General features: G+C 32.5%; 3 protein-coding genes and 1 pseudogene across 3 annotated transcripts; 3 read left to right on the top strand and 1 right to left on the bottom strand.

Moving 5' to 3' along the window:
* Positions 1-11,334: 11,334 nt before the first annotated feature.
* On the bottom strand, positions 11,335-15,732 carry LOC131653287 (putative pentatricopeptide repeat-containing protein At1g12700, mitochondrial; annotated as a pseudogene).
* A 1,982-nt stretch (positions 15,733-17,714) lies between these two features.
* Positions 17,715-18,299, top strand: LOC131650898 (pentatricopeptide repeat-containing protein At1g62670, mitochondrial-like). Its single transcript, XM_058920601.1, has one exon. The coding sequence runs from the start codon at positions 17,715-17,717 to the stop codon at positions 18,297-18,299; it is 585 nt and encodes a 194-aa protein (XP_058776584.1).
* A 12,802-nt stretch (positions 18,300-31,101) lies between these two features.
* On the top strand, positions 31,102-42,053 carry LOC131653288 (putative pentatricopeptide repeat-containing protein At1g12700, mitochondrial). Its single transcript, XM_058923382.1, has 2 exons — positions 31,102-31,215; positions 40,282-42,053. Exons 1-2 carry the CDS (start codon positions 31,112-31,114, stop codon positions 41,783-41,785), a joined length of 1,608 nt encoding a protein of 535 aa, XP_058779365.1. The 5' UTR covers positions 31,102-31,111; the 3' UTR covers positions 41,786-42,053.
* Positions 42,054-51,423: 9,370 nt separating this feature from the next.
* On the top strand, positions 51,424-55,888 carry LOC131653292 (pentatricopeptide repeat-containing protein At1g12300, mitochondrial-like). Its single transcript, XM_058923394.1, has 2 exons — positions 51,424-53,264; positions 54,494-55,888. The coding sequence occupies exon 1, from the start codon at positions 51,648-51,650 to the stop codon at positions 53,262-53,264; it is 1,617 nt and encodes a 538-aa protein (XP_058779377.1). The 5' UTR covers positions 51,424-51,647; the 3' UTR covers positions 54,494-55,888.
* The last annotated feature ends 7,745 nt before the right edge of the window (positions 55,889-63,633 follow it).

The following is a 63,633-nucleotide window of genomic DNA, read 5'->3' on the forward strand; positions in this document are numbered from 1 at the left end:
ATAGGTGGTTCGGTATATCGTGGAGGAGGTGCAGCCGGGTTGGTCGGATAATAAGGAGGGATATAAAGATGTGAATAGAGATAGGAAAATTGTTGGTTCACATCATGGCGAAACTCATTAATCCGATTTGTGGTAGATTCATTGATTGAGTTCCATTGGTTGTTGATGGAGGTGTTAAGGTTAGCAAATTGTGAAGTCATGAAATCATAGAGTTCTTGGTTGCTTGGACCGTTTGAATCATGAGAGGGACGAGCATCTTCTTCACCACCTTCAACCTCTTGCTCATTTCCTTCATTCTCTACGACATCTTCACCAATGTAAGTGATATTTTTTGTGGCCGGATTATATAAAACACCCATCCGTGCATCAACATTCTTAATAGTAATTTTATTACTATTTGAATTCATGAGACAAACTTCATAGCCATCAAAATCTATCTCAAAGTGTTCCAATATCCGAGTTATAAACCAAGCATATGGTAAAAATTTTGACTTATGATTGAACTTCAACATATGAACCATAATTAACCGAGCCCAATTAACCTCAATGTTGTTTTTCCTTGCATACAAGAGTTGCATTTCAAGTTCCGTGACAGTGCAATGATTTCCAGCCCTAGGAAACATGATATAGACCATAAAGTAGTGAAACAACCTATCATCTATATAGAAAATTCCAGCAGACCATGAACCTCTTGATGGTTCAACACCACCTAGTCCCTTAACTCTTTTAGCATGAAATTCTTGTTCAGTCATCCTTCCTATACTATAGTAAAAGTTTCTCTTATTAAAATCAGCCCATGCTTCATCCTCGGGGTCATAGAGAGAGCTACCACTACTAGGGATATTCAAAATACGACCAAGTAATTTGAAGGTTAAAGAAATTCTTTTTCCAGCAACATAAGAAATGAGTTTTCCATTTTCCATATGCATATTACTAAAAAACATTCTCACTAATTCCGGATAGTATGGTCCAAATGAAGATATGACCGGTTCCAAACCATAAGAGGCCAAGGTATTTTGAAATGAAAAGCATTCTTGAGGAAAGGTAGAGAGAATACCATATTTTGGAGTTTGAACATTCTTGCTTGAAAAGAACTTTGTATACCTTTCCTCTTGTTCAATGGTGAGATATTGGAGTAAAGGATTCACCATGGATGATGAAGAAGCTTTGCCCTTGCCCTTGCTTTGGTCTGAAACTTTTCTCTTTTGTCTTGAAGCCATGGATGAGAGGATTTTCGTTTTAGGGTTTCTGTGAGTGAGAGAGTGTATTTTGTGACAAAGTGTGGTGTTAGGTTAAAGAGGAAGAGTATTATATAATTGATTTGGTCAAGATAGATTTTAATGAGATACGATAGGGAATGGAGAGTGATAATTGGGCATTAAAAATGGTCAAGGATAGGTGGAAGAGTTGGTGGAAGAGTGGGTTGAAGAGAATTAAAAATTCTGACCAACATTAAAAGCCACATAAAAGCAAGATAAAAGCAAAACGTAACAGGTGCAATCGATTTGCACAAAGGTGCAATCGATTTGCATAACATCAGAAAGTGCAGAAAATAAAAAACACACAGCAACCAATCGATTTGCACAAAGGTGCAATCGATTTGCATAGCTTTAAAAAGCGTAAAAAATCAAAACAAACAGCAACCAATCGATTTGCACAAGGGTGCAATCGATTTGCATAGCATAAAAATAGAACATACCTTACTGTTTCAGTATGCAATCGATTTGCATATGTTTCCAATCGATTTGTCCATAAAGAAATTGTGAAAAAACATAAATAAAAGTATTTTTTGACACACATGAATGATGAGAAGTGTGTACCTTTGATTTATGAAAATGAATAACATATTTAAACATCACCTTCATCTAAAATTCCGAGTTCTCTTCGAATTTTGTAAAATGGTTCTTTTGCAAGCGGTTTGGTAAAGATATCCGCAAGTTGGTTATGAGTATCCACAAATGTTACTTCGACATCTCCTTGAAGAACATGGTCTCGGAGAAAATGATGTCGAATGTCTATGTGTTTGGTTCTTGAGTGCATGACCGGATTTTTTGTGATATTAATTGCACTTGTGTTGTCGCATCGAAGAGGGATGCATCCGAGATCAAGTCCGTAGTCACGAAGTTGTTGCTTAAGCCAAAGAATTTGTGCACAACAACTACCCGCTGCTATGTATTCCGCTTCGGCCGTGCTAAGAGCAACACATGCTTGCTTTTTACAAGCCCATGATACTAATGCATTTCCAAGAATGTGACAAGTGCCACTTGTGCTTTTACGATCAGTTTTACATCCTGCATAATCCGCGTCAGAATAACCAATTAAATTGCAAACAGTACCTTTAGGATACCATAAGCCAACGTTGGTTGTTCCTTTGAGATACTTCATGATCCTTTTAACCGCCATAAGATGTGATTCCTTTGGATTTGCTTGGAAGCGAGCACAAAGACAAACACTAAACATTATGTCAGGACGGCTTGCCGTCAAATATAATAAAGAACCAATCATACCTCGATACTTAGTAATATTAATTGGAGTACCGGATTCATCTTGATCAACATATGTACCGGAGCCCATTGGAGTATTCATTGCTTTGCAATTATCCATATCAAACTTCTTCAATAGTTCTTTACAATATTTGGATTGATTGATAAAGATTCCATCTTTGAGTTGCTTAATTTGTAGTCCAAGAAAGTAGTTCATCTTTCCCATCATAGACATCTCGAATTCTCCTTGCATCATCAATGAGAATTCCTCACACATTTCTTTGTTAGTCGATCCAAAAATGATATCATCAACATAGACTTGAACCAATAAAGTGTTACTCTTGATTTTCTTAATGAACAAAGTTTTATCAACCTTACCCTTTTCGAAACCCTTTTCACACAAAAAATTGCTAAGTCTATCATACCATGCTCTTGGTGCTTGCTTTAAGCCATAAAGAGCCTTTCTCAACTTAAAGACATGTGTAGGATTCTTGAAGTCTTCAAATCCTGGGGGTTGTTTGACATAGACTTCTTCATTGATGTAGCCATTCAAGAATGCGCTCTTGACGTCCATTTGATAAAGCTGAAAATTTAATGAACATGCATAAGCAAGTAAAAGACGAATAGCTTCTAACCTTGCAACCGGAGCAAATGTTTCTTCAAAGTCGATTCCTTCTTCTTGATTGTAACCTTGGGCCACCAATCTTGCTTTGTTTCGAACAATTATACCATTCTCATCAAGTTTGTTCTTAAACACCCATCGAGTACCTATGATATGTTTATTACTTGGTCTAGGCACAAGTTCCCAAACTTGATTTCTCTCGAATTGATTCAATTCTTCTTGCATTGCATTTATCCATTGATCGTCTCCTAAGGCTTCATCAACTTTGGAAGGTTCAATTTGAGAAACAAAAGCCATGTGTAAGCAAGCATCTTTGAGATTTAATCTTGTTGCAACTCCTTGACTAATATCACCAATAACTTTATCAATAGGATGATCTCTATGAGTTCTCCATTCTTTTGGTAGATCATTGGTGTTTGAATCTTGTTGTACACTTTCTTGTTGAATACTTTCTTGTTGTACTTCCGGTGCCTTCACAATTGTATCATTTGAAAGTTCTTCCGGTGCCTTCACAATTGTATCATTTGAAGGTTCTTCCGGGGGTAAATCTAAAGGATCATCATCATCACAAACAACTATTTCCTCTTTGGAAGTGTTAGTCTCATCAAAAGATACATGCATGGATTCTTCAATAGTTAAAGTTCTTTTATTATAAATTCTATATGCTTTACTAGAAAGAGAATAACCAAGAAATATACCTTCGTCGGATTTCTCATCAAACTTACCAAGATTGTCTTTGTCATTGTTTAGAACAAAGCACTTGCATCCAAAAATGTGAAAGTGAGCAATGTTTGGCTTTCTTCCTTTGAAGAGTTCATATGGAGTCCTTTTTAAGATAGGTCTAATGATTACTCGATTTCCAACATAACATGCCGTACTAACCGCATCCGCCCAAAAATATTTAGGAAGATTTGCATCACTAAGCATTGTTCTTGCAAGTTCCACTAGAAACCTATTTTTCCTTTCAACTACTCCATTTTGTTGTGGAGTTCTTGGTGCTGAAAAATTATGAGAGATACCATGTTCTTCACAAAATTCTTCAAACGATGCATTTTGAAACTCTCCACCATGATCACTTCTTATGGATACAATCTTTAATGACTTTTCATTTTGGATTTGTTTTGCATACTTCTTAAAGGCTCTAAAAGCATCACTTTTCTGCACAAGAAACAAAGTCCAAGAATATCTAGAATAGTCATCAACAATAACTAAAGCGTATACATTACCTCCGAAGCTTCTTGTCCTTGATGGACCAAATAGATCCATATGCAACAATTGAAGTGGTCTTGTTGTAGTCACCACATTCTTTGGTTTGAAAGATGATTTGGTTTGCTTTCCCTTTTGACATGCATCACATAATTTATCTTTGACAAACTTTATCTTAGGTAAGCCAATAACAAGATCATGTTTGGTTAACTTATTTAAATGATCCATATGAATATGGGCTGCTCTTTTATGCCATAACCATGATTCATTATTGTTTACAAAAAGACATTTTACTTTCAAAGATAAATCATTTAAAGAAATCATAAAAATGTTATTAATTCTTGTACCTTTGAGTTTTACCTCATTGGTGACTTCATCGATGATCAAGCATTCTTCCTTAGTGAATTTGATCTTGAAGCCTTTGTCACAAAGTTGGCTAATGCTTAGAAGATTATGCTTTAGTCCTTCAACATAAAGAACATCTTCAATGGATGTGAAAGGTGGTGCACCAACTTTGCCTTTTCCAAGGATTCTTCCCTTATTGTTGTCTCCATAAGTGACAAAACCCTTGGCCTTTAACTTTAGATCTGAAAATTGGTTTAGGTCACCCGTCATATGCTTTGAACAACCACTATCTAGATACCATAGGTTTGAAGTGGTCTTCAAGCATACCTACAAAACAAATTAAGTTTTGTTAGGTACCCAAATGGCTTTGGGTCCATCATAGTTAGTTCCTTTCTTCACCCATACATAGTGTCCACTAGGAACACTAAAGTTCCTTACATAACAAGCATTGGGTGTGTGACCAATAATACCACAATAAAAACAAGTAGGTTCAAAATTACTTCTATATCTAGGAGGATAAGATTTCTTTTGAACAAAGTTCTTCCTTTTAGGATAATGTTGCATTACTTTAGGCTTGATCACTTTCTCTTGAATTGGTTGGTTACTAGCCTTGACAAAGATAGTCTTGTTTGATGTTGGTTTATCAAATTTAGAGAAACCAAGTCCGCTCTTATCATTGGAGTATCTTTGTGTGCTAAGAACATTTTCCAATCCAATTTGCCCTTTTTCATATCTTTCTAAAACACGTTTTAATTGGACAATTTGGAAGGAAAGTGATTCACAATTCTTGCATGCAACATTATCTTCTTGAACACTAATCATTTTTTCTTTGTCATCTTTATGTTCTTCTTCAATTATCTTAACCTTCTCTTCTAAAGATGATATAATCTTCTTTTGAGATGAGATAGTTTTATAGAGAATTTTACATTCATTTAACAATTTATTTATTGCACCTTGTGCACCATTATTAAAAAGAGAATCATCATAACTAACCTCGCCTTCTTCATCGTCGGAGTGGTGTGATGCCATTAGTGCTAGGTTTGCACTTTCGTCACTATCGGAGTCCGATGAGGAACTTACTTCATTATCTTCCCATGCTATGTAGGCCCTTTTATTTTTGAATTCCTTCTTGCCTTTGAATCCATTATTCTTAGAAAGTTTTGGACACTCCGGCTTTATGTGTCCTTGTTTCCCACATTCATAGCATGTTACTTCTTGTGATGAAGTGGATGCTTCTTTATCCTTATGCTTTGAGAATTTCTTCCTTTTGACAAAGTTAGCATTATCAATATTATTTTTATTACCAAAAAATTTGCCTAACCTTTTTACAAGAAGCATGAAGTTTTCATCTTCATCCGATGTATCTTTCATTTTTCTTTCCTTTGAATCTACTTTTAATGCAATGCCTTTGGATTTCTTCTCTAAGTTCTCATGCTTTTCCAATCTTCCAAGTTCTGTCTCATATTCTTGAAGTTTTCCAAATAGTGTTGCGGAAGTAAGTTTTGATAAATTCTTCTTTTCGGATATCGCCGTTACTTTTGGTTGCCACTCCCTTGTCAAAGATCTGAGCACTTTAAGATTAAGTTCTTCGGTAGTAAGAGTCTTACCAAGTGCCTTTAAGTGATTTGTCAAATGTACGAATCGTTTTTGCAAATCGAGAATAGTTTCTCCGGGCTTCATTCTAAACAGTTCGTACTCTTGGCTTAAGGTATTCAACCTTGATCTTTTAACTTCAGCGGTACCTTCATGAGTTTCTACAAGAGTATCCCAAATTTCTTTTGATGTTGTACATGTTGATATTCGGAAGAATTCATCCATACTAAGAGCACCATGAAGAAGACTGATCGCCTTTTTGTCAGCAAGAACCCTTTTTCTATCATTATCATCCCATGACGCTTTAGGTTTCTCCGATCCAACACCATTAACAACCGTTGTAGGAACATGAGGACCTTGTAGGACAGCCTCCCAAACTTCTTCTCCTTGTGCTTCTAGATGAGCCTTCATTTGGATTTTCCAAAAGTCAAAATATTCACCACAAAACAATGGAGGCTTGTTGTTAGAACCACCATCTTTGAAAACCGGTCTTTGATTTGCGGAAGCCATTCTGGATTTTTAGGAACAAGTTACCTATAACTTGCTCTGATGCCAAATGTAAGTATCAGATATGCCTAAGAGGGGGGGTGAATTAGGTACTTTATAACTTTTTCGGTTTTATGGTGTAAAGTGATTATTTTTCTGGTTTATGGTAATGTTACTAAGAGATGTAAAGTGCAGAAAAATAAATGACACAAGGATATATCCTGGTTCCCCTCACAAACCGAGAGTACTCCAGTCCCCTTACGCAGTAAGAGATTTCAATATAGTTGGTATCTTGTACAAGTCTAACCAAACACCAAGAACAATCCTCTTGGACCAAGAACAATCCTCTTGGATTTTTCACTAAGACCACTTATGAGAACAATCCTCTCAAAGTGTCTAACTTGTTTCCAACAATCCTGGATAACAAGAATACAACAAGTATTTGATTTTGTATAAGTGTTTGAATAGTAGAACAATGTATCAATCTCTTGATTGATCTTCCCTTCCAATGATGATAATTCACAATTCTTTAAAGTAATAGATTGCTCAAAATATTTTCTGATTTGGATGATATGAAAGTGTGTAGAAAATATCTTGAAAAAAGTTGAAGAATAACAATGTGAATTTCTGAAAATTTCTAAGAGTTTTTGATTGGAAGAGGTGAAGAATAAATTTGAAATTTTGAGTATATATAGATGTTTATAACACCTCTTGAAATATCACAAGTTTCTGTATTTTAATCATGAACCATTGCCAAGATTAAAGGAAAGGTTTTAATGAAAAGGTGTTTGAGAAGGTGTAATGAAAAGATGCTGTTTTTCAGAAACGTTCAGCAAGCAATCGATTGCACCTTTGTGCAAATCGATTGCACAACTTCTAACAGTCACAAAAATTCAAAAAACCTTCAGTGCAAATCGATTGCTCTATTGTGCAAATCGATTTACACATGCAAAAACAGAAGCGCATGTAAAAACCTTCAGCAAGCAATCGATTTACAGTAAGTGTAAATCGATTTACATTAGGTGAAAATGCATTTTTTGTTTATGAAACTTGAGATTTAAGAAGGAGTATGCTATGCAATTTTGAGGTTTGGTTTTTGAGCATCTAAGACTTTAAGTAATTGATAATTATGATTATACCTATTCCAGAGAATCCATAGCTTGAATCAAAGTCTTTACACATGATGCTTTATCTTGAATATCATCTTTTCCTTCTTGTCATGTATGATTTGTCTTCATCAAAACAAAAGATCTTCCATTGAGAATCTTGATTTCACAAAAGGGGTCTGGTCGAATTAGGGAAACAAAATTTGCTTGGTGGAGACAAAGTCGAAAAGCTGAAGTTTTGTGAACCCTGTGTACTTGGAAAATCTTGCAGAGTGAAGTTCAACAAAGGCAAACAAAGAACACATGGATCCCTTGATTACATCCATGCTGATCTTTGGGGGCCTGCAAGGTGTCCATCACATTCAGGAGCAAGGTATTTTCTATCCATAGTAGATGATTATTCCAGAAAATTATGGGTATTCATCCAGAAGACTAAGGATGAAACTTTTGAGAATTTCAAAAGTTGGAAGACTCTGGTTGAAAATCAGACTGGCAGAAAGGTCAAGAGGTTGAGAACCGACAATGGCCTTGAATTTTGCAATGAGGCATTCGACAGTTTTTGTGCTACCTCTGGTATTGCAAGGCATAGAACTACTGCAGGTACTCCACAGCAAAATGGTTTGGCTGAAAGATTTAATCGAATTATTTTGGAGAGAGTCAGATGCATGTTGATTAGAGCGGGGTTAACAAAGGTGTTATGGGCTGAGGCTGTTTCGACAGCAACATATCTGATAAACAGATGTCCTTCGACAGCGTTAGATATGAAGACACCTGAAGAAGTTTGGTCGGGACATCCACCAGATCTCGACAAACTGAGAGTATTTGGCTGCGTAGCCTATGCTCACATTAGGCAAGACAAGGTCGAACCTAGAGCTCTGAAATGCATGTTCATGGGATACCCTGAAGGAGTCAAAGCTTATAGGCTATGGTGCCTAGAGCCAGGTCACAGGAGGTGTATCACCAGTCGAGATGTAGTTTTCAATGAAGCTGAAATGGCTTTTAAGAAAACTGATGATGTTGGTCGAAGTACAGAAACATCTGACGAAGAGTTGGAACAGGTAGAGATTCCTGTTGAGGTGGAGCATGTTGATGCTGAATTGCATATCCCAGATGAAGTTGAAGAAGAAGCAGAAGATGCTGAAGTTGAGGAAACTGACAATGACTACCTATTATCGAGAGATAGGTCGAGAAGAGTCATCAAGCCACCTCAGAGACTTGGATATGCAGATCTTATAGCTTATGCCTTAATCTCTGCAAGTGAGGTTCTAGACGAAGAACCTAGAGACTATAAGGAAGTTATGAGGAGTCGAAATAAGACTGAATGGCTGAAGGCCATGGATGATGAGATGAAATCTCTTCATGATAATCATACTTGGGAACTGATCAAGAAACCTGTTGGGGCAAGGTTAGTCAGCTGTAAATGGATTTTCAAAGTTAAGGAAGGAATTGAAGGAGTGACGTCGAAAAGATACAAGGCAAGGTTAGTTGCAAGGGGTTTCACTCAGAAAGAAGGTGTCGACTTCAATGATGTGTTTTCTCCTGTTGTGAAGCATAGGTCCATTCGAATGTTGCTTGCCATGGTGGCACAGTTCGATCTTGAACTGGAACAGATGGATGTGAAGACTGCGTTCTTGTATGGTGATCTAGATGAAACGATCCTGATGAGGCAACCTGAAGGGTATGTCGAAAAGGGGAAGGAAGATTATGTGTGCAAGTTAAAGAGATCTTTGTATGGGCTGAAACAATCTCCTCGACAGTGGAATAGGAGATTCGACAAGTTCATGGCACGCATAAGTTTCATTAGAAGTCAGTTCGACCACTGCGTTTACTTCAGATTTCGATCTGGTAATTCATTTGTTATTTTGTTGCTTTATGTGGATGATATTCTCATAGCAAGCAACAATGTTGAAGATGTGATGAGGGTGAAGGCTGAACTCAATAAGGAGTTCGATATGAAGGATCTGGGAGCTGCTTCCAGGATTCTTGGAATTGACATTCGAAGAGATAGAAAGAAGTCGAAGTTATGCATATCTCAAGAGGCATATCTACGGAAGATTCTTGAAAAGTTTGGTATGTCGAATTCGAAGCCAGTTGTGACTCCAACAAACCCTCAATTCAAGCTGAGTATTGATCAGTGTCCCAGTACTGATGTCGAAAGAGCCTATATGAATAGCATTCCGTATGCTAATATAGTTGGTTCTTTAATGTATGCTATGGTCTGTACTAGACCCGACATAGCATACGCAGTAAGTCTTGTAAGCAGGTACATGGCGAATCCTGGAAAGGCTCACTGGCAAGCATTGAAATGGATTTTAAGGTACATAAATGGGTCTCTGAATAGAGTCCTAATTTATGGTGGAGCCTTGGGTGAAGATAGTAAAGCAGTAATAGAAGGATATGTCGACTCTGATTATGCAGGTTGTATGGATTCCAGAAAATCTATTTCTGGATATGTTTTCACTATGTTTGGCACTGCAATTAGTTGGAAAGCAACACTTCAGAAGGTTGTTGCTCTATCAACCACTGAAGCGGAGTATATTGCCCTAACTGAAGCTGTGAAAGAAGCATTGTGGCTTGAAGGTTTTGCGAAGGAGCTGAAACTTCAAGGTCGAGGTATCACTGTTAAATGTGATAGTCAAAGTGCAATACACCTGTCGAAGAATTCAGCCTATCATGAGCGAACTAAGCACATTGATGTGAGGCTGCATTTCGTCAGAGGAGTAATCGAGCGTGGAGAAGTCCAAGTGCTGAAGGTTTCGACTGAAGACAATGTTGCTGATATGATCACCAAGACATTGCCGAGTTACAAGTTTTTCCACTGTATGCGGTTGATAAAGCTGCATGAAGAAAGCTAGTCTGTTCCTTGACGTTGTAGAGTTAGGTCCAAGGTGGAGATTTGTGAGATATTGGATCGAACTCTAGTATTGTCGAAGGGTAGCTTCTTGGTTCGACAGTTCGACAGAGTTAAGTATGAAGTCGAAGGATTGTTCACATGCTGGTGTCGAAGTGTGCATGCTGTAGTCGAAGATGGGTCTAGCATGCAGATGTCGAAGATGCTAGGGTTGTTAGCATGTTAAATTAGGTTTTAGTGTTTAAACCCTAATTTGTTAAGTTAGCTTGTTTATTAAGTTGACTTGTGTAATGGGCCTTGCTGAAAAAGCCCATTAGTTAGTATGTTAGGTTTTATTATAAATAGCATACTAGTCTCTCATCATTGCTAAGCTGCAAATCCTAATTTAGGGTGAGAGAGGTTATTTGTTATTCTTGTAAACTTGTAATCTTGTTTTAAGAGAAAGTGAAAGAATAGCAGTTATAACCAATTCTTGTGTTCTTCTTATCCTCTCTAATTCCCTATTATACTTTGTTATTGGTATCGTTTTTCACAACAGTTGTATTCCGAAATTGATTGCAAATCTTGATGATGTTGATGTATACCTCTAACTAGTGTTAGAGAGAATATTGTTTGTACCCATTGTTGATTATAGTGGATATTTTAAGTGGCCTACGGGTCCCGTGATTTTTTACTCATAGTTAACGTATACCCATCATTGATTATAGTGGAGATTAGGGGTGGAAATAGGCTAGGCTAGGCTTTAGAAGGCCTGAGTCTGGCCTACGATAAACTTAAAAGGCCTAAGCCTGGCCTACGACCTATCATAGGCTCAGTTTTTTGGCCTGGCCTGGCCTTTTTAAAAGCCTGGCCTGGCCTGAAAGCCTATTTAAAAAGCCCGTCTCTCATTAAAGTTTTCAATTAATCTATATAACTTAAGAAGTCTTGTAGGTCATATATAAGTGAACCTATTTAGTTTTTTTTAATATATATACATACATGAACCAACTTATTTAACATATTTCTAATATATATAAAAATATAGGTCGGCCTATAAGGCTTCATAGGCTTTTATAATAGCCTAAGCCTGACCTATTTAATAAAATAGGTTTTTAAAAAAGCCTAAGCCTGATCTCTTTATTAAATAGGCTTGGCCTGGCCTAGGCCTATGTAGGCTAGGCCGTAGGCCCCTGTAGGCCGGCCTGGCCTATTCCCACCCCTAGTGGAGATTTTAAGTGGCCTACATGTCCCGTGATTTGTTACTCCTAGTTAAGAGAGATTTTTCCACGATAAAATTGTGTTTGTTGTTTGATTTTTTTTGTTTTGTTGATTGTCTCTAAATTACATGTAATATTTAGGAGAGTTTGTCTTGTTAAATATTTCTGTTGCATTTGTGATTTCCTCCCAACACGATTTTCAATTATTTGTAGGGTTTAGGAGAAACATATATGGTGTATTGAGCAACTCTTCTAACTAGCATCACATGTGGTTTGTCAGGTCGGGCTTGGATTTGCGGAGCTCGTTCTTTCCTTTCTACTCGTTGAACTTTCTAAATATTTTTTCGTTGCCATCAGTAATATTTCTCAATGAAATTTAAAAAATAAATCTTTATTCAAAAAATTATTTCGAACGATCTAAATATAATTATTACAAACGGTCTAAGTACCGAGAGTTTATTTTAGGAAGGATATCGAACAATGTATCCTATAAACTTTGTGATTGATAGTCTCTTTGCAAAATTTTAAACACTACCACAAAATGTTCAAAAAATAAAAAGACTTAGTATACTATTCATTCAATAATCTCTTTGATGACAAACGATTTTTCAAAATTAATTTAAATACGAAAAAATAACAATATTTCATAAGTCAATCCTTGTATCTAATAATAATAATAATAGTGTGAATAGTCATATTTAATAACAATAGAAAAAAATGAATATAAAAGTATCCTATTTGAATATAAAATGTGATATACAAACCAGCACTTGAAGTATAATTGATCAATTATGCGGTTAATCCGTAAATGACCAGTTATATGCAAAACCTTTGAAACATATGAAACAACCTTTGAAACATATGAAACAAGAGACTTTCTATAAATGAGACTAGAAAATACTTGGTTGTGCATCAGAGACAAAAACTGCATATAACCGTGCTCCCACGAAACACTATTCTTATACTCGCGCACACAGAAATTGACAGAACTTGGAAAACTGCTTTGCATGTTTACAAGGATATGCTTCTTTCTACAAAGGTATCGGACTAGCTAAAACTAAACCAAAAGCATTCAATTTTTTAGATGAAATCATTATTCTGAGAATAAACCAAAAACAATAGAATAAGAAGCTAAGTGTTTTAACTATAGTTGCAGCACCAGCAACTATGTAGAAAATAGAATCATGCTTCCTATATTGTATCACGAATGATTTTTCTACAAAGTAGTTCTTCAAAGACATTCCTAGCTTTGTCCACCATTTTAATCATACAAATTCCATTAGATTTCAAAATGCAGGAAAAATTCTAGAGTATCAACAATTTAAGATAAGGAAACTCCAATCCATTTCTTGTGAACACTCTCAAACTTTTAAAGATTCACAAGTATTGAAACTTTGTTGGCATATATTTAAAAATTGCAGAAAAGCATTAAGTTCTAAACTATAGGCTGTGTTCTTAGTGACCAAACAATTTGAAGACCATTCCAGTTTTCAATGCTTCTCTTTAAAAGCATTCAATAATCAGCACATCAAGTTTCTGTAATAGTCTACAATACAAAACAAAACTGGTAATGAATTGAAGAATCAACATACTAAACCATCTTTCAAGCCCTCAAATAGGAGACTCGCTATAAAAGAGACTAGAAACATACTTGGTTATGCATCAGAAACAAAAAATAAAGTAGATATCAGTGTTTAGAAAAAACACAATATCTTATAAAATTAACTATAATCCTATGATTTTAACACTATTTCAGTTTAAGTTTGTTATAGCATTCAAATGCTAGTAAGTTGTATGACCAGACAAATTCTGGTAAGTTGTATGACCTGACAAATTCTAATCTCCCAATCCAATTCTATAAGCCTCTGAATATGCTGAACATATCTACTGTCAACTATACTCCCTCCAACCTTATAATTTAAGGTGTTTAAGAAGTGAGGTTTCTCCATTTATATTCAGAATCTGGGAAAGTTAAAAAGAAACCCATTTTCAACATGTTTTACAAATGTGAATCAAAATTATGTGCACTTCAACATGTACCCCTTTAAAGGGATCAAAGGCCTTTTTTTTCCATTAGGGTGAAGCAACTACATAAAATATGAAACAGTGTTGAAACATAAATTCAAAATAATAATGTACAACAATAGACAAATATCTTACCTAGTTTCAATCTTACAATAGACCTCTTGCAATCATTTCACGAAGAAGTTTCTCCGCTATATCACTTTCGTCTTTATCAAAAAGCGTTTGGAATGCAACTCCTGTCTTTCATTTTATATAGCATGGTCAATGCTTCATCAAACAAGCCTTTGTTACAAAATCCATGGATCATAATGGTATATGTATAGACATCAAGTTTGTAGCCTTTGGCCAAAAGATCTTCAAAAACCTCTTGTGCATCGTCTAATCTTCCAACTTTACACAATCCATTGATAATAATATTATACATGTATGTGTCTGGTTGAATACCCTTATCTTTAAATTTTCTTAACAATGCAATTGCCTTATCAACTTGATGGTTTTTGCATAAAGCACCCAATATAAAACTGTATGTAATTATACTAGGTAGTTGACCTCTATCACACATCTCATCGACAAGCTCCAAAGCATACGAGATTCTCCCCAATTTGCACAAGCCATCAATAAGGGAACTATAAGTTATTGTATTAGGAATGATTTTTCTACAATGCATTTCTTTGAAGAGACTTATAACTTTGTCTACCATTTTAATCTTACAAAATCCATTGATCATGATATTGTAGATACAAACATCAGGAGACACTCCCCTATGGATCATAGACTTAAATATAAAATTAGTCATGTTCACTTCATTTACTAAACAATATCCATCCATTAAAGATCCATACGTAACAACACTAGGTTTTACACCTTTTTTCATCATCACAGCTAAGACATTTTTAGCTTCTTTCACTTTTCCCTCCTTACAAAATGCATCAACAAATATGTTCATGGTATACGCATCGGGGTTGATGTTTTCAAGTATCATTTTATTGAACAAACCAATTGCTTCTTGTAATTTACCAACAATGCAAAAGCCATAGATTAATGCATTATAAGTAAAAACATCAGGAGAAATTTTCTTAGCAAGCATTTCAGAATATAAATCACATGCGTCATTAATAAGTTTATTTTTGCACATGCTATCAATAATGGTAGTGTACATTACCACATGAGGGTGGACCAATTTCCCATCAACTCGTCTGAGCAACTGTAGTGCTGCGGTTGTTTGTCCGGCTTTGCATAGACCATTGATCAATATCCCATAAGTAACTTGGTTCAACTGAAATCCCTGAGCGAGTAGTTTACCATGAAATTGCAATGCTTGATGGAGTTGACCTTTGAGACAGAGACCCTTGATGATTGTATTCAAAGTTATGACATCTGGGTGATAACCCTTTTTGAGAATGTTTGCAAATACAGAAAAAGAAAGAGAGGTTAGACCCAATTGAGAAAAGCAATTGATCAAAATGCTCAAAGTGACTAAACTTGATTGAATTCCAGTCTTCAATTCCAATTGTCGATGAAGAGAAACAGCGGTGGAGTAATGTTTGGCCTTGACAAGTGAATCTAAGATCTTGCCAAATTCAATGAAAGAAGGGGTAGGATTGTGACGGAGCAGCAAGTGATTGAACGCAGAAACGAGATTGTCTTTTTCTTGGTCGTGGAATATTTGAGAGTATGGCCGACTTGAAGGGATGCGTGGAATGAATTTGTTAGGGTTTTGAAGATGAAAATTGGGAATGGAAAAAGATACAGTAACATACCTCGACCACATTGTCGTTTAAATTCGCAAATCAAACTCGTTATAATGTTGAGTTCCAGTATCCATTGCTACACGGTCCCAATTATAAGAAAAAATTCTCTTTTTAGATACATTGAATAAATAATGTATTTGGACAATATATTGTCCAAATACATTATTTATTCAATGTATCTAAAAAGAGAATCTTTTCTTATAAATGAGACCATAGTGAGTATATTTTTGTGAACAATTACCCATCATATTATATTAATATCAATTTTATTTATGAAAAATTATTATATTAAAGGATAATACATATTCACCCCTGACATTAGAGTCAAATTTGGTTTTGCCCTCTATTATTTTTTTTTGTTAGATTTCTCCCTTATAAAATACAGATTTCATTTTCGAAACCCCTATTCTCTTGTTTGGCTGACTAGACATGGGTACTTGACTGACTGGGCATATGAATCTCTTGTTTGGCTGACTGAACTTGTTTATTATAGATTAATATTCTAAAAAATTTGATATATTTAACATGCCAACAACCAATAAACCAACTCATTTTATTTGTTTTAGTCTTGCTCATTAAACATATATGTTAACGTTTTTCTTTTTCTTTTTATATGTAATTAACATTTTTTATATAATGTATTTTTTATAATGTTTTTTTTATTACTTTTTTTTGTTTATTCAGTATATAACATTTTTTTTATATTGCATTTTTTAAACATATCATTTTCTTATAAACTGCATTAATTAATTATTTTTTATAAACTTCAATTTTTAAACGTTAATATATATACTGTATTTTTTATAAACCGCATTAATTAATTAATTTTTATACACATTTGTATACACTGCATTTTACATACTGCATTAATTATTTTATATACTGCATTTTTTAAACATATTATTTTTTATAAACTGCATTAATTTAAATTATTTTTTAAAAATGTTAATATATATACTATAAAAAAATTTAGTTTATAAAATAATGTTAGTTTATAAAAAATGTAAATTTATAAAAAATTTAGTTTCTAAAATAATGTTAGTTTATAAAATAATGTTTGTTTATAAAAAATGTTAGTTTATAAAAAAATTAGTTTATAAAATAATGTTAGTTTATAATATTGAAAGTATATATATGTTAGAATGTTAATGTACAGTATTTTACATAAAATTAATATTATAAAAAATTATAAGAAAAAATTAATGTACAGTATTATAAATAACATTAATGTACAATATATTAAATAAAATTAATGTACAATATTATAAAAATTATACTTTATATATTAGCAAATGTTAATATTATTAAAAGAAATTATAATAAAATTAATATTATAAAAAAACGTTAATTATAAAATTATTGAACAATATTAATTTATAAATTCCTAACAAATATTAACGTTTTATATTTTTATATAAATATTAACGTTTTAAATTTATAAATTCTTAAAAAAAATAGAGCAATTCCTAAAAAAAACTGAGCAATATTAATTTTTAAATTCCTAACAAATATTAACGTACATTAATTTTATATATATATATATATATATATATATATATATATATATATATATATATATATATATATATATATATGTATGTATACGGTACATTAACTACAATATATATTAATATAATACTAAATATATAATATACATCATTCAGTTTCATGAAAAAACATAATTGACAAATTGGCCAAGTGTTTTAGCTATTTTTATGTAACTTTAGAAACCAAACAAGAGATAAGGGGTTCCGGGGGAAAACCAAAACCCTCCTAATGGCAGGGGATGAATAGGTATTATCCCTTATATTAATAATGGTCAGACCATTCAATTGTAATCCGCTTTCTTCTTCCTTCCGCCGTTCATCTTCATTTTCAGAAATTCAGTTCATCCATTTTGGTGATTAACTTATTTCTCTTTCTATCTAAGAAATCATTTTCGATAACCGATGAATTTAATTATTTCAAACTTTAACCCCTCTATTGTTGTTGTGGTAATTTTCCAATTTAGAGCTATAGTATCATGATTAATGGATTGTGTAAGATTAAAATGGTGGATGAAGCCATGAATCTATTTGGACAAATGCATTGTAGAAACATTATTCCTAATGTGGTAACTTACAGTTCTCTTGTTGATGGTTTGAGCAAATCAGGAAGAATCTCATATGCTTTAAAGCTTGTCGATGAGATGCATGTTAGGGGTCAACCTCCTAATATAATTACTTACAATTCATTATTTGATGCTTTATGCAAAAATCATCTTGTTGAAGAGATTGCATTGTTAAGAAAAGTTAAAGACCAGGGTATTCAACCCAATTTGTGTACATATAATATTCTTATTAAGGGATTGTGGCAAAGTGGAAGGCTTAAGGATGAGGGTTTTCAGAATCTTTTAATTAAAGGCTATAATTTAGATGTCTATACTTATACCGTTATGATCCAAGGGTTGTGTGACAAGGGTTTGTTAGATGAAGTGTTGGCATTGCTGTCAAAAATGAAAGACGGTTTCTGCGTTCCTAATGTTGTAACTTACAATATAATCGTTTGTTCTCTGTTTAATAAAGGTGAAAATGAAAAGACAGAGAAACTTCTTCGTGAAATGACTGCGAGAGGTCTACTGGAAGATGGGAACTAGGTAACATGTTTTTCTATTTTACAAAAAAAAATTTTGAATTTTTGTTTCAACATTATTTCATCAATTCATATATTTAGTTGCTTCACCTAATGGGAAAAAGAATTTTGTCATTGTCATTTACACCTCTAGCCATTACCTTCAAATACCGAGAGGTTGTATATCACAAAAAGTTCATTTCAGTTCTAACCGAGACCAAGAGGATTAATTAGTTAGTATTTTGGTAACCCATAGACCAATGGCAACCCTAAAATATTGGAAAGTACATTCTATAATGAAAAAAATTAGTGAGGTAATGACTAATGAGTGCAGAGGGGTGAGATGACAATAGTTAGGTATAGAGAGTGATAGAATAAATATGTGGTTGTGTTAGAGAGAAAAGGCATGGAAAAGTTTGTTATGTAGTTGAGTATTATTAGATTTGAGAGAAAGCTAATAGTCATTTCTCAGTGTTTGTATATTGAATATTTTGATTTTCTCTGAATCAATTACAAAGAGGCTGGCCAGTTATAGAAAGTTGAGCATAACCTACACACACTTAGAGTTATCATGCACTAACTGATGAGTTGGCAGTAACAAACTGCTGACATGGCATAACTGATTTTACACATTGTAGCTTGTCATACAAGCTACTATTACAATCAGTGTTATCAAATATCGCAATTGTGGTGCTATGGAGGCTATACAGTACTGTTATTGCAGTAAAATGCAACCGCAATTACAGTTGTGGTGTTTTACGAAGATCTTTAAAACTCGTATATTGTGACCGCAGTGGCAAATGTTAACAACAATTTAGTATCATGAGTTAATATGTAGATGTATAAGAGACCTAGAGAATATACCTTCCCACTTGCTAATTTTAACTGATGATAATAGATACTATTTTATATTGGTTTTCTTGTTAATTATTTTGCACATATTGTAGCGAAACATAATTTCGAGAAAAATTATTTATAATCCATTGATTTCATGTGTTTCTTCAATTGTAGTAGATTCATTTCATAGTTAGAGATTTTTAGGCAAGTGCCTTGGAACAAAATAAATTTGAAGATGTACATGAGATAGAATTACATTGGGATTACATTGGGATTGAAGCGGAATTACATTGGGATTTTACTGATGGCTATGAGAAGATAGAAAATTATGTTGGTTATGTATCTATCTACCCATCCAATAGGAAGAAAAAGAGCCAATGCGATAGCTAGACTAGGGATGTCAACGGGGCAGATATTGTTCGGAGGATGTTTCTCCGCTCCCCGCTCCGCCCCCAAATTTAGTCCTCATCCCCATCTCCAATCCCCACCACGGGGGAATATTTCCCCCCATCCCCATCCCCACAGATCCCCACGGATATCCACGGAGATCGAATCTTAAGAAAATTTCTACACTTTTTGATCAAAAATATGACACTAGTATTTTGTTATTTTTTCCGAACGCATATATTTTTATCTTTATTTTATAAAAAAAAATAAAAATACATCTTGCATCAATAATAAATAAAAAAAGCAAAAGATGTTGCTAATATTTTTTATGTAAAAATAAATAAATAAATAGTAACATAACTTGCTACCGTGCTTCCACTAATTTACTACAACAATACCGATGTCGTCCAACGCAAGTGGTTGATTATGTGTGACAAATCTATAACTTCTAATGACTCTTCATTTTCTAATACATTGATATTTTTCATGTAAAATTATATAATTATATAATATATAAAATATATAAATTAAAATATATCGTCGGAGTCGGGGAATCCATGGGGACGGAGGATACTTTTCCAATCCCCGCCCCAAAGTGTTATCGGGGGAACTTTTCCCTCCATCCCCATCCCCACGGGGAAAAAAATCCCCAACTTCAGATCTCCGCACAGATATTCCCCACAGGGATCCCTATTAACAGATGCAATTGACATCCCTAGGTTAGACCCCTTAGATAATGGAAGAATAGCTAAAGTGTTTGCAAAATGGAGATGGTTCTGTTGGAAGTAGATATTCCAATGACAGTTGCATTTGATTGGGTGGAGAATGTGATATACAATATATACATAACTGCAGTTGAAGAATAAGTTAGCATCTCAAGATTCGGTTGCTTTGATTTTAATTCAAGGTGAAACTGAAAGACCGACATAAGCTAAAGTTTCATGAAACACCAAGTCATATTGAAATATAGATTTTCATCCTTAAATCAATAGTTATGATTATAAATGATTTATTACAATGTCTTGATATTTGTAAATATATAGTGTTAAGTAATATTTGTACATCGACTATATCATGTAATTAGCTGTAACCTCTCTATATAATAAAGTCTTTGTAGTGCTTTACAAAACACACAGTTTTATTCAAATGTATCTTAGTCTTTCGTATCTTAACATGGTATCTAGAGCCTGCTAAGAGGAAATTCTTCGCCGTGTTTTACCAGGTTGACCTACTGTCTTCCGGTGAGAAATTTCTTTATGTAAACCGTGTCATCATTCCGGTTTGCCTTTCTTTTTTTTCAGCGACTACCGTGTTACTGTTCATCATGCGGTACTATACACCACGCCGTCACTATTCACCTCTGCGGTACTGTTCGCTAATTTTTTTCCTTTCCACTCGGTTTTGTCCCCTAATCACATATATGATCTCTATTTTTTCTTTCGATTCACGAAAATCTGCCCTCCAGTTCAAACAGTCCCGTTCTTATTAACTTGAAGCTATAGGAGACACTGATTCTGTCTCGTTTAGTAAAGTTCCGCTAATCCCATGTGAAAAACTAACAGGATTAGCCAACTATAACATATGGGCTCGTGCTGTCGATATGTGGTTTCGCGGTCAGGGATATGAAGAGCACCTAACCACAAAATTATCTCCCATTGCAGCCGACAAACTCGCTAAATGGAAGAAAACAGATGCCTCTCTATGTACCGTGTTGTGGTTTTCCATAACACCTAACCTCCAAGCGCAGTACCAAGTCCTCTCAACTTGTTATGAGGTATGGGAAAAGTCCAAGAAAGTCTTTTCCAACGATGTTCACTCTCTATACAGTGTCATCCACAAACTCAACACACTAAAGTTAGAAAATATGGATGTGCAAGCTTATTTGAGTAAGCTTGATGCCTTGAAAGCAAGTTACACAACCCTCATGCCTAACGTAACCCTCACACCGAACAGTAGAGTAAATATTTCATGGTCATGGCACTTAAAGGACTACCACCAGAACTGGAATCCGTTCGTAGCCAGATTTTATCAGGTACTATTGCTCCTAACTATGATACAGTTTATGAACAACTGTTGCGCTTGGATACACCTCATGTGTTTGGCCCAGTTTCTCCTCCATCTATTGCTGCTCCAACACCAGGGGACACTGCTGCCCTTGCATCTCTGGGAAACAATCAAAATCGCCTTCGAGGAGGGTCATCCAACTCCAAACCTCGTCCCAAGTGTGACCATTGAAACCGGCTTGGGCATACTATCGACTGTTGCTAGAAGCTGCATGGCAGACCTCCATGCCAGGTAAATGCAACTCAAATTGATTATCCAGATACTATGCTGACTTCACCTTCACTTCAAAATCCTACGCCAAGCTACGACGATTTTCTCAAGTGGTGTAAGACTAATCAGAACTCTGGTTCTACGGCTTCGATTGCATACACTGGTAATTCATCTGTTTTCTTCTGTTAATCACCTCCTCTTGGTCTTTGGGTCCTCGATTCTGGTGCGTCTGATTATGTTACCGGTAATAAAGGTCTTTTCTCTTCCCTTTCTACCTCTGGTTTCTTACCTAGTAAAACTGCCGCAAATGGTTCCCAAACCCAATCCCAAGGGATTGGTACTGTTCAAATCCTATTGTCTTTCTCTCTCTATTACTTTTGTCCTATATGTACCTAATTGTCCGTTTAATTTACTGTCAGTCAATCGTTTAACTCGTGCCCTTAATTTTTCTATCACCTTTACTAATAATACTGTTATTTTGCATGATCATTGAGGTCATTGCAGTACATGTCCCTGAGGTCATTGCAGACTCTCCTCCGACGCCTTCTCCATCACCGGATCCGATCCCGCAACCTAAGTCTGATCTTCTGATTGCTTTTCGAAAAGGTATACGTCAACACACGAAATCCTTCTCCACATTATATTAATTTATGTTATCATCGTCTCCCCCCTTTGCAGTATACTTGTTTGTCTTCTTTGTCTTCTATTTATATTCCTACCACTCCAGGTGAAGCGTTATCTCACCCTGAATGGAGGCAAGCAATGATTGACGAAATGTGTGCTCTTCAAAGCAGTGGTACTTGGGAACCGATTCCTCTACCTCTTGGAAAATCTTTAGTATGTTGTCGTTGGCTTTATATAGTGAACGTCGGTCATGATGGTAAGATCGATTGTTTTAAAGCTTATTTGGTAGCCAAAGGATACATTCAAATTTTTGGGTTAGATTATAGTGATACCTTCTCCCTTGTAGCCAAGATGGCATCTGTTAGACTTCTTCTAGCCATTGCAGCCATTCGATATTGGCCTCTTCATCAACTTGACGTCAAAAATGTCTTTTTACATGGTGATATTGAAGAGAAAGTATATATGGAGCAACCACCTGGGTTTGTTGATCAGGGGTAGTCCTCACATATGGTTTGTAGGCTACACATGTCTCTTTATGGTCTTAAGCAATCTCCGAGAGCTTGGTTTGGCAGATTCAGCACTATAGTACAACAGTTTAGTATGGTCCGTAGTGAAGCTGACCATTCTGTGTTTTATCTTCACTCTGCCCAAGGGTGTATCTATCTTATTGTAAATGTGGATGATATTGTGATAACAGACAGTGATCAATAGGGAATACTCCAGTTGAAACAACATCTCTAGAATCAATTTCAGACAAATGATCTTGGTAAACTCAGCTACTTCTTGGGAATTGAGGTGGCCCAATCTAAAGATGGCTTGGTGATTTTCCAGCAGAAATATGCTATAGATATTTTGGAAGAAACATGGTTGTTGAACGCTAAACCAGCTGATACTCATATGGATCCAAGTGTCAAACTGCTACCTAATCAGGGGGAGCCTCTATAAGATCCAGGAAGGTATAAGAGATTGATTAAAAAGTTGAATTATCTCACAGTCACGCGTCCAGACATCTCTTTTGCAGTTAGTGTGGTAAGCCAATTCTTAAATTCTCCTTGCCAAGAACACATAAATTTGTTGTCCGGATTCTGAGGTACATTAAGTGTGCTCTAGAAAAAGGTCTCGTGTATGAAGATAAATGACATACTCAGATAGTTGGATACTCTAATGCTGATTGGACAGGGTCATCCATTGATAAACAATCCACCTCTGGGTATTATGTACTTGTTGGAGGAAACCTTATATCCTGGAATAGTAAGAAACAAAATGTAGTTGCAAGATCAAGCGCCGAGACAGAGTATAAGGCCATGGCAATGGCAACATGTGAACTCATTTGGTTAAAACAGTTGCTGAAAGAACTTCAAATTAAAGAAGCAAGACCAATGTGTAATACGGTGAACTGACTTTAAAAGAAATGTCGCGGATAGCAAGAGTCGCCATCGACTTTTATTTTATCCAATTTATAGAAAAGCTAAAAGAACAGGAAAAGAACTTTTGAAAGATTTTGAGTTCGGGGGGTAAGTTATACAAAGGGAAGGTGTAAGGCACCCTTTGCATCCATGGTTATCCATGGGCTCTTAATTGCTTAGCTCACTTGTTTGTTTGAATTGTTTGAAAAGTTTGAAGTGTCGTGTGTGAATAGTAAAAAGATTTGAATAAGGACTTCAGCTTGTAAATAAGCGTAGCGTTTTTGAATTTGTTTTGAAAAAGAGGTGTGAAAAGCAATTGAAAGTTTGATTTGAATTTGAGCAAGCAATGGAGAACTACCTACCCTAAGTTTTGAAAGATCAATCTTTTAGCTTTTCAGGCGAAAGGGTCTATCCATACCATAAGAGGGCAGGAAGTCTTTCAATTGGATGTTTGAAGGGTCATCGAGATATCGTTCGCCATAAGACTTTCCCTTGCCATAAAGAGGGCAGGTAGTCTAAGGGAAGGATATAATAGTCATTTAGGCAAAATGTAAAGACTCCTTAGCATTCGAAGGAACGATCATCATTTATCGAGGCAACATCGAGGGACGATATCATATTTATCGTAGGCAACTCGAAGGGACTATGATCTTTATATCGAGGGACTATGATGATTTGATCGAAGGCAACAGGCTAAGGAGTCCATACGCTCAAAGGGACTTGACTATTTTATCGAGAAGGCAGCATAAGAGGAGTTACCCTAGAGGTGAGCACGTGCATCAATCACGTGGATTAAATTCAGATATTTATCTTGTATTATGTGAGCTACATTCAATTACTTGTTGTCACTCCCTATTTTACTAACCATAGCAGAAAAATAAAACAGAAAAATAAAGTGCGAAAATTAAATCCTACGCTATTACATGGCTTCGGGATTGGGGGATACATAATAAAAACCGGGGGATGCGGAAAGTAAAGTGCGGGAAAATAAAATCCTAATTACTATTACATCACAAAAATTGCAACCTATACACTTTCTAGAATTTAAATAACAGAAATTAAATTCAACAATTAAATAAATAGCATAATTAAATAAAAGACGGAATTTAAGCAATCATGCGACATTCAAGAGTTTTGAGATGAGAATAGAATCGCGAGTTGAAATTATAGTTTAAAGATGGGTGAAAATAATCCTAAGTCTTAAATTGTCAAAATTAATTAAATAAAGTTAATTAAAATTAAACCAAAATTAAATTGATAAAACTTAATTAATAAGTTAATTAAAATTATTCAAATAATTATAACCTAAACCTAACTTTTGTAATTTCTTTATATATTTTTAATGATAAAAACTTAAATGTAAAACTTAATATAAAACTTAAAAACTAAGTGATGAAACTAATGAAAAAAAAACCTATATTAATTTTAGTTTTAATAAAAATAATAAAAGGAAAATAAGAACACTCATAACCAGTAAAACAAAACGAAAAAAAAGGGAAAAGAATAAAGAGTTTAAGACAAACCAGGCGTACGATTCAGTGTGGGCAGCCTCTGAGTGTCCATGGTAGGGATGCGTCGTCTGAGTCCTTGGATTAGTCCTTCTGGGGATCCAATGGTGGAGTGTGAGAGTGCATAGTAGGCATGGGAAGGGAGCAGCGCGCTGGATCCTATGGGAAACCCTCATAAAAATTAAATTGCCACCGCTGGGGCTCGAACCCAGGATTCCTTGGTTACCATAGTTCTCTCTTTGCCATGTGTGCCATATGTTTTTGTTGATATAACAAGGAATAAGGAAATTAATATATGAAAACGCATCATAATTTGGAATTTCAAGGAAAGAGTCAACCTGGGCGTGATTCAGTACGATGAGTCTGGAGGGTCCACTGTAGACATGCACTCTGATCCCTCGGATCTACGTTAGTGAAGATCTTGTGGTGATGCTGTGAGGTTGTACGATGCACCTGCCTGGGTGAGGAACGCGTGATCTGTTATAAACAATTTGAGAAAAATAATAGCGTGGGGAGGACTCGATCCCCAGTCTTCATGGTTTATCATCAATCATCTCTTGCCAACACAGCCAAATTTATTAGTTGGTAATAAAATAACTTGAATAAATAATAAGAGAACAATAAATGCCTTAATGGAATGGTCAACAAACACTCAAACCTGGGCCCACGTAATCCTGCACGAACCAATCACAGCAAGAAAGAGAAACTGCAAACGTTGACGGGCTACTTATGGCTACTTAGGAAGTTTCGTATATAAAAATATTTAGATCAATAATAAATTTTTTCCCGTATACTATTTTTGAATTAAAAATATTTGAGTCATAAATATCATTTTTCGTAAATAATAAATTTGTTTCCATATACAAATATTATTTTACTTTAGGTATCATTTACAAAAAATATTTGGATCAATATTAAATTTTCGTATATAAAAATATTTAGATCAATAATATATTTTTTTCCCGTATACCATTTTTTGATCAAAAATATTTGATCATAAATACCATATCTCGTATATAAAAATATTTATATCAATAATAAATGTTTTTCGTATACAAACTTCCTTTTTGTTTTGGTATCATTTACAAAAATATTTGGATCTATAGTAAATTTCGTATATAAAAATATTTAGATCAATAATAAAATTTTTCCCGTATACCATTTTTCAATAAAAAATATTTGAGTCATAAATACCCTTTTTCGAAAATAATAGATTTTTTCCATATACAAATATTATTTTTGTTTAAGTATCATTTACAAAAATATTTGAATCAATATTAAATTTTCGTATATTAAAATATTTAGATCAAGAATATATATTTTCCCGTATACCATTTTTGATTCAAAAATATTTGATCATAAATACCATTTCTCATATATAAAAATATTTAGATCAATAATAATTTTTTTCCCGTATACAGACCTCATTTTTGTTTAGGTATCATTTACAAAAATATTTGGATCAATAGTAAATTTCGTATACAAAAATATTTATATCAATAGTAGATTATTTTCCCGTATACCATTTTGAAATAAAAATATTTGGATCATAAATACCATTTTTCGTAAATAGTAAATTTTTTCAATATACAAATATTATTTTTGTTTAGGTGTCATTTACAAAAATATTTGGATCAATATCAAATTTTCGTATATAAAATATTTAGATCAATAATAGATTTTTTGCCCTATTCCATTTTTGAATAAAAAATATTTGGATCATAAATAACAATTTTTCGTATATAAAAATATTTAGATCAATAATAGATTGTCTTCCCGTATACAAACTTCATTTTTGTTTAGGTATCATTTACAAAAATATTTGAATCAATAGTAAATTTCGTATATAAAAATATTTAAATTAATAGTATATTTTTTCCCGTATATCATTTTTGAATAAAAAATATTTGGATCATAAATACCGCTTTTTTGTAAATAATAGATTTTTTCCGTATACAAATATTATTTTTATTTATGTATCTTTTACAAATATATTTATATCAATATTAAATTTTTGTATATAAAAATATTTAGATTAATAATAGATATTTTGAATAAATTTTTCCCGTATATCATTTTGACTAAAAAATATTTCGATCATAAATACCATTTTTCGTATATATATATATATATATATATATATATATATATATATATATATATATATATATATATAAAATAGATTTTTTTTGGTGAAAGAAAGAAGTGAAATAGTGATGAAAGAGAAAAGAAATAGTGAACTGAGAGAGATTTGATAAGTTTGATAAAATATAATAGTTGTATTATTTTAATAATAAAAATTTAGAATTTTATGGTGCAAAAACAAAAAAACCACAATTTTAATGTGGTGGAAAAAAATTAAATAAGGGTATTCTTGACTTTTCCACAACCATTAATTTTCTTATATTATAGATAGATAAGGAATCTTTTCTTGTTATATTTGTTTTTATAACGTACTTACTGCTTTATTAATAATAAGGAATCATTATTAGTAATTAAATATACATCACATTAAATTTTATATCAATTTTAAATTTATTAAATTAAATTTATAAAATTGTATTGCACATTAGTATAATTAATTTGATATTTGATATCAATTTTAATTTACTACTAATAACATAAATTTATATAATTGACATTAATCTCAATTTAAAGGGTTGTTTTAAAATTATTTAAGTGAATATGAATGTAATACAATTAATTTTACACAATCAGACAAATTTGAACACATTTTATTCACATTTTCAAGGGGGGGTTTGTTTAGGAAATTTTCAATAGTTTTAAATGTCTTTCAAACTTTCTGAATATTTATTTCATCCTATAGAATTTCTTAATTGATATTTTTTTTCAACTTACAAAAATATTAACAAATTTTATTATTTTTAAATTAACTTCATAATCTAGAATTAAAATATTGTTTTTGTAGTTAAATAAAGTAAATTTTTAAGTAATAAAGATATTTTTATAAACAAAAAGTAGTTTATTATTGATAATTTTTTTCTTGCGTGCTACTAATAACAAAGACAAATTATAATGTTAATGTTACTATAACTTGATCTATAAATTATAAATAGTTCTAAAATTTTCTTTTACTTTAAGAAATTTTAAACGTATATACCCAATAAATCTACTTAATCTAAATGCAAGGTTGCCATGATGACAACTTTTGCAACAACCCTAAACCTAATAATGATGTGTCATTCTAATATAGCACTAATGCTGACGTGTCAATCTCTTAAAATTTCTAATATTAATTAACTATTTGTATTTTAATATTTTAAAATATTAATTAGAGAAATCTATTAATAATAATAATAATATTAAACAACCAATATTAATAAAATAATAATATAAGTAATAATATAAATAATTATTTTTTAAAGAATCTACTCAAATATTTAATAAATTTTATGTTTTCAAATCCCTAAATATTTCATAAATTTCTTAAGTAATATTTTTATGTATTAAATTAATAAGAGATTAAATATATAAAATGAGAGCATCCCTAAATATTTGTATATATAACTTTTAAAAAGACGTAATTTTAACTTATTTAGTGGTATAAATACTACATGGTATAAATACTACGTAATTTTTATATACGTTAGCTTTCATATACATTTTCATATTTTTATATTTTTCATAAAAATCGTAACTGTTTTTTGTTAGATATAAATTTTCTCTGAATAAAAAAATTTAAGAATGATTATTCATATATAGGAATATGAGTAAATATGGTTAGGATTTTATTAGATTATACATTTTAGTTATTTAATAATATAGAAAATGATGATTTTAACATTGGGATACCAAACAACAAAATCATTAAAAAGTCGATTAAAATTGATAACCCCTCAAATTTTTATTGTCCGTTTTAGAATAACAATACATTAAAATTAGTTATTGCCAATTATTAGTGTTCAATCAAATAACTTTTCATTTAATATTTAAATTTCTTCGTTAAAAAATAAATAACTCATTTAATGAAAAAAATTTATTAAGTTTTATATATAGTTATTAGTCATTAGTTTTCGGTTATGAAATCACAATAACATTCATTTATCTCTCAATTTATATAACTCACTCAAATCATAGTATTGTTCTCCATTTAAAAAAGATCATAGCATCAAAATGCAACACGTTAATCAAGACATAAAACCTCCACAATTTGGCTTAAAAAGCCTCGCAATTCAACTGCGTTTTTTGTAGTGGTCACAAAAAACACAAACCTGTCAAACAAATAAAATCTATCTTCATTATTTTTATCTTTCTGTTTTCTATAATTTGCTATTTCAATCTTAATTTTGAATTTTTGTTAAAGATTCCTATGTTTTGCAGATTTGTAAAATAAAATGAAGATAGTTATTAAGGCAAGAAGAGTTGGCAAAAATGAAATATGAGTATAACAACTAAAGTCAGGAGTATCACAAGCAAATAAATGCCATAAAATTTGAAAAAAGTATATTGGCAAATATTTCTCTCTTCTTAGGATTGATCTATTTTTTTTATAATTTACTATTTCAATCCTAATTTTGATTTTTAGTTAAAGATTCATATGTTTGGCAGATTTGTAAAATGAAATGAAGATATTTGTTATGGCAAGAACAATGGGCTAAAATGAAATATGAGCAAATAAATGCCATAAAAGTTATTGAAATTAAATTGTCAAATGTTTTTCTCTTTAGGATTCATCTATATTTTATAATTTAGTATTTTAATCATATGGTGATGTATACATACAAATTTGAATTTTTGTTAAACATTCATACGTTTTGCAGATTTTTAAAATGAAAGGAAGATAGTTGTTGTGACAACAACAATTGGCTTAAATAAAATATGAGTATAACAACTATAAGTGGATCAAAAGCAAACCAAATGTCATAAAATTGAAAGAAAGTAAATTGACAAGTATTTCTCTCCTTAAAATGTCTTTTTCCCTTGATCAACCATTTATAATGGTAAGAAATATCGTGATTATCTCTCGATGTAGTAATAAATTTTACCATTTAATTTTTTCTCTCCATATTGTAAGAAACAATTTCTACAAACAACACTTTTTAAAATAAATAACTTATTATGTGTATTTACATTATTATTTTGTATTTTATTTGAATGATAATATATTAAATTTTTTAATAATTAAAATCTTTAATTTTTATTTCACAAATACTTAAATTTAAAATAAAAAACAAATAAAAAAACATTTTATGATTACTAATCGCGTAACGCGCGGGTCACAATCTAGTATACTAAAAAACTATTATACCTAAAAAATTATTATATTACAAATTATTATACCCATAAAAATTATACCTAAGAAAATTACTAAAAAATTATTATATTAAATTACTAAAAAATTATATTAATCGTATTTATTACAAATTACTAAAAAATTATTATATTAAATTAATTGATTAACATTATTGATTATTGTTAATTTTTTTTAAATAATCAATAAAATTGAAAATATATATTCCCAATAAAATACTTGTACTATAATTAATATTTGCCAAGGAACTAAAAAATTAAATAAGTGTATTACATATATCGATAATTCATACATTTAATAAAATTAATTTCATAAATTGATAATGAATAATTGAAAATTCAAAATTAATTATATTCTATTTATAGTAATGTAACTAATAATAGAAACTTTATTAATAGTAAACTTGTTAGATTTGCGACAAATGGCGAGCTTGCCATACCCATATTACTCCTTTAGCTTTATTATTATCTATGATTCTTTCATTCCAATTTTCCAATTCCAACACAGTGCGCTGACAACAAAGACCATAATGTCGTTTTTAAGGTACGCTGCTGCTTCTGTTTCCATTTCCAATTCGAGATCATACTCTCACTGTCTCCAACATTTTCATGATGATATTGTTGATGTTGTTTCCTTCTGTGAATAGGAATTAGTTTAAATGTAATTATTTAGTGTAATTATCGATATAGCCCTGTAACCTTTATATATACGAGAAATAATAATGAGAAAAGTATCAAGCCAAGAATTATTGACATGGTATCAGTAGGTTTTCGATCAAACCTGTGAGTTTTAGGTTAATCTTGGCTTTATTCAGCGTCACCCCACTGGGTCGCTCTTGAAATCGTCTCAGTAGATCTCGTTTCTCGGTAATTGAAATCATCTCGGTTCTCGGTAATCTCTTCCAAGATTGCGATTCTAATCTCGGGTGCTTACAAATCGTGTTTGCTTTGATCGTGTTATCGTATCGGTGTCGGCAAGTATTCTGAATTAGGGTTTTGACTCGGTGTCGGCAAGTATTCTGAATTAGGGTTTTGACTTGGTGTCGGCGAGTATCCTGAATTGGGGTGTTGATTTGGTGTCGGCAAGTATTTTCTTCAGTGTTCCGTTGGTGTTTCTTGTTTCACGTTAACAAAATTGTTACGTTAACAAAATTGTTCTTAAGTCATCTCTGATATTATGGCTTCCGAAGAAGAGATAGATCATATTTGTGTTCGTTTTACCGGAAAGAATTATCTTGTTTGGGAATTTCAATTTCGGATGTATGTCAAAGGGAAAGGATTATGGAGTCACTTGGACGATGTCTCTTTGGCACCGTTAGAGACAACTGACTTAGATGCATGGGAAATAGAAGATGCTCAGATTATCACTTGGATTCTCGGTACTATTGATCCTCACATGATTAATAATTTGCGATCTTTTTCCACTGCCCAAGAAATGTGGAACTACTTGAAGCGTATCTATAACCTAGACAACGCGGCCAAACGTTTTCAGTTGGAGCTAGACATTGCCAATTACAAACAAGGCAATCTGTCTGTTCAAGAATATTATTCTGGTTTTTTGAATTTGTGGACAGAACACTCTGCGATTATACATGTTGATGTTCCCAAGAGTTCTCTCGCGGATGTCCAAGAGGTCTACAATACTAGTAGGCGAGATCAATTTCTCATGAAGCTTCGTGCAGAATTTGAGGTTGTCAGAGGTGCTTTGCTGAATAGGAATCCTGTTCCTTCTTTAGATACATGTGTTGGTGAACTTCTCAGAGAGGAACAACGTCTTGCTACTCAAGGATCCATGTCTCACGATGTTGTCATTTCTGAGTCTGCTATGTTTGCATATGCTCCTCAGAGTAGAGGTAAAGGTCGTGATATTCGACATGTCCAATGTTTCTCTTGCAAACAATTTGGACATTTTGCTCAGAGTTGCAGTAAGAAGTTTTGTAATTATTGCAAGCAGCGGGGCCATATTATCTCTGATTGTCCCACCCGTCCTCCACGATCAGCACAACGTTCGGTGCAAGCATTTCCTGCTAGTACAAGCTCTGCAGTTGGTCCTTCCATCACCAATCCATCTAATGGTGGTGCTCTCCAACCTGAAATAATCCAACAGATGGTACTTTTCGCTCTTTCAACCTTGGGAGTTCAGGGTAAGTCTTCAAATGTTTCCTGCCCGTGGTTTCTTGATTCTGGTGCATCCAATCACATGACAGCCTCTTCTGAATACTTGCACAATTTACGTTCTTACCATGGTAATCAGAAAATTCAAATTGCGGACGGTAATGCTCTCTCTATCACGAATGTTGGTGACCTTAACTCTGATTTTCGAGATGTGTTTGTAGCACCTGGACTTGCTTCCAATTTATTATCTGTTGGTCAATTGGTTGATAATAATTGTAATGTAAATTTTTCTCGTGATGGTTGCCTTGTGCAGGAACAGGTGTCGGGGAAGGTGGTTGCGAAGGGGCCTAAAGTGGGAAGATTGTTTCCACTTCAGTTTATTTCTAGTCATTTATCTCTTGTTTGTAATAATGTCTTGAATGCTTATGAGGATTGGCATAGAAAATTGGGTCATCCTAACTCTGCTGTTTTATCTCATTTATTTAAAACTGGTTTATTGGGAAATAAAAATGTTGTTTATAATGCCTCTCTTTCATGTTCTGTTTGCAAATTAGCTAAAAGTAAAACACTTCCTTTTCCGTCTGGTGCTTATCGGGCTTCCTCTTGTTTTGAAATGATTCATAGTGATGTATGGGGTATGTCTCCTGTAGTTTCTCATGCTCGCTATAAATATTTTATCACATTTATTGATGATTATAGTCGTTTTACTTGGATATATTTTCTTCGGTCTAAATCTGAAGTGTTTTCTATGTTTAAGAAATTTCTGACATATGTTGAAACTCAATTTCATGAAAATGTTAAAAAATTTCGCTCTGATTCTGGTGGTGAGTACATGTCTCGTGAGTTTCAAGAATTTCTTCAACAAAAAGGTATTTTGTCTCAACGATCTTGTCCCAATACCCCCCAACAAAATGGGATGGCAGAACGCAAGAATCGTCATTTGCTTGATGTGACCCGCACTTTACTTCTTCAAGCTTCTGTACCACCCCGATTTTGGGTGGAGGCTCTTTCCACAGCTGTCTTCTTGATCAATCGTCTTCCTTCTACGGTTATTGATCTCGATTCTCCTTTTTTTCGTCTTTTTAAAATTCAGCCTAATTATAATGATTTACATACTTTTGGATGTGTTTGTTTTGTTCACTTACCTCCATTTGAAAGGCATAAGCTTGGAGCGCAGTCTGTTCAATGTGCGTTTATGGGGTATAGTCACTCTCATAAGGGATTTGTGTGTTATGATGTCACTAACCATCGTTTTCGCATTTATAGGAATGTGACAGTTTTTGATAATCAGTTTATGTTTCCATGTGTTTCTCCTGTCATGAATGATATTGTTACTCTTCCTAAGTTTTCTATTATGCCTCAATCTATAGAACGTTATAAACCAGGTCATGTATATGTCAGAAAACACAAACAGCAAGTTCCCACACCCCTTCCCGACGCTGAACCGCCACCTGATCCTGTAACGGTTGAACCACGACGTTCTGGTCGAATATCTCGAGCACCAGATAGATATTCACCAGACAGGTATGATTCCTCACATACTTCTCTGACTGCCACACTCTCTAGCATATCTATTCCTACTTGCTATTCACAGGCTGCTAAAGATGTACGTTGGATAAAAGCAATGAATGAGGAACTTCAAGCTCTTCAAGAGAATTTCACATGGGATATTGTCTCTTGTCCTCCTGATGTTAAACCCATTGGCTGCAAATGGGTGTATTCTGTGAAATTGAATTCTGATGGGTCCCTCAACCGTTTCAAGGCTCGCTTGGTTGCCTTAGGAAACAAGCAGGAATATGGAATTGATTATGATGAGACATTTGCACCGGTTGCCAAAATGACATCTGTTCGTACGGTACTCTCTATAGCTGCTTCTAACGGGTGGGCTCTTCATCAATTAGATGTGAAAAATGCTTTTCTTCATGGTGACCTGGCGGAAGATATTTATATGACTCCTCCTCAAGGTTTATTTCCGTCATCTAAGGGTGTGTGCAAGCTCAAACGCTCCTTATATGGTTTGAAACAAGCGCCTAGAGCATGGTATGAAAAATTTCGCTCCACTCTACTTGGGTTTTTGTTGAAGCGGTAAAGCGGCAAGCAACAAAAGATTTGGAAGTATTTATCCGGGAATTTATCGTCTCCACAGGGACTAGTGCATTGAACTGCCGTTCAACCGTTTCCATAGTTATGAGTTTGGATTGAATTTGTTAAAGATAAAAAATGGAAAAGTAAATATTAACACAAAAAGAATTCATTCTTTAGAGAGAAGTAACTATCAAGTATTGCATATAATCTACTCTTCACAAACTTAAACTTATTGACCAAATATACTCAACTTGTAACCTATCACTATTACCACATGTCAACAACACAACCCACAACATTATCTAAGTGACGATCTCTCAGACACCTAAACAACACATGAGAAATCCGAGCTTCCCGTAAATGTCGATCTCTCAGACAAACACGACCACTCAGACGCATTAAGCACTGACACTAAGTGATTATCAACCTAATCCATCTCTGCAATTAAGTTAATAGAAAATCATCCTAGATAAGCATTAGAGCCCTACATCTCTATAGCAACTCAAACACATAGCAACAAAGCAACAATCTAAGACAATAATCCATAAAATATGAAAGCAAGCTTTATATAACATAATAGTCAACAAATATACATGAGATCAAAGTATATACATAACAAAACTCACAAAAGAAACCACAAAGAGAAGAAAAGAAGAAAAACCCAAAAATCTCCCGGTTTGTCGGATCCGGTTGATGAAGGATTCAACCCCGGATCATCCATTTGACAGCTCCAATGTGTTTTCTAGCATCTTTCCACTCAAAAAATGCTATTGGATGGATTGGAGCTCTAAAATATCCAACCATCCTTGAAAAAATGATTTCCAACAGCTTTATTGCGTTTTCTGCCGACACTGCTTCGCCCGGCGACTAAAATGGTTCGCCCGGCGACTCCAGGCAGTAGCAAATCACATTTTTGAGTATTTCTGCTTCGCCCGGCGAGCCAATTGCTCCGCCCGGCGAAGTACACCAGAACAGCAAAAATTCTGCACTGTTTCGGCCATAACTTGAGAACCGTAACTCCGATTTTCGCCCGGTTTGAAGCGTTGGAAAGCTTATTCAATGCTCTATCTAACTATGAATAAATATCAATGCTTGAATACCTACAAAAATAATATGAAAACAATTAAACTCAATGATATTTACACGATAACGCAATATATACACTATAACGTAAACTATACCAAATATACACTAAAGTTAAGGTTTATTGACGAAAAGAAAATGAATTAAGCTGATGAGTGCTAATTATTCACACTCAAATTCACAACAATTTACCACTCATCAAACTCTCCCCAACTTAGACTTGTTTGTCCTCAAATAAGAAACAAACAAATCTCACACAAAAGAAAGTTTGTCCTCAAACAAAACTAAACAACTCGAAATGACAAAAAGATCAATCAAAGAATCACGAAACGACAAGTTCTAAAGAAGGAAACAAATGTATGGCTCAATCAAAAACGGTACACACAAAGTATACTACTTACCACTACTTTGATGATAACATAAAAACATGAAACCAATGCTAAATACAAAATTTCTGCCAAACATTCTAAAACAATGCAAGTTCACATATGAATCATACCTAGCAAAAAGAATCATCGGTAGATGAAAAACACAAAATGAAGAATTTTCACTCATCCAACAATCTTGCAAACAATAGACAAAATTATGCATTTATCTCAAAAATTCACATTGACACATGAAAACATAAATCACAAGGGCTTTTCAAGGTTGTAATGCGGCTCGGTAAACAAACAAGTGATAAGTCCTAAAGCTAAATGAAACAAAAACTTGCCCAAAACTAAGGGAGTAATTACTTCCACAAAGTTTCACACAATATAATTTAAATCACACTTCTTCATCATCACAAGTTTCACACCAAACACAAAACTTATTAGCACAATTTATTCCATACTCTTTGTCTTACTATTTTTCAAAGCTTTTCCTCTTTTTTCTTTCTTTTTCTTTTTCTTTCTTTTTCTATTTTTCTCTTTCTTTATTTTTCTTTCTTTCTTTTTTTCTTTTTCCTTTCCTCAACACATACTCAACCAACCAAACAAGCCCATAATCAATGCTCTCCCCAACTTGAATTCAACCAACGTTATACAATGAATACTCCCACTTACTAAGGCAAGGTAAAAACTCATACAACAACAAAAGGTTGAGGGTTCAAGAAAAAACAACAATCAAAATCCACCAAAAAGCAAACTAATTCTCAAGTTCAAAAAGCGAAATGGATAATGACAAAAAGCTCAAAGGGGGTTAACAAAAGAACACACACTCACAAGGTGAAATGACAATATGGCTAAGGTATATATGCTCAAAATCAAACAAAATGCCTTGATCATTTTCATGCTTTCACAAAGTCAATACAAACAAAAGATTAAACATAATAACATCTAGTTAAAACAAGAATTGTGGTCTCCCGCATATGTAAACAATGGAAAGCTTCCTCACAAAAAGGTTGGGAACTAAAGTGATTCACAAATGAACAAGTATACGAAAGAATGAATGGCATACAAGTTGCAAAAAGCCTAAGTATCATGAATATGCTACAATCTAGAAAGTGATAAACACATACCTCGAACGTATACAAAATGTTAAACTCTATCATTACCATACATCCGCAAGTCGCAACGATCAAACTTGATAAATCACCAATTGCGACCTCAAGCTATCGAGCCAAACTTTGAACACAAACAATCAAAAACTAAAGAAAAAATTATAAACAATTTACAAACGTTGGGGTGCCTCCCAACAAGCGCTTGTTTTACGTCGTTAGCTCGACGCCTGTTATTTAAGAACGTTCCTTCAAGTTACTTCCGTCCGGCTATTCCTAACCACACACAAGCAAACGTGAAAGGAAAACAAACAATAATATAACAAATGTACAAGTATAGAAAACATGTGAAAGTATAGTAAACATATACACAAATATAGACAAGTAAGAATATACAATATGTTCAATATATACAAAACTCCAAACCAAAGAAACTATTGCAATGCAAATTCAATAAAACACCAATCCCCGGCAACGGCGCCATTTTGTTGAAGCGGTAAAGCGGCAAGCAACAAAAGATTTGGAAGTATTTATCCGGGAATTTATCGTCTCCACAGGGACTAGTGCATTGAACTGCCGTTCAACCGTTTCCATAGTTATGAGTTTGGATTGAATTTGTTAAAGATAAAAAATGGAAAAGTAAATATTAACACAAAAAGAATTCATTCTTTAGAGAGAAGTAACTATCAAGTATTGCATATAATCTACTCTTCACAAACTTAAACTTATTGACCAAATATACTCAACTTGTAACCTATCACTATTACCACATGTCAACAACACAACCCACAACATTATCTAAGTGACGATCTCTCAGACACCTAAACAACACATGAGAAATCCGAGCTTCCCGTAAATGTCGATCTCTCAGACAAACACGGCCACTCAGACGCATTAAGCATTGACACTAAGTGATTATCAACCTAATCCATCTCTGCAATTAAGTTAATAGAAAATCATCCTAGATAAGCATTAGAGCCCTACATCTCTATAGCAACTCAAACACATAGCAACAAAGCAACAATCTAAGACAATAATCCATAAAATATGAAAGCAAGCTTTATATAACATAATAGTCAACAAATATACATGAGATCAAAGTATATACATAACAAAACTCACAAAAGAAACCACAAAGAGAAGAAAAGAAGAAAAACCCAAAAATCTCCCGGTTTGTCGGCTCCGGTTGATGAAGGATTCAACCCCGGATCATCCATTTGACAGCTCCAATGTGTTTTCTAGCATCTTTCCACTCAAAAAATGCTATTGGATGGATTGGAGCTCTAAAATATCCAACCATCCTTGAAAAAATGATTTCCAACAGCTTTATTGCGTTTTCTGCCGACACTGCTTCGCCCGGCGACTAAAATGGTTCGCCCGGCGACTCCAGGCAGTAGCAAATCACATTTTTGAGTATTTCTGCTTCGCCCGGCGAGCCAATTGCTCCGCCCGGCGAAGTACACCAGAACAGCAAAAATTCTGCACTGTTTCGGCCATAACTTGAGAACCGTAACTCCGATTTTCGCCCGGTTTGAAGCGTTGGAAAGCTTATTCAATGCTCTATCTAACTATGAATAAATATCAATGCTTGAATACCTACAAAAATAATATGAAAACAATTAAACTCAATGATATTTACACGATAACGCAATATATACACTATAACGTAAACTATACCAAATATATACTAAAGTTAAGGTTTATTGACGAAAAGAAAATGAATTAAGCTAATGAGTGCTAATTATTCACACTCAAATTCACAACAATTTACCACTCATCAGTTTTCCTTTACTCAGAGTCAGTACGATTCTTCTCTATTTATTCATAGAACATCTACTGGAATTGTCCTACTTCTTCTGTATGTTGATGATATGATTATTACTGGTTCTGATCATGCTTCCATTCAAAGCCTTAAACAGCATTTACAAACAGCGTTTCATATGAAAGATCTTGGTAATTTGCATTATTTTCTTGGTCTTGAGGTTCATTCTACATCCAAGGGCATATTCCTCCATCAACACAAGTATGCCACAAATTTAATTTCTATGGCTGGTCTGCAATCGGCTAATCCAGTGGATACTCCTCTTGAGGTTAATGTTAAATATCATCGTGATGATGGTGATCTGTTGCATGATCCCTTATTGTATCGTCAACTCGTGGGTAGCCTTAATTACTTGACTATTACTCGCCCTGACATATCATTTGCTGTTCAACAAGTAAGTCAATTCATGTACTCTCCTCGCCACCTTCACTTGGCAGCAGTTCGTCGTATAATTCGTTACTTGAAGGGAAGCTCTCATCGTGGTTTATTCTTTCCTACTGGAGTTCCTCCTAAATTGAGTGCTTATAGTGATGCCGATTGGACAGGGTGCCCTGATACTCGACGATCTGTCACTGGTTGGTGCATGTTTCTTGGCTCTTCATTGATCTCATGGAAAAGTAAGAAACAAGCGAGAGTCTCTAAATCTTCTACTGAATCTGAGTATCGTGCCATGTCTGCTGCTTGTTCTGAAATAATTTGGCTTCGTGGTCTTTTGGATGAACTTGGATTTCCTCAAATAGAGCCAACTTCACTTTATGCTGACAATACAAGTGCCATCCAAATTGTTGCAAATCCTGTTTTTCATGAACGCACCAAACATATTGAAGTTGATTGTCACTCAATCCGTGACGCTTATGATGACAGAATAATATCACTTCCTCATGTCAGTACTCAGTTGCAGATTGCAGATATTCTTACCAAGGCTGTTCCGCGTCCACGTCATCAGTTTATTGTTAGCAAATTGATGCTCATTGACAAGCAGCATCAATTTGAGGGGGGATGTGAATAGGAATTAGTTTAAATGTAATTATTTAGTGTAATTACCGATATAGCCCTGTAACCTTTATATATACGAGAAATAATAATGAGAAAAGTATCAAGCCAAGAATTATTGACACCTTCTTCAACCAAATGCTCCATAAGAATCTCACTCCACCTGCCATTGAATTTGGCAAGATTTTAGATTCTCTTGTCAAAGCCAAACATTACCCCACTGTTGTTTTCCTTTCTCGCCAAATGGAATTCAGTAGAGTTACTCCTAATTTGGTAATTCTCAATATTCTCATCAATTCTCTTTCTCAATTGGGTCATATTACTTTTGCCTTTTCTGTATTCGCAAAGATTCTCAAGAGAGGTTATCGCCCAGATTGCATAACTTTTACTACACTCATCAAGGGTCTCTGTCTCAAAGGTCACCTCCATCAAGCATTGCACTTTCATGACAACCTCATAGCTCAGGGATTTAAGTTGGACCAAGTTACTTATGGGATATTGATCAATGGTCTATGCAAAGCCGGACAAACAACTGCAGCGCTACAGTTGCTCAAACGAGTTGATGGGAAATTAGTCCACTCTGATGTGGTAATGTACACTACCATTATTGATAGCATGTGCAAAAATAAACTTATTTACGATGCATGTGATTTATATTCTGAAATGCTTGCTAAGAGGATTTCTCCTAATGTTTTCACTTACAATACCTTAATTAGTGGATTTTGCATTGTTGGTAAACTAAAAGAAGCAATTGATTTATTTAATAAAATGACATTGGAAAACATCAATCCGGATGTGTATACCTTTAATATATTGGTTGATGCTTTTTGTAAGCAAGGGAAGGTGAAAGAAGCACAAAATGTGTTAGCTGTGATGATTAAAAATGACATTAAACTTAATGTTGTTACTTATAGTTCTTTAATGGATGGATATTGTCTAGTAAATGAAGTGAACAAGGCTGATTGTATATTCAAGACTATGGTCCAAAGGGGAGTAACTCCTAATGTTTACAACTACAATATCATGATTAAAGGATTCTGTAAGATTAAAATGATCGACAAAGCTATAAGTCTCTTCAAAGAAATGCATTGTGGAAAAATCATTCCTAATACAATAACTTATAGTTCCCTTATTGATGGCTTGTGCAAATTGGGAAGGATCTCATATGCTTTGGAGCTTGTCGATGAAATGCGTGATAGAGGTCAACTACCTGATATTATTACATACAGTTCTATATTGGATGCTTTATGCAAAAACCATCAACTTGATAAGGCAATTGCATGTTTTAAAGAATTTAAAGACAAAGGTATTCAACTTGATGTGTACACATACACTATTATCGATGGATTGTGTAAAGGTGGAAGACTAAAGGATACACGAAAGTTTTTTGAAGAACTTTTGGTCAAAGGTTACAATCTTGATGTCTGTACATATAATGTTATGATCCATGGATTTTGTAAGAGTGGTTTGTTTGATGAAGCGTTGACATTGCTGTCAAAAATGAAAGACAATTGTTGCATTCCGGATGCTCAAACTTATGAAATCATTATTCTCTCCCTATTTGAAAATGATGAAAATGATAAAGCAGAGAAACTTCTTCGTGAAATGATTGCGAGAGGTCTACTATAAAATTGAAAATAGATAAGATGCTTATTTAGGCCTTCATGCAAGATGTTTGGTTTTAAACTGTTGCTCTTATCTTTTGAATATCATTGCTATAAGCATGGGCCATGATATTTTGGGTAAAAGGTTGGTTAGAGAAGTAGAACATTATGAGTTCTGATTTCATTTTTAGGTTTGGAAGCCTTTGGCTTTGAGCTGCTTCTATTGTCTTTTTAATGTCACTGCTATTCTGAAGTTACAATACTTCCATTAATACAATGTCCATTTGATTCATATCCACCAAGTACATGTAGCAATTGGGCTGTTTATTTCTATTTCCAATCCTTACAAATCCAAATGTAGATTTAGGACACAGGAATTTACATTATAGATTCAGAGAGCTGTAAATATGTTACCAATTTATATGTAGATTTTGATTCTACATGTTTAGAAGCAGGTTCTATTTCTTGCAGTTATGTAATACAAAAGTCAAAGTGCTTCTTTCATATTTAGAGAATCAAGTATGTCACAAATACAATCTTGTTTGTAAATTTTTAACTTGTATATCCAACATAGAATTGCCTCTTAACACTTTGTCTAAGAGTTGACACACATTCCTCTAGTAACTTGATAACATATATGTCTAAACCAATTTTTTTTTAGTCAGCTCATTCATCTTGGTCGGGTTTGTGGATAAGCTCAAGTCGATGATCACTCTACAACTTTAATATCTTAATTACTTAATCAATCACTTTGATTTTCTAATTATTTTTGAAATAGTGTCGTCAATTCATTACGCAAATATCATACACGATATCGAATTTGTCTCTAAGATATACATATGCATTGGAACAAAAGTCACTTAATCGTTACTAGAATAAGATACATGTTTGCACTAACCACTATAACCCTATATGTGAAACCTTTAAGATAGTTCCCGATAAGAAACCTCACAATTGTTCTATATAATCTACTTCATATACAACAAAACCGGCCTTCAAGAATAGACCCTTTTTGTGAGGCAACGGATCCAGACACAACATGGTAATATGCCCTTTTCCATTATTCAAATTATTAATTAATGTCTTATAAGTATTGACTTGTGGTTGCAGTTGTGATCCTTAAGACCGCGGAGAGTTGTAGTCACATGAGATTTTGTTGTGGTCTGAACTGTTGCACTGACTCAATTATTGGTAAGTTACAATTTGAAGGAAATTGGTAGACTGTTATAATTATTTTGTTGTTTTAGAAGTGTTGGACTGTGTTTGTACTAGTTGTATTACACCTCTAGCCAATATCTTTAGCAATAGAAAATATCTTGATGCTTTATATAATAAAAAATTCCTTTCAATACTCATCAAGACCAAGAGGATGAGTTTGTTAGTCTTGTGGTAACGAGTGATGAAGGGTGAACTTACAGTAGTTAGTTATAGTGAAGGCAGGGATAAGTTTGTTACGTCGTTGGGCAGGCATATCTTCTTATAGGTTCTGGTTTAGTACAATCTATTCAAATCTATTCTTAATACAGTTGCATTTTTCATTCCCATTCTCTTTTTAAAATATAGAATTTTTCACTTTGTTATGGTTTCTATGAGATAAGTGTTGCTCTTCTCTATTTTTTTAGGGTCAATGTGTGAAAAGTCCCGCTTATGTATGCAGGTGAAATATTATGTATAGACATCAATATTATATACATTGGACTAAGGGTTCTTCCTATGGAAATGAGTGAGATATGTGCCATAGAGGCTGACTTTGAATATTCTAGAAATGCCTCATTATATTGAATCAAGGCCTGAAGTTTATAACCTAGAGCTCCATATTTATGCAAAGCAGTGTTGGAGCTTTCCCATCGAATCTTCATGGAATTAAATTTTCTATTAGGAATTAGGATTGAATGATTTATTCGACCCAAAAGAATATGAAGAAAGATTGAATATCAAGTGAAGTGAATCTAAACTAAAGGTTTATTTGCCCTAGTTTAAATTAGAAGTGCAGTTTGAGTGAAAACTAAGGTATAGTGAAAATAGTATACCCAATTTTATGCAACTTTTAACCGATATATGCCTACTGTTTTTGAAGTTTCTTTACTAGTAGGCCATACCATCTGATGCTAAATTCTAACATTTTTAGAGCCTTATCCTATTTTCCTTGAATTTTTGAATGTGTCGTGTTCTAAGTGAATTCTTATGCAATTTATTATGCTAATGGTGAGGCTTGACAATTTGATGTTAAATTTATTCTTGATGGATCACATGTTGTTTGCGATGATTGCATCTTGCTCAAATGAAGTCTATGTCCCAATAAATGTGGTGTTAAATCACCAACTTAGGTCTTCGTAGGTATTAGAGGCATATTTCCATGAAATCTACTCTACTTTTGTTAGAAGCAGAGAAGTGGAGAAATGATGTCTAGAAATGATTTGAAAGAGATACTTTCGTCCGATTATGGGCTTTTGCCAAGTTGGAATGAAGATAATGAACAATGATGTCACGTTCTTGAGTCAACCTGTTAACTACCTCCACTGCTGAAGGAACGGTGGTATCCTTAACCAACTGTGGTGGATCACGCCTGTATAAAGCTTTGAAATGAGTTGTTTTCGTTGAATTGTTGTAATTGGAATTAAACCAAAAGTATGCCCAACCTAGCAACCTGGCCCATTATCGCAGTCTGTGCACGGTTAAGCATCTCAGATAGGCCTCCAAGCACCGATTTGCTACCTCAGTTTGACCATCTGTTTCAGGTGATAAGTTGTACATAACTTCAGTTTGGTACCAGCCATATTGAATAATTCTGTCCAGGAATGACTCAGAAAAATCTTGTCCCTGACAGAGACTATGGTGGAAGGAAAACCTTGAAATCGAACAATTTCTTGCAGGAAGATTTCAGCTACTGATTGTGATGTTAAAGAGTTATGATACCGCTTAAACATAAGTTGCAGAACTGCATGCTAAGGTAGATTTTGATGACGGCTGTTGTTTAACTGTCATATATTTCATAAGGGTTGGTTTTCTCATGGTAGTATGGCAGTGTAGTTGATAGTTTTTATCTAAAATCTTTATGATGTGTTGTCCTTTCTATCAACTTCCCTTGGTTCAATTACATTTTGTAATTGCAAAAATGTAGAACTCAGAAATTCTTTTTAGAGGATGCACAAAAGGTTTTTGAAGATCTTTTGGTCAAAGGCTACAATCTTGATGTTTATGCATATACTATTATGATCCATGGACTTTGTAACAAAAGCTTGTCTGATGAAGTGTTGGCTATGCTGTAAAAAATGAAAGACAATAGTTGCATTTCAATCGCCATTACTCTTGATATAATTATCCGTTCTCTTTTTGATAAAGATGAAAATGATAAGGCAGAGAAACTTCTTCTTTGAGAAATGATTGCAAAGAGGTCTATTGTAAGGCCGAAACTAGGTAAGATATTTTGTAACTATGTTTCAACAGTGTTTCATCATTTTAGAATTGTGGGAAAGGACTGTGTTCTAAAATCTGAGTTTAAAGTTTGATGTTTGATTCTGTGTTCTTCCATCTATCCAACTCAGTTATTGATGTTGTATAGTTACTTTGAGTTTGTTATTCTTGCTGTGAACTCGTGTTCTGAGTTGGATGGGTAGCCCTAAATTTAAAGGAGCGTGGCCAAGACAGATTGCTATATAGTTTCAGAACCGAAGGGCTAAGTTGAAAAACAAGCATTTTGAGAAAGACAATTACTGAATTACAATATGAAACTATCAAGGCTGGTAATGAATATTATGATTTATTGATGAACAATCAAGTATAAGAACTCCCTCTGTTGTAAAACTATTGGTTTTTACCTTCTCTTGGCAGTTTCTAAATCTATAATTGACAGCATAACCAAAAGGCATTATCTAGAATGTGGCATACACTAAAATCAGTTGATTGAGCTTAAATAGTCATGAGGTTCCGAGTACAATCATAAAAAATTTCAAACTGTTTTTCATTCACAATTTCTCTGTGGACATCCTTTAGTTGTCACTAGTGCATAGATTTATAACCTATTTGGTTTAGCTTTTGATCAAGCAAACGCACGTCTGAACATGGATCTGCCGTGATTTTAAAGAAGCTCCAAAAAGTAGCTTTTGTGAAAACGTGGAAAACCCACCGTGATTTCATTGAAAACATGGAAATCCACCGCTACACCAAAAACATTATTAGTGTTAGAGACATTAGGTGCCACTGTCATAGTTTTTCTGTCATATGAAACATGCAGAAGTAGTATAAGAAATTGTTGAAAACTTTTTCACTTGTTTAATGGTGACATTCTTAGTTTAACATGCTTTGTGAAAAGTTTACTCACAAAGCTTTTAACCTGCTTTGGTTAGGAAGTTTACTCACAATGCTTGTTGACCTGCTTGTGAATCTTTGACTGAAGTGCGGCCAAAACAAATTGTCTTAAATGATTACATTTAAAAAATAATTTTTTAGTGTTGTAAATAATGAATATATTTTAATCCCATATGAAAAGTTACGATTTTGAAAAATTTTTAATACCAATTTTTTAGCTAAGGTTTTATATGAATAATAACCTGTTTTTTCTTTAATTTATAAATTAGAAAAAAATATCACTATTTATTTCAAAAAGAAAAATATCATTTTTTAGAATTTAGAATTGAGACAATTGTATTAACTCTACAATTTTTAAAATCTTATAGTTTTTTTAGTGTTACACATAGTAAATATTTCTAGAATATATTTTAGATCTGTATGAAAATAGGATTATGAAAAAATTTTAATACCTTTTTTTTAAGCTAATGTTTGATATGAATAATTTATTTGTTTTAATTTATAGAATTATAAATAAGGTATGTTGAAGAAATATCACAATGCAATTATAATAAATATTTTAATTATATAAAAATAAAAAGATCACTATTTATTTTTTTAAAAATAATATCATTTTTTAGCATTGAGACAATTGTAAATTCTATAATTTTTAATATTTTATAGTTTTTTTTAGTTTATAATGTCAATATTTACATATTAAATTATTAAATTTTAATTATTTAAAATCACTTTTCTTCTAGCTAACGTTTTTTAAGTACAATTTGTTCGTTTTTTAACTTGACAAATAATGAGATGAATGGGTGAACTATTCAACACCGATTTAAAAAGAGAATTAATTTTTCTATTTTTATCTAATAATGTAAGGTTTCATTTTTTTTACATCTATTCAAATCAATTTCCTTTCCATTTTTTTTGGTATAAATTTTAATTTTAATGTCTTGATCAGATTCTAGTTCATTTTATAAATATTATTTTGATGATATTCATATTGTGTAATATAATTTTAAATTATTATTTTGCAGGTTTTACAATTTAAATGAGAGTCTAACCGACCCTATCTCATACGAACAACAGTCTTAAAACGAAGATTGAAATATACATATCTTATTGAAATATACATATCGTACAATGATTTGGAACATCGCAATTTTAGAAACTGTAATATGATATTTCTAATTTTTTGTATTGATTTTTATTTTCTTGGTTTAATTTCCTTCCTCTCTCTTCACATTTCTAAAATGGTAGTGCTTATGTATTCTTTCGAATATAATTTCTTATTTCCTTCTTTAGTATAAATTATATTTATTATTTTAATTATATTTTAGAGTTAAATATTCAAACTCCCCTTGTAATGTTAGCGAGTTTTAGTTTTAGCCCCTGTAAAAAAAATTTATTGATCCCCCCTGATCTTATTTAGATTCCATCAACAAACCCCCCAATTGCCTAGTGGCATAAAAGATTCTATGGTTTTTTTCTATGTGGATTTATTGTTTATTTTAAATTATGGTTTTATGCCACATGTGCAGTACTACATGGCCAAATTTGAGTTCAAATTATAGGGTTACGATTTGTACAATTTAACCCTCTTGTATGCTTCGACTCTTGTACAAACTGCAGCATCTTCTTCGTTCATGTTGGTGAGTTCCTTCTTCGTCTTGATTCGTCTTCGTTTTTCTTCAAGCATGGGTGATAGCAAGTCATCGTCATCATCAACTGGTAATTTTGGTAGGGGATTGCCAACATGTGGGTGCAATGAAACGATGAAGTTGTGGGTTTAAAACACAATTGATCACTCCAATAGGAAATTATGGAAATGTAGAAATTCAATGGTAAGTGTTTCTATTCCTTTTAATGTACAATTTTTCCAAAAGTTTATGAATGTTGAATTGGATTTTGTAGAATGGCTGTGGTCTGTTTATGTGGGACGATTTGGTGAACAAACTTAATCCTTCAAGATGTTGTCAATGTGAAATCACCAAAGTTTCGTTGCTTGAATTTGCGAAGGAAATTGTTAAGGATATTGATTGGGAAGCTGGGAAGAGATTGGGAGAAGACTCAAAGAAATTAGACAAATTAAAGAAGAAGCTTGGAATGGAGAAGAGAAAAAATCTTGTTCTGATTGTTGTACTTAGTCTTTCATGGATGTTTTTTTGCTTTAGTGTTTAAGCTAATGTCGTTTCCTTGTACTCAATATTGTTTAAGTTAATGTAGTTGTGTTTTAAATGAAGGTTCCTGTAACTGTCATGGTTTCTATGTAATTGGTTTGGTCTATCAATGGAAAACCTTGTTCTGATATTTGTAATTGATTTAGTTTATCAATGAAAGTAATATTATGTTTACCTTATATAGCTTATAATGTATTGTAATTGAACAGCTTATGTATAACTTAACATAACTTATCATAACTTGAAATAGGTCTATTACAAAACATGTTCCATCATAAGTTAACTTCTAAAAGGTCTGTTACAACACTTGTTACAGCTTTATAACATGATACCCAAGATGACATGACACCCAAAATGACACCCTTACAAATTAACTTGAACACAAAATGACAAACACAAAATAACACAAAATGACACAAACACAAAATAACACAAACTTAGTCTTAGTACATAGTTTTACAGCATCCCAAATCTCTAATTTTCTTGTTCTTCCATGACTTCATAAACCTAGTAGCCACGCCAAGCTTTGAGTCTTTGGCACATGGCTTTTCTTCAACATCTGTTATAGTAATTGGTTCTTCACTAGTAGATAATTGGCCTATAATTGGATTTTTAAACCAATTCTACTTAACCCTCTCACTCTGCCTTCTCTTAACTATTGGTTTCTTGGGCATTGTTTTCTTAGATTTATGCTTGCTTGACTCTACAACACATGATCCACTTTGACTCTGAACTGTTGGTAATTGGATTTGGTCTGGCTCCACGGTAGGCTCAGTGTTGGCGTCACCATGTATTTCAGTCTCAGAATCAGGTGTTGCAGTCTAAATATTGGCATCATAAGCCACACCAGAAGACTCAGTAGCAGTGTTGGCATTAACAGTCTCAATGTTGGCATTATCAATCTCCATGTTCTTAGTGTTGGCAGCAGTTCCAGAAGGCTGACTCTTTACTTTTCTCTGCACAAATGTGATTTATAATCAGAAGCGTGCACAAACTATGTTACTAACCAAAAAAATGTTAAACATTATCACAAATTACTTACCTTTCTTTTTAGTGCACTGGGGTCTTGTGTCTTGCTCTTACATGTCATGGCATTATGACCAAACTTATCACACTTGGTGCATTTATATGCAACCCCATCCCTTGTCTTCCTAGCACCATCCTCCCCACTTTCTCTTATCCTCAACTTCCTAGGCCTACCTGGACCAGTTTTGTATGCAAGTGGAAGGGGTTTTTCAACTTCAACCTCTGGCCACATATCTTGACCATTAATAGGGCTAACAGAAAAACCATAACACGACTTAAACTTTTCTCTTGTATAAAATCGATCCACAAAATCATCTGGGTTTTGCTTCCTATAGCTTAAGGCAGCTACAACATGTCTACATGGGATTTGAAAATTCTGGTAAGACAGACTCAGAATGTCATACACAATGTTACGACACCTTTTCTGTCATCAGCTTAGCTGAGGCAGTACATACAGATCCCCCATATTTTGATTACTTCTGACATGCAGAAGTCCATGAGTGTTGGGATCATATTAATTCAGTTAACACAAAGAAATCTGCTTTGCAGAGGTTCTGTGACAGCACAGTCATTAAATCAAACGCTGATGTCATGAACGATGTTATGACATCCAAACTGAACAAACAAACAAACAATGCAGAAACATAAACAACACACAGAATTGTTCACCCAGTTCGGTTCTAACTAACCTACTCTGGGGGCAGCCAAGCCAGGAAGGAAATCCACTATCAATACTCTTAATTTGAAGCTAAACTCCCCCGTTTACAACTTCGCACTTAAACCCTACCCAATGCAATCTCTACCTAGGTTCTCCCTAGATATGGAACATCTCCATTCCACTCCCAATCATAGCAATGATGTCTAGCAATCAACAACTCAGCCACTGCATCGACAGCCTAATTCCCAACACTATAAACACAAATAAACACAACATTAACTTGAAGTTGCTTACAAGCTTCCTCCAAGAACAAAACTTCACTCATTGCTTCACAGCTTCTGAGTGATTAAAATAAACCTCTCACCTACAGGCTTTGAGGCACAAATCAGTGACCCTCCCACACACCGGGTTGTTCACCTACACGGCTAACCCTAGAGACTGCATCTTCTTAGCTGCTCCCATCATCAAATCCCTAATCAAGGTTCCACCACCAAACCGTTTCTTGAAATTAGCATACAAATGTCTAAGGCACAATCTATGCTCAATTCTATCACACATTTCCTCAAATACCGCAACAAGTCCCTGAAAAACAAAAAACAACATTCTCAAATAAGTGTACAATGAAGAAGTGAGCATAATAAACAATGAAGAATATGTTTGCTTTATACTCAATTAAAGGATAATCATAATATTATTAGTTGATTTCAAAATACCAACAACAATCATAGATTCAAAATTCAAACATAACATAGGTTCAAAATGCCAACAACAATCCTAGATTCAAATTATAGGTTAAGCACCAATATTCAGACATAACATTATTTATTTAAAAAACCTTAACATTACATTATAGGTTCAAAATACCTTAACGTTACATCATAGGTTCAATAAACCTTAACAATTTGCTTAATAACCAAACAATAGTTCTTACATAAAACAAAACACAAGTTGTCAGAAGTTAACAACTTGAATTTTTAAACTTAACAAAACTTAACTAGATAACATTTTTACATAAATCTAAAATTTCCATCTTGATTAGGATCTTTTAGTAGGAGTTGTCCTTCTTGTAGAAAAATATTTACATAGACACAACCATAACACCTGTACTTACACACAACCAATCACATTTTTTTATTAATTAAAAAATAAAAATGAAATTGTCTCTCTCCTCTTTTATCTCAACCACCCCATGATGCCAATTAAAAACAAAATTAAAATTTAAATAAATTTATATTCTCTCTATTTTCATTGGTTGTGCCTAAAAATATGGGTTTAGGTTCGTATCCATGCAAGTATTTCTCCTTCTTGTATTAGTAAAAGCAAATTAAAAAAAAAATAAAAAAATTGACCTAAGTCTAATAACAACTACTAAGATATTTAACTCATTTTCAAAAATAAAGATATTTAACTCTAACATTTATTAAAAGTTATATAATTTTTTTTTTTGGTATAAACATAAATTAGTACAGTATAAATTTGTTTTGATATAAATTGATCCAAGCTGAAATAATTTTAATCTCCAAATGAACTGAGTGTTCTATAAGATCTGCATCATTTCAATTCCAATTCCAATTCAACATTTTGGATATTCCTTTCATTCCAATTTCAATTCAATATTTTGGGGGTATTTTTTCATTCCAATTCCAAATCAATATTTTGGGCGTATTTTTTTATTCCAATTTCAATTTCAACACAACACACAGTTTGTTCAGTTTGCCGACAAGACAACAATGTCGCTTTTAAGGTACGCTGCTTCTTTCTCCATTCCCAATTCTAGATCATACTCTCACTATCTGCAACATTTTCATGATGATGTTGATGCCGTTTCCTTGTTCAATCGAATGCTCCATAAGAATCCCACTCCACCCGCCATTGAATTTGGCAAGATTTTAGATTCTCTTGTCAAAGCCAAACATTATTCCACTGTTGTTTCCCTTACTCACCAAATGGAATTGAGTAGAGTTACTCCTAATTTTGTAATTCTCAATATCCTCATCAATTCTCTTTCTCAATTGGGTCATATTTCTTTTGCCTTTTCTGTATTCACAAAGATTCTCAAGAAAGGTTATCGCCCAGATTGCATAACTTTTACTACACTCATCAAGGCTCTCTGTCTCAAAGGTCACCTCCATCAAGCATTGCAACTTCATGACAACGTGGTAGCACAGGGATATGAGTTGAACCAAGTTACTTATGGAACCTTGATCAATGGTTTATGCAAGGCAGGACAAACAATAGCTGCTCTTCAGTTGCTCAGACGGGTGGATGGGAAATTGGTACACCCTGATGTGGTAATGTACACTACCATTATTGACACCATGTGCAAAGATAAACTTATTAATGATGCATGTGATTTATATTCTGAAATGCTTGCTAAGAGGATTTCTCCTAATGTTTTCACTTACTCTGCTTTAATTAATGGCTTTTGCATTGTTGGTAAATTAAAAGAAGCAATTGATTTGTTTAACAAAATGGCATTGGAAAACATCAACCCGGATGTGTATACTTTTAATATACTGGTTGATGCTTTTTGTAAGGAAGGAAAGGTGAAAGAAGTGCAAAATGTGTTAGCTGCGATGATTAAAGAAGGCATTAAACCCGACGTTGTTACCTATAATTCTTTAATGGATGGATATTGTCTTGTAAATGAAGTGAACAAGGCAAAGGGTATATTCAAGACTATGGTTCAAAGGGGAGTAACTCTTGATGTTCGGAGCTACAATATCATGATTAATGGATTCTGTAAGATTAGAATGGTAGACGAAGCTATAAGTCTATTTAAAGAAATGCATTGTAGAAAAATCATTCCTAATACAATAACTTATAGTTCCCTTATTGATGGCTTGTGCAAATTGGGAAGAATCTCATATGCTTTGGAGCTTGTCGATGAAATGCGTGATAGAGGTCAACTACCTGATATAATTACATATAGTTCTATATTGGATGCTTTATGCAATCACCATCAAGTTGATAAGGCAATTGCATTGTTAACAAAGTTTAAAGGCGAGGGTATTCAACCAAATATCTATACATACACTATTCTTATCAAGGGATTGTGCCAAAGTGGAAGACTAGTGGATGCCCAAAACGTTTTTGAAGATCTTTCGCTCAAAGGCTATAACATAAATGTCTATACATATACTGTTATGATCCAAGGGTTTTGCAACAAGGGCTTGTTTGATGAAGCGATGGCCTTGCTAGTAAAAATGAAAGATAATGGTTGCCTTCCAGATGCTATAACTTATGAAATAGTTATTTCTTCTCTATTTGAAAATAATGAAAATGATAAGGCAAAGAAGCTTCTCTGTGAAATGATTGCGAGAGGTCTAGTGTACGACCGAAAATAGGTAAGATGCATTTCTATTTATACATTATCATTTTGAATTTATGTTTCAACATTATTTCATCTTTTCATTAAAATAGTTGCTTCAGCTAATAGAAAAAAAGATATCTGTTTTTGTTGTTTGTACTTCACAAAATGATAGATTGGCAAGTTCCAAATTTGAAGAAAATTGATAAAATATTATAATTATATTATTGTCTTAGAAGTGTTGGTTTGCATTTGTACCAAATTACTAATTAGTAATTGTATAATACCTCTAGCCAATATCTTTAGCTATAGCAAATAGCTTGATGCTTTATAAGATAAAAAATTCATTTCAATGCTCATCGAGACTGAGAGGATGAATTTATTAGTCTTGTGGTAACCCATACACAATGTATGACAGCCTTAATATATGGAAATTATATTCTAAAAAGAAGATATGAATGATGAAGGGTGAGCTGACAGTAGTAGTTAGTTATAGAGAATGATAGAATTAATAGGGGATGATTGTTAGAAAGAGACAGCAGGGATAAGTTTGTTACATAGTTGGGCAGGGGCATCTTCTTATAGGTTATGGTTTAGGACTATCTATACAATTCTAGTCTTAATGTTTCAGAATGTTAGTTAAACTTGAGGCTGAATTGCTAAGATCTTAATTGCACGCAGAGGTATAAGCTTGAAACTTAAGTGAAGTAAGCTAAGAATGAATGTGTTCTTGTGGCTAAATTAAACTACTGTGTTTGAATTACTAAGGTTGCATTACAGTTGCATAGTCTACTGAAATATGCGTTGAAAAAAAGTACTGAGAACTGTCGTCAAGTTGTTTAGTCACTTGGAACCAGGCTTAGAGTTTAGAACTTAAATGCTTTGTAGGGAACATTATTCTATTTTCTACAGCATTATTGGTTTAGCAATTTTCGATGAGAGTTCATCTTCAAAGTTTGGTTTAAATTGTTTATAGAACAGAACATGTATAAACTTGGATATAATTATAAAGTTCCAAGAGGCTTTAAGATGAATTTATTCCCCAAAATTGTACTCAAATGGTATTAGTAAATGTGGTGTTAAATCACAGACTCCGTGTTTCATATTCATTCATTGTGAAAGATTGAAGAGCTTAAAAACTGAAAATTTGATCCACTTTTGTTAAAAGCCGAGAGCTGAACCAAAATAACAGGAATGATATCGAAACAAACAGCCGAATGGTTGATGTCACTTTGTCAAAATTGTCTAAAATGGTTTTAGTTTCAGGCAAAGCAATCCATAGATTGGGAGCATACATGTCCGAAGCATTTGTTGCAAGAATTGTTTCTTCAGGAATTGCAATATAGAAATCCTTGAAATGTAAAGAACCTATAACTGCTATTGGTAAAGAACTCCTTTCAACATGCATGTACATATTTGGAAGACATGGAATTGAATTTATGTATAAACATTATTGCATCGTTTAATTTATGGATGTTAATATATGCGTTTCTATCTATATGACCCCAAAGGTCAAGGTTTCAATCATTGCCTCTCTCTCTCTTGTGTGTATAAACCATGTCTTTTCAAGGACCTCAAGGTAAAATTTGACCTTATGTTACATTTTATGCAAAACTTAAAGTAGCATGTTACCTAAGGCTTATAAGGTAAATATGAGTTTTAGTAACATAACCCTCTAGAATTGAAGTTGAATATTTAACATCTAAAGGCTCTTGAAAAGTGGGGCCTAAAAGCTTAAAGGCTCAAATGGAGAGAAAAATGAAGCCTAAAGGCTCCCGAGCATGTGATTGGATTGGTGACTTCTGCCAAGCTCGGCCTCGCCTCGTTTCAAACCTTCAAATGCTTGGTTGATAGGAGTTAGTTGTTGGTTCGGTAGACCATATTTCTATGTGTTTCAGTGTCAAATGCTTGAGTTGAGTGACTTATTTTGTTGTGTTGTCTTTAACCGTGATGAACAACCTATATTGAGTAAACGAAGCCAAAATTTAAGTAAAACCACAATTTTAAGCAACTAGCATAAGTTGAAAATTCTGGATCCTTGGATGGACCATAGTATTGCTAGTAATGATTGTGATTCTGCCCCACATTATAGTATTGTTTTGATGCACCTGATGCTTATATTTCATCACCATTGAATTATTCGTAGAACACACTTCTAGTTATTTGATATGTTTCTAGTGGCTTTTAATTTTTGAGTTGATAACTAGTAAAGGACCCGTGCGCCTGCACGGGTCACGTAAAGTCGGTATAAATATTAAATAAATATAATATGGATATGGTTAAAGAATTAGATTAAAATATATATTAATTAAGAGAAATAATTTCTTCAATGATGATTATCATATCAATATTAATTTAATTTATCAATTTGTAGTTGTTTTCAATGATGATATTTATGTTGGATAAAAATTAAAATAATATTAGAGATAATTAATTATTATTGTTGATTACAATTTTAACTCTGAAAAAATATAGTTCTTGATAAAAAGTAAAAAAATAAATAAAAATTGAGATAATGTAGTTATTATGTACTATCATTATCAACAATTTTTATGGGCTCCCACCCCTAGTATGTCTACCCGCCTTTTTTTCCGCAGACGCACATTATCAACAATTTTTATGGGCTCCCACCCCTAGTATGTCTACCCGCCTTTTTATGAGCATGATTCAAATTGCAAATTCCAATTATCAAAATAAAAAATTGCAAAAAAAATTATAACATCTATATAAGTCAAGAAACAAAAAATAATGAAATGACATATTATAATTCAATGCAACACATTTAAATCTCATTATTTAACTTTAAATATATATTTAATTTAATTTACCAAAGAAAAATTTGTACAAAAGATGTATATTATTAATATTAATGTTACTTATCACATATATGTCGTTAAATTATCATATTTGTGTTAGCTACTCATACCGAATCAAAAATACTAATGTAATGAAATAAAAACAACAAAAATATTTAATTCAAATTGCATATTCAATAACAAAAATAGAACATTTATTAAATAAAAAATAACGTATAATTTTATCTATAATCTTGACAGAAAAAGATTTATATACCAACTCTTTCTTTATATTTGATATATTTAATGAAATGAATATAAATTAGAATTAATGTCAAATATTTTTTTTATAGATATTAAAGAAATGAATAAAAATTAGAAGTAATGTCAACTATTTTCAATGGGAAAGATACAATAATGCGTATTGAAAGGTGTTATATGCATTTAATTTTTAATTCTATACAAAATCTTTTTTGTATGTTTATTTACAATTATTTTATATTGATTCCTCTATTTGAATTTGAATTATGTCAAGGTACTATATATTTGTTGATATTGTATGGAAGGTAGAGAGTTATATAAATTTCACTTTTTTATGATTAATTAACCGTAATGATTACTTTTAGATATTGGAATTGATTGGAAAACTTGTAGCATTCAAAAGAAATAATGATTGTTTTTAGATATTGTCAAATATTAAATACATAAGGCATGCTAATATGAGTTGATGATGAAAAAAGACAATTGAAGGCATGAAAATCGGATTAAAATATTTGTTTAAACTTGGACATGAAATTAATTTTGGTAGACATCGAATTTCTAATTATGATAGTAGTTATTATAATAATAGATCAATTATTTCTTAAAAAATATTAATAATTGCAAATGTTAAAAAAGAAGACTAATTATTATCACCTAAAACTACATATTCCCAATGACATTTTCTTCAAACTTCTAATTAAAAAAGACTATTAATTATTACCACCTACAACTAAAACCTACCTCTATTGGGTCCTTTATTGCGATAAAATAAAATAAAACTATTTAATATTTTATTAAATAAATTAGGATTGGAAAACAAAAAAAAAAGTTAATCGTGTGAATTTTTTTAGCCATAAATAACTTTTAGAGATATTATTATTATTATATATTAATTTTAAAATATTATTATTTCTATGATTAATAATTTGGGGTTGTTAACTCAAGATAATATTTTTATTAGGTTGATTAATGTATAATTGTTATTAATAAACTCTTAATGTTGATTATTATGAAAATTTAATGAAAAATGAGACTGTTCTCTTATCGAACCATCTCCACTTTTTTTTTTTTTGTTAATGTCCTTGATGTAGTCAAATTTTTTACTCTTTGTCACTGAAAAAAATACATTAATAAATAAAAGGCAAGTAAATCAAACGCAAAGGTTGGTGTGAATCATAAATCTACTATAAATCGAAACAAAAATTTGATGAATGAATAGAGTGGGAATTCAAAAGGTTAATTTTCTGTTTCCAATATGTTAATTTCTTTAACCGAGAAAAACTGTTGGAAGTATAATAGGGTTTGAGAAAAGACTTTAAGTCAAATATGATTTTATATATATATATATATATATATATATATATATATATGATTAATATTTAAAGTAATAATGCATTTAAGACTTGTTAGCTACAATTAACATTGAGAATCAAAATAATTAAATTGGAAAAAGAAACAAAGCATGATTGAATTATTTGAAACATAAATATTTGGCACGTAAAGAGGTCACATAATAAAAATGGTAATAATTTAATTGGAACGTAAATATTTGGCACGTAATAATTTAATGCATTTTATAATTATTTGTGTGTAGTTAATTTTTAATTTAGATTGAAATAAATAAATTGAAAAATCATATTTAATTTATGAATTAAATCAAATCCTAATCCTTTTTTAACTCTCCATTGAACTTCAGTGAATCATATATTTAATTTATTGGAATTTAAGATGGTCCTCCGAACCATGAAGACACTTTATTTTTTGTGAAATTTTTATATGAGAGAATCGTAGTCAAACTCTCCCGTGAAATCTTATCCTTCCTTTTGAAATTTTACGTGAGAAAATTGCAATCCCAATTTTAAACTCTCCCGTGAAATTCATATACCCATTTTTTTTCAATTAAATACATTAAAAGTTTTCTTTAAAGAATTAAATATGAGGATGTACACTACTTATATATAATATTTTTATAAATAGTAAATAAATATATAATAGTTGATATCTTGGCCTTTTGTTTTAAATATAAAAAAGAAATAAATTTGTGTCTTTCATAAAAAAAATTGTTTATTCATCAATCATAATTTTCTCATGTTTTTTAATAAAAACAAATATATGTATCAACTTTTAGAATAAATGTTAACATCTTATCATAAATAAATGCTAACATTTTTCATGTCAATTTTATTTTTATTTGTATCATGTAATAATAATATATATCATTTTTTATCAGGTATATGATATTTTTGCTTAAAAAATTTATAAAAGAAATCATACTTAATTGATTGAAACAATTTTTATAGAAGCAAATTATTGTTGCCTATAAAATTGACGCTTCTAAATCAAAAACAAATTTGAAAATCAAAATAAAATTGAATTAATTAATTTAACGTTTTATTAATAAGTATTTATATGAATTACATATATAAGAAAATTAAAAAAAAAATATGGATTATACCATATTATATTTTGGTAATGTAAGAATATTCCAATTATTTTAAGATAATTTAGATCAAATATTAAATAAATATTTTTTATCTATTAGTTTGAAATCAAAATTAATCATCAGAAATTCTTATTAGAAGGAGTTAAGTATTTTTTTTTTGTATTAAGTCATAATATTAAATATAATTATTTTCTTTTAATTTATGATATTTTTTTAAGATAAATTTATAAAAAATCATACTTAATTTATTAAATCCATTTTTATATGACCAAAATGATCTTGTGATTTTTTGTGTATTCACCTATTGTTATTGTCCATGTAAAATATTCATTTATAAAAAATTATTGCCTTCCGATTTCTTATTATCATTGAATAAATATTTTTATTTGTTATCATTCAATTAATATTTTCATATTCTCATTCAATTATTGTCTTTTTTTTCATATTCTCATTCATTTTTCATATTCTCATTCAATACCAAAAGACAATTGCAATTTTTGGAAAAAAACAAATAATTAAGTATGTTAATTATATAGCCGTAAAAAGATTCTGTGGATTAATGTCATTATTGATATAGACCCTAAGAATTGTTTAGAGATTAATGAGATAATTAGGGTATGAAAAATGACCTTAAATCGGCTATTGATTTTCTTATATAGATAGTAGATAATTTGATGGTCTTATATATTAAAAATTAATATATATATATATATATATATATATATATATATATATATAATAACACCCTAAATTTTTAAAGCAATATTTAGAAGATAATACTCATTCTATACTCATATAATATAACAAAATATTTAATAAAAATAAAAAATAAACAAAATATATCTCTCTCTCAATGCAATGCTCTGTAATTAAACTTTTCCACTTTCTATTTCTCATATATTTTTTTTCTTTTTCAAAAAAAATAAAGTAAGAGTAATGTAGAAAAATGAAAAGTTAAGAGTTTAGAAAAATAAAGTAGGAAAATTTAAACCTTTCACTTTATTTATTAAAAAAACTAAATCTTAATAATTAAAACTAACGACTCTTAATTAACAATAATAATTAATAAAAATAATCTTAATTATTTTTATATTGAATTTTTCAAATCAAGTAAGAAATGACATTTCACCATTTAATTAAAAATTAAAGAAAAATAAATAAAAGAAGTAACCATGAGGAAGGAAAGAGAAGGCAGTGATGTAAATTTTGTGTGTAGCAACGTAAAAATAACTTTTTATCTCCAAAAACACTTATAAAAAGTGCTTATTTCAATCCAAAATCATTTTATCTTTCTCTGATTTATGTCTTCTCTATGGTAATAAAATCAAGTAAACACCATACTCTCTTTCTTATCTCATTAAATCAACTCCACGTTTCTTTGTGGTCGTTAATATCCTTGATGCAGTCAAATTTTCCACTCTTTGTCACCGCAAAAAAATACATTAATGAATTAAAGGTAAGGAAACTGAATGCAGATGATGGTGCAAATCACAAATCTATTATAAAGCAAAACTTTTGTCTTCACGTATCTGAATTTAAAATCCTGAAACAAACAAAAATTATATTAGAGAATCAGAAATTAAAATTGAAAATCAAATTCGTAGATATGCAGAATAGTAAGATCTGAAGTTAAGCATAGCAACTGAATGATGGCAGAGTAGTGAATGAGGAACAAAGGAAGAGAATAAAAAATTGAGAATACAAAGAATGAAGAAGGTGGAAATAAATAACAGAGAATGAAAGAAGAAAAGGTGATGCAAAGAGATAGATGTAGGGACTCATATAATGGTTCAACAATTCCCAATACACTAAACCGTAAAAGCAATAAAAATACTATTGTGTATGGAATAAAGCAAATGGGTTTAGGGTTGAACTTGTGGATGAGAGATGCATTATGTAGTTATTATAGGATTCAAGAGGCAAACGAAATTGAATGAGAAGAATGGAAAAGGTATGCCAATTTGAAATTATGCAGACTTCACTTGGCTCTATGTCTGCATGACCCAATGGAATGTACTAAAAATTAAAACTGGTGTATTTTTCAATGCATGGAAAAACAAAACCGTGTGAATTTGGTTACAAAAGCGTGTTCCAATGTAACAATTAATAATAATTAGGATTTGTGTAATTTAATTGGTTAAGGGGTGTAATTATTGTTACTAAATAATTATAATATTTATTTATTAATTAAAATAATAAAGGAGATGCAATTACCGTTATGTTCTCGATTATCACCCTCAAATTGGTGATTATAAGGATAATTATAGGATTTCATATGTATTGTATTTTATTATATTAAAAGTAGATGTCGTGTAGAAAATGATGCCTGCTTTGCAAACAATATGGTTGCAAATATAACTATGGACAACGCCCCATAACGAAAGAACTTGAAAGGTTTCCACCTTCCAAAAGAAGAGAAGAAAAGAAAATCGAAAATAAATTTCTACTGCAAAACAAAATATTCTGAGGTTTTGCATCTCCTCAAAGGCATCTCCATCCCATTCTAATGCTTCTTCATTTTCAATTAGGGGGATCTAGATGTATGATTTCAATATTATTTGTTCCCTTAAATATAATAACAAAAACACGATCAACACAGGACACATATACATGTAAGACTTAAGTAATTATATTACGAGGAGAATTAATTATTATAGGACAGGACACTATACTCTTATACATGTAAAACTAGGGGTGGCAAAATGGGCCGCCCGCCCCGCCTGCCGCCCGCCCCGCCTTATGCCCGCCAAAAAACGAGCGGGGCGGGCATGCCCGCCAAGTAAAATGGGCATAAAATTCATGCCCGCCCCGCCAAGATGGCGGGTTGGCGGGCGGCGGGCTTACCCGCCTATTTTTATTTATATTTTTTTAATAGATTAATAGGCTTTTTTTACCTTTTAATTAAACTTTTCACTTATTTTTTAAAACAATTTTTTATAAAAGCAATTTTTTAACAAATTTACTTAAGAAAATATTACATATATTTATAAATAAATGTATAAAATAAACCATCAAGAATTAAAATTACTAGAATTATCTAAAAAAAAAGAGTGAGTTTTGGAGGAGAGGCGGGTTTTGGCGGGCGGCGGGCTTTGGCGGGGCGGGTATGGCGGGCGGCGGGTTTTTGCGGGGCGAACTTTGGCGAGCGGCGGACCTAAAATCCCAACCCAACCCGCCATTTTTTGGCGGGTGGCGGGCCGGCCCCGCGGGCCATGGCCCGTTTTGCCACCCCTTTGTAAAACCAAACAGTTTTAAAGGATAGTGTAACGCTTTTTAATTAAGAAATTAAAGTAAAACAATAAATTAAATTTAGAGACTAAAAGATATATTAAATTTAAAATTAATTAATTTATAATTTTAAGTCCTGTAATTAGTTTATATCAAAAAAAAAAAAAAAAGTCCTGTAGTTAGTGTAATTTATAACTTTAAGTTCTATGTTAGTCCGAATATTCACATAACTATTCGCTTCTCGGAAGGTATAAGAAGTAAAAAAAAACACTGATATTAACACAATTAATCCATTTAATACAGATTTGTCAAGGCACTTTAAAGGAAGAATTGAAAGCTTAAATCATTGCTAAAAAATTCGATTCTAACAAAATTTTACGCCAACCCTTCTTATGAGCGAATTCAATTGTTAATATAATACTGGAGAATTCAGAAACGAGAGAATTAGAGACACAAAAAAACTAACAAAAGCTCCCAAAAAAACCTATCATCAAAATGTCTAGCAATACTGCCACAAACAGAAAGACCAGGATTGCCTAAGAAAACACTGTCACAATTGAATTTAATTCAATCCCATATAAATTGCTTCCAAAAGCTTGGAAGCCCAAGGAGGCTGAATTTTAACTTTAAAATACTTCAAAAGCTCAAAATGTTGCATATTAATAGTAAGAAGGAGTTTTGAAATTATTACCCATCACTCCACAAACCGAAACAATATCAAAAAAAAAAAAAAAAAACTTTTTAAATCTAACACTATAGTCTATAGCGAGCAAACCAAATAGCATTAAACATGTGGATAACTGCAACATTAAAAATCCCAACCCAACCCGCCATTTTTTGGCGGGTGGCGGGCCGGCCCCGCGGGCCATGGCCCGTTTTGCCACCCCTTTGTAAAACCAAACAGTTTTAAAGGATAGTGTAACGCTTTTTAATTAAGAAATTAAAGTAAAACAATAAATTAAATTTAGAGACTAAAAGATATATTAAATTTAAAATTAATTAATTTATAATTTTAAGTCCTGTAATTAGTTTATATCAAAAAAAAAAAAAAAGTCCTGTAGTTAGTGTAATTTATAACTTTAAGTTCTATGTTAGTCCGAATATTCACATAACTATTCGCTTCTCGGAAGGTATAAGAAGTAAAAAAAAACACTGATATTAACACAATTAATCCATTTAATACAGATTTGTCAAGGCACTTTAAAGGAAGAATTGAAAGCTTAAATCATTGCTAAAAAATTCGATTCTAACAAAATTTTACGCCAACCCTTCTTATGAGCGAATTCAATTGTTAATATAATACTGGAGAATTCAGAAACGAGAGAATTAGAGACACAAAAAAACTAACAAAAGCTCCCAAAAAAACCTATCATCAAAATGTCTAGCAATACTGCCACAAACAGAAAGACCAGGATTGCCTAAGAAAACACTGTCACAATTGAATTTAATTCAATCCCATATAAATTGCTTCCAAAAGCTTGGAAGCCCAAGGAGGCTGAATTTTAACTTTAAAATACTTCAAAAGCTCAAAATGTTGCATATTAATAGTAAGAAGGAGTTTTGAAATTATTACCCATCACTCCACAAACCGAAACAATATCAAAAAAAAAAAAAAAAAACTTTTTAAATCTAACACTATAGTCTATAGCGAGCAAACCAAATAGCATTAAACATGTGGA

The sequence above is a fragment of the Vicia villosa genome, linkage group LG2, assembly GCF_029867415.1.
Source record: "Vicia villosa cultivar HV-30 ecotype Madison, WI linkage group LG2, Vvil1.0, whole genome shotgun sequence".
NCBI classification, from domain to species: domain Eukaryota; kingdom Viridiplantae; phylum Streptophyta; class Magnoliopsida; order Fabales; family Fabaceae; genus Vicia; species Vicia villosa.

Excerpts from the sequence above, each read along its gene's own strand:
- LOC131653288 (XM_058923382.1), top strand. The coding sequence starts at position 31,112 with ATGTCGTTTTTAAGGTACGCTGCTGCTTCTGTTTCCATTTCCAATTCG. Across the intron at positions 31,216-40,281 it reads GATATTGTTGATGTTGTTTC|CTTCTTCAACCAAATGCTCC; the intron begins CTTCTGTGAATA and ends AATTATTGACAC.
- LOC131650898 (XM_058920601.1), top strand. The coding sequence starts at position 17,715 with ATGGTGGATGAAGCCATGAATCTATTTGGACAAATGCATTGTAGAAAC.
- LOC131653292 (XM_058923394.1), top strand. The coding sequence starts at position 51,648 with ATGTCGCTTTTAAGGTACGCTGCTTCTTTCTCCATTCCCAATTCTAGA.